Source organism: Cryptomeria japonica, chromosome 8 (assembly GCF_030272615.1).
Source record: "Cryptomeria japonica chromosome 8, Sugi_1.0, whole genome shotgun sequence".
Classification (NCBI taxonomy): domain Eukaryota; kingdom Viridiplantae; phylum Streptophyta; class Pinopsida; order Cupressales; family Cupressaceae; genus Cryptomeria; species Cryptomeria japonica.
The window spans coordinates 34905729-34977817 of record NC_081412.1 but is presented as its reverse complement, the minus strand read 5'-3'; the positions used below and the strand labels follow the sequence as shown (position 1 = coordinate 34977817).

Genomic DNA, 72089 nt, shown 5'->3' with positions numbered 1-72089 from the left:
TTTCCTCCAAAGATGATGTCATCTACATACACAACCACAATAATCATGTGATTCCCATCTTTCTTTATGTACAAATTGTTGTCAGCACTTCCCTTTTTGAAACCTTTCTCTTTTCGATACTGATCTAATCTTGAGTACCATGCTCTAGGAGCTTGCTTTAGACCATACAAAGCCTTCTTTAACCGACACACAAATGTCTCATCATCATGTAGTAGAAACCCTTCTGGTTGCTCCATGTATACTTCTTCCAAATTTCCATTTAGAAAAGTAGATTTTACATCCATTTGGTATACTTTATAGCCCTTGTAGGCAGAGTAAGATAGAAACATTTTAATTGCTTCTAGTCTAGCCACCGGTGCAAATATTTCTTCAAAGTCAATCCCCTCTACTTGAGAGTATCCTTTGCATACTAGTCTAGCCTTGTGTCTTACAATCTTACCTTCTTCATTCATCTTGTCCCAGTAGACCCATTTTGTGCGAATGATATTCTTGTCTTCCAGTCTAGGAACGAATTCCTAAGTCTTGTTCTTCTAAATCTGGTGTAGTTCTTCTTCCATAGCATCCATCCATTCTTGTCTCTTACTATCCTCAATCAACATTTTGGGTTCAAATTTATTCATGAGGCATAGGTTGACTTGTTCATCATTTTGGGCAAGTCTTCTTCTAGTCTGCACACCATCACTCACATTTCCCAAAATTTATTCTTTCGGGTGATTTAGATGTACATATCGGTTGGGGGACTTCTTGGATGCTACCTCTGGTTCAATATCTATTTGAACTTCACAATATTCATCACCAGAGTCATCATACCGGTTAATGTGTGGTTGACATCCTTTGTGCATATCTTCATCAACTTTTACATGCACACTCTCAATGACTCTTCTTTGTCTTTTATTGTAGCTTTTGTAGGCTTTGCTATTAGATGAGTAACTAAGTAAGATTCCTTCATCACTCCTAGAGTCCAAAATTCCTAAACCATCCATATCTTTCTTGATGAAGCACTTGCTTCCAAATAATTTTAAGTATTTGACTGAAAACTTTCGGTCATACCATAACTCATAAGGTGTCATTTTGTTGTTTGTTCTTAATTGAACCTAGTTCAAAGTGTATGCAACAGTATGAACAAATTCTTTCCAATATGTGTCTGACAGACCAGCCTCATTTAACATGGTCCTGGCCATCTCCTTGTCTGTCCTGTTCTTCCTTTCTACCATACCATTTTGTTGTGGTGTTCTAGGAGCAGAGTATTGCATTCTAATTCCATGTTTTTCATAATAATCTTCAAATTCATTTGATGTGAACTCTCCACCCCCATTTGATCTTAGGCATTTTAATTTGTACCCACTTTCCTTTTCCACCATTTTCTGAAAGATCTTGAATCTTTCAGTTGTGTTTATCTTGCAGAAAGGTGACCCATATCATTCTTGAGTAGTCATCAATGGAGAGCATAAAATGTCTTTCACCAGCTAGAGCTCTTGTTTGAGTTGGACCACACAGATATGTATGCACAATTTCAAGTGGTTTTGAGGTGTTGTGCTTCTTTGTCCTGAAACTCACTTTCATTTGCTTACCTTTTACACATTCATCACAAAATGTATTTACCGGTTGATGATAGGTGGAATATTCCTCACACACACCTTTTTACTTACTGTAACTAATTTATCAAAAATTTTGTGGCCTAACCTTCTGTGCCATAGCCAGCTTTCATCTACTTGTCCTAACATACATTGGGACTCATAACATTCCTTTAGATTATAAACATTTCCATCAGTTCTCTTTCCTTCAGCCACAACTTTATTGGTACTATCTTTGCTTATCTGGCAACTGGTTGAGTCAAAGGTGAATTTATAACCTTTGTCACACATCTAACACACTCAATAGATTATGCTTGAGGCCTTTGACATAATATACATCACGTGACTTCAATTTTTCATCAATGCTTAGAGTTCCTTTTCCCTTTATATTGATGGAGGAATTATCTCCAAACCTTACTGATCCACCATTCTAGTCTTCAAGTTTGATGAATTTCTTTTTGTCACCATTCATATGGTTTGAACAACCACTATCTACCACCCATAGATTTTTCCTTTCAGCATGCAAGGTTGTCTGTACTATGAGACTTAATTTTGCCTATTCTTTTTCTTTCTCAACCCAAACTGGTTTGATTTCCTTTTACTTGTCTGCTGCTATATTAAGCTTAGGTTCAATTACCAACCCTTGATCTGTATTTGTCTTCATTTGCTTGATCTTCTTGTTTTTGCATAGCTTTGCTATGTGTCCAAATTATTGACAGTTATAGCATTTTATATTTTTATTAAAGGGGACGTCCTTAAAATTATTGTAGGGTACTGGTTTATTCTTCCTACAATCAAAACTCTTATGACCATATCCATTGCACTGAAAACAAACAACATTTATATCCCGGAGTGTATTAAATGGGTTTCTACTTTCATAATTCATAGAAGGCTTATTGTTTAATCTACAGTCAGTTATTCTATGTTCAAATTTATTACACTAGTAATAGTAACCATGAAAGTTTGAAACATACCGGTTAGGTTGTCTTCATCCTGAATAGAACTACCTCATGGAGGGTCTTCCCTTCATGTTGTTAAGTCTGGTGAATCCTTCACGGTCAATTCTGGCATTCCTCCTTGGGTCTGCATATTGTTGCAAGAAGTGTGGTCTCTGGTTCATTTCTGCATACCAATTTGAGTGATGATTTCCAACAGCATCTGCATATGTCTTTTTGTCAGTATCCTTGCTTACAATGAATATCTTGTTTCCTTCACCTTTGATTGAACAGGTTAACATTATTTCTTTGTTAGATTTATCTTTGTGGGTTGAAATTTGACCTTCTTCAAAGCCTAAGTCACCGGTGTCTTTGGATTGGTTTTGTTTGCTCAACATCTTATCTAAGGCTCCATGCTGCCTTCATACTCGTTGCTTATTTTTATTTCTTCCTTGGTTTATTCTAGCTCTTTTTAGAGCTTTATTATTTCTACTTCCAGCTCTTGATGTTCCTTTTCTTTCTTTGTCAGATCAAAGGTTGTAGCTTCACAAATCCTCTTATTTTCTTCCAGTTGTAGCTTCACGTCAGATATGACTTGACCAGACTCTTCTAGAGACTATTTCAAAAGATCTTGTTCATCTACTACAACAAGCTTAACCATCTTGATTTCTCTTCTTATTTTACTCAATTCTTCAAGAACACTGATAAGTTCTCTCTCTAAATCTACTTCAGCCTCAATATCCTCTTCTTCCTAATCTTCATTAGTTCATCTATCAAGTGCCATGAGAGATTGACATTTCTATTGTTCTCATGGTCATCATCCTCCGATGCATTTTCATCATCTGTTGTGTCATCTTCAAAGGTATATAAGTTATTTTGGTTCTGATAGCCTCTCCTTCCTTGCTGGTAGTCATTCCTTTCATTGTCATTGCCAACAGATCTTTTGAACTCTCTTGACTCATCTCCACCAGTTTCCTTGTGAGGACAGTTTGAGGCAAAGTATCCTACCTTTCCACAGTTGAAGAACTTAAGTGGTAGCTTTCCTTTGTACCAGTTGGATCCTTTTTTGAGATTCCTGACAAAGTTTTCTAAATCTACATCAGAATCTTCACTAGATTATTTATGAGTAACCGCTTCTTTGCCCTTTTTGGTGATGTTGAATGTTGCTTCTTTCCTTAAGGAACTATCACTGGTTGTTCTCATCTCATAGGCTGTTAGAGAGCCAAATAGATCATGTATTGTAAAAGTCTTTAGATCCTTGGCTTCTTCTATGGCTGACACCTTTGTATCATATTTGGGAGTAAGAGATCTAAGTAGCTTCTTGACAAGAATCTCATCTGCACTCTCTTCTCCAAGTCCTCTAATGGTATTCACTGTCTCATCAAATCTGTGAAGATAGTCTGCAATCTTTTCATCATCTTTCATTTTGATGCTTTCAAGTTTCCCTCTTAGTGTTTGCAGGTTGACTTCTTTGACTTTTGCATCTCCCTCAAACAACCTCTGTAATTTTTCCCATGTCTCCTTTGTTGAAGCACAATGCATTACTTTGACAAATTCATTATCAAACAATATACTCAAGATAGCTTTTTTTCTTTTGCATTATTCTCATACTCCCTTTTTGCATCCAGATCAGAGGGAGGAGTGTTAGGAACAACATACCCATTCTTGACCCACATCCACACATCAAACCCAAGAGATGAAATATAGGTCTTCATTCTTCTGGTCTAGAAGGTATAGTTAGATCCATCAAACATGGGGGATTTTGAGGAAGAAGACTCACTTCTTGCCAATGTGTTCAAAGACTAGAATCAACCCAAGTTTTACATATAACCAGGAATCTTTCTCTGATACCAATTGTTGAACACTGAATACCACTAAGAGAGGGGGGGTGAATCAGTGGTTTCTAGCTTCTAACCTTTTCTAAACTAATCTTAAAAAAATAAATTACTCACTTGACTTTTAAGAAGTCATATCGATAATACAAGAAAGAGAACCAAAGAGATCTTTCACACACAAGTGATTCACAACTCTAGATTTACAAGGAAAACCCAATATGGGAAAAACCTCGATGAGAAAAGCTGCTGGAGTCTACTACTCCAATCTAGCCTCATAGGTAAAACACTGACTTACAAAGTTTTTGGGCACCAAACCAAGGAGCACCAACCCCTACACCAAGCTTCAACTTGGAGATGTATATTGAAATACCATTTGAATACAATTAAGGCTTCTTGTTGCAAATGAATTTTGTAACTCTTTGATCAAACGACACTCTGTCGGTTGATAGTGTTTTCTCCTCCACTGAAATTCACACTATTAGTTGTGAAATTACTATCTTTGTCTCTCAACCTTTGTTATCTTTCTCTCCCTCTCACATATAGTCTCTCAACACACTGAATCACACTAGGATGCTTCCTACTTAGTCACACCTTGATGGTTAGGCTCAACTACAAGATTATAGAACTGCTGGTAGAATCCTCTCACTGGTATGCTTTCTCACACATATTGCAACTTCCTTAGAATTCTTTCTAAGGCTCACAAATCCTTTTCTTTCTTACTCTCTCTACACTTCCTCACTTTTTCACCATCATCATCTTCTTTTTTGAGCTCTCATTACTTCTATAGTGATTTCTCGCTAGAACACAATTCAAAAACTTGAGCGGTTAGGGTTTTCTCATTTTCAACACAATCTTCATGAGATCAAATCCCACCTATCTCAGATTGATCACCTGTCCTTGAAGAATGCACTTGCACATGGTTTCCATTATCTAATGCACATTTTTTGGAAATGGCAATCTCAAATCAGATCTTTTGTCACGAAATCAGTCAACACATAAGGTGCTTCAAAAGTTTTCAATCGGATTTCCTTTGCATATATTCAGGTGCCAACTACTCTATGATCTTCCTCTGTCATTCTTTCTTCCTCAAGCTGCAATTAGTCAAATACAATCCCATTATTTATGGCTCCTTCATTAATGGTGATTATCTATTTCATCGACCTTGTCGATGAGGCTTCACCTACCAAAACACGTTTGCTAGCTCTACTTCAAATGGCATCACAATGATCAAGACATGGCCCACCAACACATAGTTGGTTTGGAAAACACATACCAATACAACTTTTTTCCAGTAGAGCACCCTATACTGATAGCAAGTAACCATCCTTTGGACTAGTTTGAAAATTACCGGTAGGCCTTTATTCTTTATGCTCACCCTTATGTGAAAGTTCATCATGCCGGTTGACATGAATGACAACTTAGTGTGAAAGTTACAATAATACCAATGGTGCAGTCTTTGTATGACTCCTTATGGGGAATTTCCATGGCTGCTATTACTGTTTCCCTATAAATTTTCAATAACACCTCTCCATTGATAGCCCTAATACACCCTTGTTTTGCATCATACTAGTTCATGCATTCTAAAACTAGCTCCGAGCATAGTGCCATAGTAGAAAATGCAACAACTTCAATCAGACCACTTCTTATGATTTTCTCCATCATGGAATTCTAAGCTAGATTCTTAGCTCTTTCTAGGAAGTTAGTGAGGTCTTCTTGCACTAGTGAAGTGTCACCCATCTCCGGTAGTGAGCTAATCAAATAGGAAGTATGACCCAATTTTTGCAAAGTTGACCTCATGATGGCCCCTCTCATACTTATCAAAGAACTTTGGGAATACAAGGAATTCCACTTTTACAACAAAGGAAATAGACAACAACTAGCTTCTGAGAAAGAAAATACAGCAGGAGAAGAAATAATTGAAACTAACCTAATCGTGATAGAAAATTCCTCATACCTTCTAATTGCAGATACAATACCTCTGGCCTCATTCGCTTTCACATCTACTGAGAAAATACTTGAGAGATTGCTAGTTTTTACAACAAAAATGAATAAAATCTCACTCAATTCCTCACTAGCTGCACTCATTAAGTAAGTTCATGTGAATTGACACCTGATTTGATGGATATCCAACATGCATTTAATTTTGGGTCACTCCATTACATGTCATGCGAATTACCATAATTACTTTCCATAATTAGAAACTGAAATCCTGAACTTCCTGGAATATTCTCTTTCTCACCGTCATTTTCCCTCCATGACATGCACACCACTTCTGAATGAGGCCTTAGATATGAATTTTGAACACTGAACCTTGAACCAAGAACCAAAAGGTTTAAGGGTTCAAGTTCTACTCTGAGAAGAAACATATAACACAACATAAAATAGTCTTCACGGTATAAAAAAATAAAAGACAATGAATGAGAAAATATAATATTGATGCACAACTAACTTTGAACCATGAACCTTGGACCAAAAGGTTCAAAGGTTCAAGTTCAACATGAACTTTCAACAATAGCGCTCACCTTTTACCATGAAACAAAGCCGCAAAGACAAATAACTTTAAAGTGGACATTGAACTTGAACTTTTAACTTAGACAAGGTTTAATCACTTAAGTTCAAAGGAAGGAAACAAACAACCGAAAAGGAAAATAATAATTAAAGGATGACTTTTGAATTGAAACTAGAAAAAAGGGGGGGACTAACAACAATTAACTAAGATAATTGGATGCCTTTCTTATACCTTGAGCACTTGTATAGGCTAAGCATGACTTGTGAAAACCTGTCTTCTCGTGGAGCATTGGATTGAGTAAGACCGGGTCTCCTCATCTATATAAAAGGGTTAATCAGTTTTGCATGAGCCATCTCTTTGAGGTACATAATGACTATTAGAGAATCCCTCTCTGATGTACAAAATACTCTTTATAAATTATAGCATTGCCCAATGTAATAAGTTGGTATCTGAGCGGGGGAATTTAACCTTAAGAGATAGACCCACTTGGTAGGTGGGGGATGGAGACTCACTTTCTAAGGTTCAAAGTGATACTTGACCACACCAAGATACTCCTAAGGCTACAACAAAGTTAGATTCTTCCCTTTGATAGGTTTGCAAGATCTATCTTCAAGAGATTCTCATGATGATTATTATAATGGTGTTAATGCAGGGCACTCACCAACTGTGATCGAGATAGAGAATTCCTTGGAAAATTCTCTTGTTGTTGGTACTATAGCTTCTCTAAGTCTGCTATTGTTTAGGGGGGGCTTGGGGATAGATGACACGCTGAGGCCTATGATATCTTTGGCACCTGAGGCTGCCAAGTGTTATGTTGGCACAACAATAGGGAAAGTTATGCAAAAATTTTATATTAGCCTACAAGTGAATCAAGATTGGATAGAAGTGAAAAGGAAAAAAATTTCTCAACAAAGTTCTAAATGACATTAAGATCATCCAAGAGAATGAAAAACTTTTGAATTTCAATAAGTTCTAGTGACTCGTGTAGGATGAGTTTGTCATATGTTGAAATGGTATATTCTTTTGTCACGTAATATGTTTTGGCTATTTTATGCATCCCTATTTTTAGGACATACAATTTCAATTTTTTTCTTTATTTAGTCCATAATCTATTAGTGTGGGATTTTTGTTAGACAGTTCAGATAACTAGAAGACAATTGAGAGGAGGGGGGTGAATGAGTTGTCATAGATTACCGGAAGCTTTAGAAATTTAAAACAAAACAATAAAACAAGATTAACAATTAATCCAATTAAGCATAAACAATAATCACAGAATAAAAGCCATCCACACAATACCAATATTTATACGTGGAAAACCCGATAAAGGAAAAACAATGGTGGGAAGCCTACACACAGTCAATTAATACTTCTGCAGTAAGTATGTGAATTTACAATTAAGGGGCCTACACTTGCAAGAAGGCCAATAGCCTAGAGAACACTACTCATCACAAAAGGAGTCTCACTGATTACATACAAATCCAGACTACAATCCAGAGAAGTGTTGAACTACAAAAGATAGCATCTCCTATCCCTAAGTATAGCTCTTGTTAAGCTCAATATTGGAGGCCTAAATCCTCTTCCATAAACCTAATTCGATCTCCAATGATTGACCAAATCTTATGTCTGAATGATATTGCATTATTCACCCATTACAATCCTTGATCATGACCTCTTACAATAACCATGATGATCTACAATGAAATGTTACATCTATATATAGAAACCCTCCACCATAAACAATCAAGTCGACCACCAAAAAATAAACTAGTTACATAATTACAAACCATGTCAACCTTAGGCCAAACAAATAATATACAACACATAAGACATCCTTGAAATACATCAATAGGTCCTATCCATATGTTACATCAATGTTGGTCCACAACCTAGATCAATCGGGACCAAGTATAGGTCCACATGCTTCAGCAATAATCTCCAAATGCCAAGGCTCAAACATGATCACCAACGACATCCTGAAACTCTATCAAAAGATGCATCAACGCCAATTATGAAATGCATCAAAGATCTCCACTAAATGCTTTTCTGGTGAAACCCTTGTTGGAACCAAAAACCAATCTTCATAGCAAGCAGGATAGCATCCAATCACCAGACCGAAACCAACTAACCAAACATCAGTATAAGCATTATGAACAAGTTAATTTCATCACCAGATTATACTAGAATGAATTGGATCATGCTAGATCCAAGTTAACCAAAAACTACTCAACCTACCAGAACTAGAATAGTGCCAGTAAAGAATCCAAACAACTAGTGTTGACGTCAATGACAAAACATCAATGCAACACATAATCAATTCCACCAAACAGCCAACAATATCCCCCTTTGGCATCGATGTCAACACTAGATGTGAAAAACATCCAAGTACCAAGAAATGCCAAACAAGTCTCCCTCTATGGAAGACAATGAACAATCTCCTGCATATAGCTCTGAATATCAATGCCTCCCCCCCTTTGAATAATATCTCTATAAAATTTCTAAATTTATTTTTCACATCATTATCTCTCTCCCTTTGACATCAATGCCAGAAATAAAGAAAAAATAGAAGCCTCTGAATCTCAAAGTTGACTACTCCTCCTGAGCAGTGGCATCCCATATCAGTGCCAGAATGAATAGTATCTTTGATAATTCATACCGGACTGATGCCAAACCGCATCAATCAAGTCTCTGTCGGAGGGGCAGAAACCCCCAATCTATCTCTCAGGTACTCAAATAATTCGTTGGATAAAGATTTAGTGAAAATATCTACAATCTGTTCTTTATTGTTCACATAAACTATTTTAACTTCATTTGCTTCCACCTTCTCCTTCAAAAAGTTATACTTGATAGATATATTCTTTGTTTTAGAATGAAATATTGGATTTTTTGATATATCAATAGTAGCAGAATTATCACAGTGAATAACTATCGGTGCGTCATCACCCACCTTTATATCCTTCAACATTTGCTTCATCCATAAAACTTGTGTATAGTTAGAAGCAACATCAACATACTCAGCTTCAACAGTAGATAAAGAAGTACATGATTGTTTCTTGTTGATCCATGAAACCAACTTTTTTCCAAGAAAGAAAGCTCAACCAGAAGTACTTTTCTAGTCATCAACATCTCCAGCTCAATCAACATTTGTATATGCACATATAGTGAAGTTATCATCCTTAGGGTACCATAAGCCATATTTTGATGTACCTTGCAAGTATCTAAAAATCCTTTTCACCACCATCTCATGATTTTCTCTATGATGACTCTAAAATCTTGAAACAATACAAACAACATTCATAATGTCAGGTCTATTTTGCGTCAAATAAAATAGACCTCCAATCATATATTTGTATCTTGTAGGATTTATCAATGTAAAAACATCTTTCCTTGTCAATTTTTCGCTGGTAACCATAGGTGTACTTACCTGTTTAGAATCTCCCATAGCAAATTTCTTCAACAATTCCTTATCATATTTAGTTTGTCAGTTTGAGTAATCTACAAAATTAAGATTTTTTTTATCTCACCAATCATAGACATCTGAAATTCTTTCTCCATGTTCTTAGAAAATTCTATGCATAATTTAATCTTCACCTCCAAAAATAATGTCATCAACAAATACTTCAACAATCAGTATATCATCATCAGTGATTTTATAATATATATATGTTACTATCACCACTACCCTTAGTTAAACCAAGCTTCAAAAGATATTTATCCAACCTTGCATACCAAGCTCGAGGTGCTTATTTCAGTCCATATAAAGCTTTCCTTAACCTACAAACCATATCAGTATCATCTGATAGTGAAAAACCATTAGGTTGCTCAATATAAACTTCCTCATCAAGATCCCCATTCAATAATTCACATTTAACATCCATCTGATAAACCTTGTAGTTTTTATAAGCAGCATAGGCAAGAAATAATCTTACAACTTCAATCCTAGCTACCGATGCAAAAGTTTCTCCATAGTCAATTCTTTCATTCTAAGAATATCCTTTACCAACCAATCTAGCCTTATTCCTTATAAGTTTACCATCCCCATTCAATTTATTTCTAAAAATCCATTTAGTTCCAATGACATTTTTATTTTTAGGCTGGGGAACCAAAGTCCATGTGTTATTTTTCTCAATATGATCTAATTATTCTTCCATAGATTTTAACCAATGTTCATCTTTACATGCCTCAATTAGTGATACTAGTTAAACTTGTGAAATTAAACATACCTCATTAGTTTCCAGTCTTCTTCTAGTCATCACTCCATTGTTTTTATCCCCAATGATTTGATCTTCAGAATGATTCAATCTCACATACCTAGGAGTCTTCTGACTCTCTATTCCTCTTCCCTATTCTTCAGCTACTATAGAATCTTATGATGTTTCTGGAGTAAATGGTTCAACTCTTTGTTCTGGTAAAGGTGCTACCGGTTCAGATATTATCATTTCCACTGCCGATTCCTTTTCATAAATTCTGATTTGACTTTTTCTCAGCTCATCTACTTTGACATTAGCACTCTCCACTATTTTATGCAATCTCTTGTTATAACATCTATATGCTTTGCTTTCATTAGAATAACTAGGAAACATGCCTTCATCACTTCTAGGATCAAATTTACCAGTAGTATCATCTCTCTTGATATAACATTTGCTACCAAAAATTATGAAATACTTAACTATAGGTGTATTGCCAAACCATAATTCATAAGGTGTCTTACTAGTTTCTCCTTTGATATGTACTTTGTTGAATGTATAAACCACTGTACTTACTGCTTGTCTCCAATAGATATGAGGTAGAATAGCTTCCATCATTATTGTTCTAGTAGCATCCAAGATAGTTATGTTTTTCCTTTCCACAACTCCATTCTGCTGAGGTGTCCGGGGAGCAAAAAATTATCTTCTTATATCATGCTTGTTACAAAAGTTATTAAACTCATCGGAAGTGAATTCTCCACCATGATTTGATCTAAAACATTTAATCTTCAATCCTATCTCAGTTTCCACTTTATCCTTAAAGATTTTAAACTTTTCAAATGCTTCAGATTTTTCTCTAAAAAAAGTAACCCACATCATTCTAGAATAATCATCAATGAATAGCATGAAATATCTATCACCATGAAAATATTTGACTCGAGCAGGGCCACACAAATTAGTATAAATATGATCAATAACATCATTTGATTTATCTTGTATATTCCTAAAAGAGGTTTTGAGTTGTTTACCCATTTGACATTCTTTACATATTGGATTATAGGGATTCATAATCTTAGGTATATCCCTAAATGCCTTAGTTGAACTGATCTTCACAATGCAATAAAAATTCACATGACACAACCTTTTATGCCATAACCATCTCTCATCAATCTGTGTAATCAAACATGTCTTCTCACTGGAGTTCAAATGAAATATGTTACCTTTTGTCTATGTACCGGTTGCAATCTCCAAGCCAGATCTATTAATGATTTTGCACTTTCCATCCTTGAACTGTAATTGAAATCCCTTGTCTACCAATTGTCCTACACTCAAAAGATTATGCTTCAAACCTTCAACATAATAAATATTGTCAGTATTGTTCTTACCATCCAATGATGTAGTTCTTTTTCCCTTGATCATACATGCCTTGTCATCTCCAAATCTAACTAGTCCACTATCAATTTCTTGCAAAGACAGAAACTTCCCTTTATCTCCAGTCATATGATGTGAACAACCACTATCAATTACCCATTCATCCTTATCCTCAATTTTAGCGACAAGTTCCTTTTCCTCAGGTACATTATCTTCTAGTGCTGGATCATCTTCCTTGATAGCCAAGAATACCCATTCTTTCCCATTGCTAGATCCACTAGTAGAGTCTTCTTCTGGTTCATCATTTGAATCAGTAATGCCTTCTTCATCCGCTATGTAGCATGATTTATCTCTGTTTTTCTTGAATCTATACTTGTTCTGATATCTAGGGTTAGGTTTAAATGATCTTTTAACTCTTTCTTCAAATCTTGAATTCCTTTTAGGACATCTAGATGCAAAATGACCAATCTTATTACATGTAAAACATTTAAAAGGTTCTTATCCTTCATACTTACTTCCTACTGGTCCTTTCGGTACTCTTGTAGCAAATAGTGCTTCAAATACTTTCTCAAACTCATCATCTTCTCTCTTCATATATTCTAACTTTTTTGCATATAAAGGTTTCCAGTCTTGCTTACCAAATTGCATATGTAGATGCATGAAAAGCAGGTTCAGTCTTCACAACTCCTGAAGGTCCAAATTTTTCAAGCTCAAAAGAAGATAGTTTCCAAACCAGGATATCTTTGTTGATAGATGCATTATCCATTGTTCTCAGCTCATTGATAGCAGTAGCCTTCATTTTGTAAGCCGGTGGTCGAGCTCTCGGGACTTTAGAAATAATTTCATCTTCGATCAGATTTCCACCACAACATTGAATTCACATAGTAATCTCATTTACCCTCTCCATGAATGCATTAATCCTTTCATCTTCTTCCATCTTTAGGTTTTCATATCTCATCTGGTAACCATCAAGTTTAGCAATCTTCATGGTAGGGTCACCTTCATTAAGAGTTTGCAACTTATCCCATATAGCCTTTCTAGATGATTTGTCAGTTAATCCCATTATTTGCTGATCAGAAAGTGCACACAAGAGGGCTTCTCTTGCTCTACAATCATTCTCAAGATCGTTGTCCAGGTTTGCCGGAGGAGGATTATCAGATCCCTGATTATAGCATGTGACACCATTCTGTGAGATCTCCCAAATCTCCTTGCCAAGACATCTCATATGAGTCTCCATCTGAATCTTCCATACTGTATAGTTTGTTCCTTCAAGCCTCGATATATATCTTTGAAAGATAGCTCTAGAAGAACTGGATGAACTTGAACTGTTAGTCACCATAGGATCTTCCTCAAGCTATTAAGCTTTCTGCAAAGAGGGCCAAAGCTCTGATACCAATTGTTAGACAGTTCAAATAACCATAAGACAACTGAGAGTTGGGGGGTGTGAATCAGTTATCACAGATTACTAGAAGCTTTAGCAATTTAAAACAACAATATCAAAACCCAAAACAATAATACCAGAATAATAGTTAATCCAATTAAGCATAAACAATAATCATAGAATAAAAGCCATCCACACAACACCAAGATTTGTACGTGGAAAACCTGGTAAAGGAAAAACCACAGTGGGAAGCCTACCCACACTTAGATAATACTTCTATAGTAAGTATGTGAATTTACAATGAAGGGGTCTGCACTTCTAGGAGGACCAACAACCTAGAGCACACTGCTCATCACAAAAGGAATCTCACTAACTACATACAAATCTAGACTACAATCTGGAGAAGTGTTGAACTGCAAATGACAGCATCTCCTATGCCTGAGTATAGTTCTGGTTAAGCTCAATACCGAAGGACTAAATCCTATTTCATAAACCCAATTCGATCTCCAATGATCAACCAACTCTTCTTTCTAAATGATATTACATGATTCGCCCATTACAATCCTTGACCATGACCTCTTACAATAACCATGATGATCTACAATGAGATCTTACATCTCTATATATAAACCCTCGACCATAAACAATCAAGTCTGACACCAGAAAATAAACTAATTACATAATTACAAACCATGTCGACCTTAGGCCAAACAAATAATATCCAACACATAAGACATCCCAGAAATACATCAATAGGTCCTATCCATACATTACATCAATGTTGGTCCATAAGCTAGATCAACCGGGACCAAGTATAGGTTCACACGATTCAGCAATGATCTCCAAATGCCAAGTCTCGAACATGATCACCAATAGCATCCTGAAACTCTATCAGAAGCTGCATCAACACCAATTATGTAATGCATCAAAGATCTCCACTAAAGGCTCTGCCAGTGAAACCCTCACCCTCACCAGAAACCAATCTTCATAGCATCCAATCACCAGACCGAAACCAACTGACCAAAAATGAGTATAAGCATTATGAACAAGTCAATTCCATCACCAGATTATGCTGGAGTTAACTAGATCATGCGAGATCCAAGTTAACAAAAAACTACTCAACCTACTAGGACTAGAAGGGTGCCGGTAAAGCATCCAAAGAGCTAGTGTTGACATCAATGACAAAACATCAATGCAACACATAATCAATTCCACCAAATGGAGAACACTTTTAGCCTAGAAAATTGTCACTCCCATCACATTTTCGGCTAGTTTTCTTCAGATTGAAAATTTTAGGTTTTTGCCTGATATTAAAATTTATTAATCATCAATGAACTTGAGATGAACCTTTTTCTCACTAGTTTTTATTTGTTTAATGTCATTTACTACTGCTCTTTTCTATCGTTATGGGAGATTTTAGTACGACGACCATTCACGCAAATAGTATAAGGTGCAGGGAAAAAATGTGGAGCCTTCATCTGAGTCTTTTTAGCATCCATTCTATTCTCCAAGCATCTTAGAAGCCAATTGCCAAAATGGTATTACATTTACTTTATATCAAATCAATATTTTGTTGTTTAAAAATTTATGTGAGGGTTTTAGGATTTGTACTGTTTAACACCCACTTCAATTCTTGGAATTTGGATGATGTTTTGAAATTGTTTTTTACTTTTTTATAATACTTTGTATTTGTATTTAATTACATGGGAAGTAAAATTTCATTTCGTGGGGAGTTGCAATGGTGAAGGTTATTATCACCTTAAAATGTATTCCTAATTGTATCAACAAAAATAATACTTTCTTTTGAAAGCCACAGATTTTTAGCTTAGTTTTTCAGTCAAAACAAAATAACTTGTATTTGTATTTAATTACATGGGAAGTAAAATTTCATTTGACAGGGTTTTGCAATGGTGAAGATTATTATCACCTTAAAATGTATTCCTAATTGTATCAACAAAAATAATACTTTCTTTTGAAAGCCACAGATTTTTAGTCTAGTTTTTCCAATCAAAATGAATAAAGAGAAAATAAATAGTATTTTATTCTTTCAACATGCATTAAACCTCTTAGAGTACCTAACTATATCAACAAATATAGCAATGCCTCTGAAGACTTGAACCATTAAAACTATGATAATTGTAGCATATAATAAAGGTAATGATTTAATGTGAGTCACAAGGATGTGCCTGCATATAGGATTATGGTGATTATTTGAGCACCTTAAGATAGGATGTGGTGAAGATATATCTGAATGGAAAATTATATAAAAAAATTAACATATTTTTCTAAAAAACATATAATATCATGATATTGAAAAGAAAAAGGTTTCCTAGGAAGATAAATTGTATACCAAGAAACACCTATTTGAACATTAACTATAAAATACACGGGCATCAATCAAAGAGGCTAATAGTGTATTAAAAGTGGGTAAATTTATCATTTCTTCATTATTAATCTAAGTAAAGTGGGTATGGATTGAGTACCAAAACGGCTATAATATCAATACAAATTTTTTTTGGGATATGGATTGAGTTGGTATGTGGTATAATTTTACCATCAAACATATAAGATTTCAAATAGAAGTTTCTCACCAAAACCCCTCGAATATGAGCATAGAGAAGTCGCCTGTATTTTTCTTCCTTTCTTTTTTTTTTTTTCAATTTAACTTGATAAGCATATTAACATGATCTAAAGTTTGCTCCCTTGTGGTTCCAGGATTGTCCTTCGTATAACACTCTATCCACGATGCATTCTCTCCATGTTCTTTCTCATCCTTCAAAAAATCATGGAAAATAAATATTTATCTAATTTTTCTATTAGAATGTATACTTCATAGATAATGAATCAACAATATTCACATAATAGTGGATATGTACCTGAAAATCTCTGGAGTCATCAACCAGCCGACAGCCCCATGCAACACAACTTTGGAACTTATTAATTTTTTTAATAATATCATCATGGAAAAATGTGTCAATTAAAAGCATGGGAAATAATGAGAGCACTGGAACTGTCGTAGATGGTACTGAACTTTGTAAATATTCAGTCAAATTTGGATGATAATTTTTAGCAATCCATTCCACATCTTGAATTTGTGCCAAAATAATGGTCTTCCACTTCAATTTAAAATCAAGAATATACCATTAGATTTATAGTAAAAAATAATTTTAAACAAAATTAAAATGTACTAATTTTTTTTAATATTTAAACTCAATTAAATTTGGTTACAATCAAATTACTTACATTATCATGCATCCATTTTTGCACATGTGGACCATGTATCTTCTCTGCCTCAGTAGCTATTTCCACGTATGTTTTGTAGGCAAATTGGAAACATATTTTCATATATTCTGGAAGGTGATTCATCATTGACATGTCCCACCTAACATCAGAATTATAATAAATAACATATACATAAGTAATATCAAATTATACAAGAAAAGGTTGTGATAATAACATATTGTATAATATACTAACATACTCGATCAAAGTTGTTGCCAAAGGTACAAGCTCATCGATGGTTCCATAAGTGTCAAAAATATCATCAAGAAGAGTAATGAGTGCACCCATTTTTGCGAAAATCAAAATATTTGATCCTATTAGCATTTTCAGGAATATAATGAACTCTAAACTAGATTAATTTGAAATTTACTAAAACAAGGATAGAGTTCTACATAGTTCCCTTACTTGGATAACATTTTGAGCTCAAAATGGTGTTGATCTTGCAAAATGTTAAAATCTAGTATTGCCAATTCCAAAATCTTCTTTCTTCTATTACTTGACATTCTGAAAGAAAAAGTAAAAAATAATATTACTAATTAATAGACTAAATTTGGTTAGTTAGACGATATGATATTCTTGCATGAAGAAGAAAAATGAATAAATTTATATTAAGCACAATTGAATGAAATCTTACTATTCAAATTATTAAGAAAGGTGGATATGAAATGATGTTTAAACTTACTCATAAACTCCTATCATGCACATTGAAGAATTAATGTCTTGCCTAAATATTTTGATATAGTTCCATGCCTCCCATCTAGGGACTCTACACTTCCATGGATATTTCATAACATATTCAACCTATATAATCAAAATTAGATAAGATTACTATTAATTTTAACAATTACTAAAATAAATTGATAACTTAAGAATGCATGTACAAACTACAAATTGAAAGAACAAATGAATCCTTATCAGAGGACTACCTATTTTGTCCAATCGTAAGATGAATTTATACTATGACAGAAAGAAAGGTCCAAGCCCTAAAAAACAATTGAATTTTTTATGTTAAGAAAAAAATTTAACATTTAATCACATTAATGATGAACTAGATAAAGAAAATCTATTTTTAAGCAATTCAAATATCCACAAGGACCCTTATTCACGTGGAATAACTAGCAAAGATGAAATTTAATAAAATCAGTAAGGAATGTCATCTAAGGTTTTTTCTATGTAAAAGATAAATCTTACTATTTTTATATTCTCATAATCTAGTAATATGCCTAAATTTTTCATGCCACAACCATTGAATTCGATATTGCCCGTATGTTCAAAACACAATCTTATAAAGGGCTACTAAAGTTGTTTTTTAATTAATGCTTGCCTCTACTAGAAGTTGGCTTTTGTTCATTGACTCCTGGTTTTCTTGAATTGCTTGTCGTAGGCATGTAGAAGCAAAGATTTTGGCTTGATTCAAGATATTCTCCTCTGGAAAACAAATCTCTGAAGCTCGATATAAACTCAATAGACTTCTTAATTTGGATTCATCTTCTTTAGAGTTCTCAAGATAAATGATTTGTCCCATTTCATCTTGGAAGTTCTGAAAAGCATCTGTGAAGTAACAATATTAGAAATAAATGTAGAAACATAGAAACTGATCCCTTGACCTAAGATTCTACATTTGTCTAGAACGTTAAATGAATTACAACAGATGAAGGAAAAAATAGAAAGTAAATTACTTGGAGACACAAAATATCCATTGAGACGAAGAATTTGGAATCCTAAAGCAGTTGTGTTGAGATCAATAATATGGTTTTCTAATTTTTTTCTAATGATAATTAGTTGAACATTATTTATCTTTAAATATCATAAAATAATAAATGAAACAAATATGTGTTGAGTTCTTTCATAACAATTAGTAGATCAGAAAGAGAAAGTTACTATTTGAATTTGAAGATTTCAATTTTGGAACATTCTTGTGCACCTTACGATTGAATTAGGTTAATCCCTCATAGTTGACAGAGAAATAAATCAAAGGGATGAGATAATGATGTTGAACTAAGGATAGTATGTATAGCAATAAGTGCAAGTAAGGACGAATAAATAGAAAATATATTGAGTTTCCTTCAAATAAGAATGAAATAGAAATGGACAACAATCAAGCCATGAACCATGATAAGCACAAGCATATCCCACTTGTCAATATTTTCCTACACTAAGATGTTCCCACAAATGAAACTAATGTGAAATGGCATTGAACATATTATATTTATTTTTGTTTTGATGTTCATGTAAATTCTCTAAAATCAACATGCAAGTATACTGTTAGCCAACACGAAAAGTAAATACTTAGATATTCATAAAAGGATATTAATATGTATAAAGTAAAAAACTATTTATAAATTCCTCTTGTGCTTTCCTTTATACAAAGGTTCCATCAAAATTTTATAATAGAACAAAATCATGCAGTGAGTAGGATCTACCACTTGATCAAAATAAGCATAAATTAGAAGTTTCTCTAACTATCTAGGAAAACTGAAGCAAAGAGAGAATGATTTAAAAATATTCTAAGAATTATGGTAGTTCATTATGGTGTTGTGTGATGCATAAAAATCCATGTGATATGGCACTTTGATAAAATTTCATATGATGTGGCAATATGATGAAAAATCCATGTGATATGGCACATGATAAAGATTCATATGATGTAGCCATTGAATTTGATACAACTCCATATGTTGGTGCAATAAAATAAATCTTATTATGTTGAAGACATGTCATGTGGTCAATCTCCTTTTGAATATAGTGGTGAGGCTCTATCTATTGCAAGAAATTATTTTAAATCTTAAAATAAAAAAATTATACGATAATATATGTTTTCTTCTAGTTGGATGCATACTTAGTATTAATTGAATTAGAGGAGAGGGAAACATGTTACCGAAATAATATTAATGATAAAAATAAAAAACAATAAAAAATAGATGTGAGCATGTAAAAAAATCACAAACATGTGAGATCATATTTGTTGGAGATAAGAATCAAGATAAAAGGTTTCCCTCTAGAGAAATCATTAAGTGTGAATGGACATTTAAGGTTAGATAAGAGTCATTTATGTATAATGAGTATGTAATAAATTAAATGCAAATAAGCATGTAAGAATAAATAAATAAAAAATGAGCATGAAAATAAAGTGTGCCTAAAGATGATTTCCCCAAATATAGGTAAAATGATAATATGAAGATGGTCTAAAGGAAAGATAATGATCACAAAAAGATAATGGAATATATAAAGTAAGGTCACGATTGTTGGTGCAAACAAGGTACATGTTATCTAGCTAGGTTCACTATAGTACATATTCACACATAGTTATTTAATGTTACTTAGGTTGTTTACCTTTTGTATCTCATATCATCTGATTAAGATACTTATCATGATTTTAGATAGATCTATAGTTATATACTTGCCTATATAGCATGGTCATCTTATTATATTGTAGCAATAATATATTCATTATTTTTAATCAGTATAGCATTTTTTTTCTATTCTCTCTTGGGGACGCTTTTTAGTCTTCCTAGTTCGATTGTTGCACATAAGTTCTTTTATAAATTCAACATGATATCATAGTTTTAAATCAACAAACCCCTTCTCATTTTTCTTGAGGGTTTTTACAAAGAAAATGAATAGAGTGTCACCTAGAGCAAAATGCACCTATTGATTGTGCGCACAAGGCCTAGAACCTATAAATCCTTGAATTTTATCTCAATTAAAAATGTTTTGTGCACAAATAAAAAGCACTAATGGTCAAACATGTAGAGCTATTAGTTGGAGAAGATTTTTATTTTGAGATTAAAATATATTAAATTATGGCTTTAGGATGTAGATAAGAACATCAAATTTTCTATTATGTCATGAAGTAAGGGATTGGATTTGACTATATTTTATTCATAAAAACTATAATGAGGAACTACCAAAAGATTTAAAAGAAAATGGCAATGAAATTGGGCAAACCCTGTCAGGCTAATATGAATTTTCCTTTATTTGTGTGTGTAGCGACATATTATAGAGAGAGAAAATACAAATTCAAAAAGAGCAGTCTCAGACACACAAGAATAGATTCTGAAGAAGCCAAAATCCTAGGTCAAGGTTTCCTAGCAATAGTGACCGACAATTTCCTGATAAAACCTCAGGGACATATTTTGAGCGACATCCTGACCCCAAAACTATTTTTGATATCCCCATCTAACACTTCTAGATCAAGATCACCTAGCAACATTGACCCACATTTTTGTGCCCAAATTTCATATTTAGATTCTTGTTTGCTTCCCATCTCCAAATATGTACCTAATGCCTACATATCTATTCTAAAATTGTTTGTCCATTCTAATTTATCTCAATTTTACATCATTGGCCATAATTCATACCATTCCAAAATCATTTTCAACTCAACAAAAGAGAGTGAAGATCTAATTTGTGCTTAACCCTTTCCAATAGGTTTGAGTTTGAGCCTATTGAATCTTATTCCCCTTAATATAATTTGGTTGTGAATGAGTTTTGATCCTAATTCATATAATTAGACTACTAAACACCTCATTTCCCATCATAAACAAAATCATAATCCAAATTTTTTTAAAAATCTTCCGTAACCATTTGATCAAATATCTTGAAGCCCTCTTTAATGAGTACCTAATCCACCATTTCAATCATTTGTTCTTTTGAAATTATTTTATTGATATCCTAGAAGCGATCATTATCTAACTTATCCATTGAGGGACTTACATGATCAACTATGCGCTGACGTATCAACAAGTTTTGGGTTTCAAAACCCTCTCTAGAAACTCCAAACTAGGGAGTTCGCTACTGAAACACTAATTTCTAGTATTTATTTGAGGGGAAATGATAATAGGGTTATCAACCTGACCTTATTTCTCTTCAAAGCATGTGATCAAAGTCAAAGGGTGTGCAAGAGATATGATTTGCTAATGGAGAGATGCATCCCGTTTGAAAGACGATGTCCTATTTAAATGGACATTAATTTTCTTATCCCTTGGTCTTTAACTTTAATATTGACTATAATTTCTGCCACCTTTTAATATATTGATTATTGCTATTTAATATAATATTGCTGTCCTTTTAGACCTATAATCACTGCTTGATATAACAAATTATTATTGCCTTTTCAATGATTTTAATCTCTGTTCTTCAAACTTGAATTACTCCACATGACTGCTGTTGTTGATAACCTCGTATATCTACCTTCAATTAGTCTGCATTGCTACCTTTTTCATTGTCTTTATCTCTGCCCTTAGTCACTATCTTTTCTTTTTACTCTCATCACAGCATTTTATTTATTTATTGCTGCTTAAAAAAAGAGAACGCTGAGAGATGTGTCTACCAAAAGAAATAAAATTTATCATTAATTCACCCACTTACATAACAAACCACAAAATTCTATGAAAAAATCAACCTAGATAAAAATCTCATATTTCTGTACAACTTCAGCTTTATGACTGAAATACGACATATGTCAATGTCAATAACACCATCGCCATATGTCAATGAAAATTGATAATATAAATATTTTGTTTCAAAAAGCAAAAGGTGGACAAAACTTCAAATTTCATCATCAAAATTCAATGTAGAAAATCTAATTTGAAAAGGAGATCAAAATTTTTGGAAGGATTTGGTACTGCTCTACAATCCCATAAATTACTTTAGCCTTGTGAATTTTATTAAAAAATCTTTCATTACAATCCAATCAACTTATGTACATTTTTCTCTACTATAAAAAGAGATTTTGATTTGTCTAACTTTTAACATTTTAATCCTTGAAATTAATATTATTTATGAATACACCCAAATCACACATTGAAAGGCTCATCTGACATAAATAATTAACTCATATATTTGTTATGAAAGGTAGTTCAGATGTGAAACACACTTTGTGATTGGTTTCTTTATAAACATTCCATCATATTTCTTACGTACTATATTAAATGTGATTGGTTTCTTTATAAACATTCCATCATATTTCTTACGTACTATATTAAATGAGAAGTCCATAATTAAAATTTCTTTATTAAAATTTGTTAAGATTTGTGATTCATAAATATTTCATATGATTTTATATGGTCATAAAAGGGTATTTTTGTGGGGGGATAATCTTATTATTGATCTCAACACTATTATTTTGAAATTCCAAGTTCTTTATTTTAATAGATATTATGTATCCCAAGAAATTTATTTACTATTTTATTCTCCTTATGTTTAATTCAAACCAGCTGGAAGTTTTCTTATGTATTTATATGTATTATTAATATTAAATTATTCAAGAAATAGTTTTTTTGAACTTTCAAGATGAAAATGGATAATGCATTTATCTTGATTATTCTAAAGAAGAAGAATCCAAATTAAGAAGCCTATTAAGCTCATATTGATAATCACATATTTCTTTTAAGTGGAGAAGATCTTCCAATGAACAAATATATGTGGAAAAAGCTAAAAGTTAATAGATAACTTGAAACTACAATTCTATTAATTGCAAAAAAATTTAATATTGTATGAAAAGATTTAATGTTTTTAACATATAAATAATTGAACTCAATGTTTGTGACATACAAAATTTAGACTTGCCACTAGATTATAATAATATAAAAACAGTTAAACTTGATCTATACATAGATAAATATTTAGATTGTATGTTCAATAATTCTTTTGTTAAGTTTGATTTTAATGTAAAATAAATTTTAATTATTCCATGTGAGTTATGATTCTTATGGACCTTTGAGTTAGTTCACCAAAAGAATTCTCTTTAATTGATCCAACGTCATGAATGTTAGTATTCAAAAGTTATTATATATGAATTTTTTTCAAAATAACAAATTAATCATGACTTTGATTTTCAATCTTGCATAATAGTTAAGTAATCTTGCCACTTGAACAAAGAGGTGATCCTTGAATGAGGCCCCATTTATTGTTTCAACTTGTGGTGTCTATGTCTTCCAAAGTTAATTTATTTTAGCAATTTTAAAATTAACACAATGTCTTATGATTTTAATTGTATAGGTTGAATATATTATGAAAAATCCATTGAAGTGTAGATTTTCAAGATGGGAGGCATGCAAGTATTAAAATATCACATATGAAATTGATTCTTGAAATATGCATGAATGAAGTTTATGAATAATTCCAAACATAATTCTATACCCACCTTCCCTAATAATGTGTAAAGTGGTTGTATGACTATGTAATTAAATCTACTTTAGTGTTGAAATAATGATTTTCATTCAAGTTTGATTAAATAGTTGAAGAGTATTATAATACATACGATAATCCTAGAAGGAAACATCTTTCTCATAGTTTTAATTGACATATTTTTCTTTGATGATATTATTGAAAAATTAGCACAAGATTTTTTTGACGATTCCAATATATATCTACTATTATAAAAATAGTTTTGATTTATTGCATACATTCAAAAAAAAGATATTATTATTTTTTTAATCTATCTTTTAAAGGTTGGAAAGTACATGGAGAGAACACATCCTAAATAAAGGGTTGTATGAAGAAAAATCTAAAAATACAAGGGAGTAAGATTTAAATCAGATCAACATGCATATTCAATTGAATTTTGAATAATTGATGAAAAAGAAAATATTTTATGTGTATTTATATTTTGATATATATAGTTCAATAACTTTCACTTGAGGGATGTTTCAATGATATAAATATACTTTCAAAATCTAATCAAACTTATCATTTTAGAGTAGAAGAGACATGAACAATAGATTTATTTAATACTATTGACATTTACGTGGCTAAGTTTTGAAAATGTATTTGAGAGAAATAGGTTAAGAAACTATAAATGAAGGTGGTTGTTATGTACAATTATAATTAGTTATAAATAAATAGATAAAACTATTTATCAAAATGAGAATTTATTGAATTTTTATTTTAGATATTAGTTTTGATTAATAAAAGGCCCAAACCTTTACATATCTTCTAAACAACAACACTTTGGGTGCATGAGGAATGTACATCTAGCCAAAAAACATAGGACATCAAAATACACTAGAAACCATCAGACAACCAAACAAAGACTGGAGACAGAACCAAAAGGCAAAAACCAACTAACCACCTATATAGCATGGCCATCTTATTATATTGTAACGAAATCAGAGCATACCGTTTACTCTTAAATTATTGTTGTTTCGCACTTATTTGGTATCAGAGCATATTGTTTACTCTTAAATTGGTATCAGAACCTGGTTATTGTTCACAGAGCCTTGGTTAGTGTTCACAGAGCCATGGAGATGTTGTAATCATCTAGTTCATCAGCAAAAATTGAGTCTATTATGCTATGTTCTTAGTGAGACTCTTGGATAGAAGTATTTGTGTTATGTGTTGTCCGTTATTTTGGTCAAATCTTATTGAGAAAGTATAAAATATGAAAGATTGAGGGTAAGTCTTGCTAGTAGTTGTGGACCTTGCAAAAGTAAGAACCGTTATTGAAGGCAGGGGGGTTTTCTTAAGGGCAACCATAAGCCAGCAAAATTGTAGCAGTGAACGAGGAGGATGAATAAATTTAATCCCCTTATTATTGTACATAATTAGTGACATATAGTAGAAATATCAGAAATATTCCTTAAATATGATATCAGGTCATATGAACAAAATCTATGCTATGAGGAGGATGAATAAGTTTAATCTCCTTATTGCTAGTGAATACCCTAGTGTGAGAAAAAGAAGAAGATTGAAATTGACTCAAAAATTCCCAACCCAAGAGGATATCGGTTTTTATATCATCATTTTTCCAAAACGAGCAATGATGACTCAGATCCCCTAAGTTTACAAGAATGTCACAAGCTTTTTCTATCATAGTTTCCATGACTCCAAGCCCCTTAATTAAGAGCATTTGAGGTTTCCAATATATAGAAGGTAGGACATGACTCTTAGCAATGCTTATTTGTGACTCTGTATCTATAAGAGTAGAAAACGTTCGTCTCAAGCCTTCTATTTTGACATGAACTATTGGCTTCTTTGGGTTATCATGACATGGTGTAGGGATTTGATTGGATTCAGTATTGGGTTAATCATATAACACACGACTTGAAGTAGAATGATGACATGATACAAGAATTAGATGGACCAATTAGAGAATTGAAACATATTTTTAACTTGTGATATGCTAAAGATTCCATTAACTTTTATTTTCCACTTCTGCCATTTTCTACATTTATGATTTCATTAATCGTCTCATTCTTTTCTCTTGGCAATATCATGGATGACAAATTGAACTTGAATTTTCTTCTGAATGGCTAAGGAAGAAACCCTTTTAGAACAAGATTCAATAAATCTACATTTGCTGAAACATTGATATTATTGAAGATTCTATTTTTAGCTGAGATCTTGGAATTCATCTCTATCATTTTGTGTTTTGGTTTGCCATTACTTTTAGAGAAGATTTTCTTTTAAGAAGCTTCTTTGAATGGTCTATGATAAACACAAAGTCTTTTCTTTCCCTTTTCCTTCTTTGAAAATTCTTTGGAGAATTCATCTTTGTGACCCATAGATTTTCCTCCATTATGATTCTTATCAAGGGTATGTGCAAGATCACGGGGGCCCAAAAAATGGCAATGGAAAAAAAAAACATTTAAACCTTTCCAAACACGCCAAAATCCGTTTTGAATTTTTGTTTGGATCAGCCAAAATTTGAATTTGGTTTGGTAATACCAAACAAAATCGGATATCCATTAATATTGGATATTATCGGATATCTGATTTGTGAGGTCATACTTTTTTCAAATTGGATATCCGTTTTTCTCAACATAAAAAATATAATTTATTAAAATGGGCATAATGTTTATGTTTCTTATCAAAATTTTGATTTTGTATAGGCTTTAGAAAGGTAATTCAGAGACCTATCAAATGGATGAGCTATTTTGATGATATTATAGAAAAAAAATAATTATAATCATTTTAAGTTAGTCCTTCAATTTTAAAACTTTAAATACTCACAAATTTTGCATACAAAGTCTCATTTTTTTCCTATCACCTCCTTTATCTATCACTTGTCTATCTATAATTATATAATATATTTTATCTATCTCTTTCTTCTCTACTTATGTCACTTATTTTCTAATTCCATCTAGATAAATAAATTCCCAAGTTACATGGATCTTTGCATATATCTCCATCTTTCTATTCCTATCTCTCCCTCTCCCACTCCACCATTGTCACTCCTTATTTATATATTTCTCTCTAATAATATCTCTTCTCTCTATTTATCTCCCTCCTCTACCTTATCCTACATAAACTTATATATTACTTGTCTCTATCACCTCCTTTCTCTCCCTATCTTGTCCCCTCTATCTCTATATCCCTTTAGATCTGTCTTCATGTATATTTATATCTCACTATCTCTAAATCTCACTTATTCACTCCATCTCTCCCTCCATTTGTCTTACTCTCTCTATCACTTTCTATCCATATCTATCTCTATTTTTCATCTTCACATCTCCATCTCTTTACCTATCAATCTCTCTTTTTATATGTTCCTCTATCTTTATATATCTTCCTCTATACATGATTAATCTACTTCTCTATCTCTTCCTCTATCTCCCTCTTGAAGTATCTTTCCCTTTCTCTACCTTTATCTCTTTATTTGCTCCATCTTTATATATCTTTGGCTCTCTCCCCACATCCTTCTCTATAGTTCCTTTATATATCTCTACATCTTCCTCTTTCTCTCTCTCCCTCTCTATCTATCCCTATCTATAATCTCTATCTCTCTTTCTCACTCTCTTGCACTATCTATATCTCTCTATCTATCGATATTTCTCTTCCTTTATATCTCTCTATCTCTTCCTTTTTTTATCTCTCTCTTTACCCCTCTCTATCCTTTTTTCTCCATCTCTTCATATATTTATCTTTGTCTTTACCTGTCTCTTTCTCTATATCTGTTCATCTCCCTCTCCCTTTATCTTCATTTTTTATCTCTATCGTCCTCTCTCCTTTTTAATATCTAGATATGTCTACCTCTTTCTATCCATCCCTGTCCTTTAGTTTTTCTCCCTCTCACTTCATACTCATTAATATCTATATCTCTATTTATGTCCTTGTCCTTTAGTTATTTTGCCTCTCTTTAGTTCTTCATCTCTCTTCACCCTTATATCTCTCCTTATTTGAAACTTAGTATATATGGTCTCCTAATGGGTTATATCATGTCCTAAGGGGTCATAAAACATCATATAACCCCTTAGGACACAATATGACCCCCAACGACACCATATGGTCTCCTAAGGGGCCATATGGTGTCGCATGGAGTCATAAAACACCATATGACCCCTTACACAATAAGACCCCTAATCACACCATATGGTGTCCTAAGGGGTCCTAAGACACCAAGTGACCCCTTAGGACACCATATGACCCATAATGACACAATGTGGTGTCCTAAAGGTTCATATGGTGTCTTAAGGGATCATACAACACCATATGACCCCTTAGGACACCATACAACCCATAACACCATATAGTGTCCCAAGGGGTCATATGGTGTCCTGAGGGGTCATAGAACACCATATGGCCCATTAGCACACAATAGGACCCATGATGACACCTAAGGGATCATATAATGTCCTAAGGGGTCATAGGACACCATATGACCCCTAACAACACAAAATGACACCTAACAATACCTAAGGGGTCCTATGGTGTTCTAAGGGGTCATATGGTGTTCTAAGGGGTCATAGTACACCATTTGACCCCTTACCACACCATATGACCCCTAATGGGACCATATGGTGTCCTAAGGGGTCATATGGTGGCCTAAGGGGTCATAGAACACCATATGACCCCTTAGGACACCATACGATGCATAATAACACTATACGGTGTCCTAAGGGGTCATAGGACACCATATGACCCCTTAGAGGACCATACAACCCATAACAACATAATATGGTTTTTTAGACGGTCATAGAAAACCATATGACCCCTTAGAACACCATACGACCCATAACAACACCATGTGGTGTCTTAAGGGGTCATAAGACACAATATTACCCCTTAGGACATAATATGACCCCTAAGAATGTCATATAGTGTCTTAAGGGATCATAGCACACCATATGACCCCTTAGGACACCATACGACCCCTTACGACACCATACCACCCTTTATGACATCATATGGTTTCCTAAGGGGTCATATGGTATCCTAAGGGGTCATATATCACCATATGACCCCTTAGAACACAAGAATACCCATAACAACATGATATGGTGTTCTAAAGGGTCATATGGTGTCATGAGACACCATATAACTCCTTAGGACACAATATGACCCCTAATGATACCTAGGGGGTCATATGGTGTCCTAAGGGGTTATTTGATTTCCTAGGAACCTTTAGAACACAATATGACCCCTTAGCACATAGTACAACCCCTAACGACACCATATGGTGTCCTAAGGTGTTGTAGGACACCATATAACCCATTATGAAACAATATGACCCCTAATGACACGATATGGTGTCCTAAGGTGTTGTAGGACACCATATAACCCATTATGAAACAATATGACCCCTAACAACACCTAAGGGGTCATATTAAGTTCTAAGGGGTCATAAAACACCATATGACCCCTAAGGACACTGTATGGAGTACTAAAGGGTCATATTGTGTCCTAAGGGGTCATAGGACACCATATGACCCCTTAGTACACCATACGACCCCTAATGACACTATATGGTGTCCTAAGGGATCATATAGTGTCCTAAGGGATCATATGGTGTCCTAAGGGGTCATATAACACCATATGACCACTTAGGACACCATACAACACATAATGACACCATATTGTGTCCTAAGGGGTCATAGGACACCACCCCTTAGGAGACTATATGACCCATAACAACATAATATGGTGTCCTAGAGGGTCATAGAACACCATACAACCCATAACAACACCATGTGGTGTCCTAAGGGGTCATAAGACACAATATGACCTCTTAGGACATAATATGACCCCTAATGACATCATATAGTGTACTAAGGGGTCATACAAAACCATATGACCCCATAGAATACCATATGACCCCTTAGAAAACCATACGACCCTTTACGACACCATATGGTTTCCTAAGGGGTCATATAAAACCATATGACCCCAAAGAACACAAGAATACCCATAACAACATGATATGGTGTCCTAAGTGGTCATATGGTGTCACGAGAAACCATATGACCCCTTAGGACACAATATGACCCCTAACAATATGTAATGGGTCATATGATGTCCTGATAGGTTATATGATGTCCTAGAAATCTTTAGGACATAATATGACCCCTTAGGACACCATACAATCTCAAACAACACCATATGGTGTCCTAAGGGGTTATAGGACACTATATGACCTGTTAGGACACAATATGACCCATAACAACACCTAAGGGGTCATATTGTGTCCTAAGGGGTCATAGAACACCATATGACCCCTAACGACATAAAATGATGCCTAACGATACCTAAGGGGTCATATGGTATTCTAAAGGGTCATAGGACACAATATGACCCCTTAGCACACCATACGACCCTTAATGACACCATATGGTGTCCTAAGGGGTCATATGGTGTCCTAATGGGTCATACGATACCATATGATCCCTTAACACACCATACAACCCCTAATGACACCATATGGTGTCCTAAAGGCTCATAAAACACCATATGACCCCTTAGGACACCATAAAAATTATAACAACATCATATGGTATCCTAAGGTGTCATATTGTGTCCTAAAGGTTCATGAGACACCATATGACCCTTTAGGACACCATACGATGCATAATGACACCATATGGTGTTCTAAGGGGTCATATGGTGTCCAAGGGGTCATAGGACACCATATGACCCCTTAGGAGACCATACGATGCATAACAACATAATATGGTGTCTTGAGGGGACATAGAACACCATATGACCCCTTAGAACACCACACGACCCATAACGATACCATGTGGTGTCCTAAGGGGTCATAAGACACAATATGACCCCTTAGGACATAATATTACCTCTAATGACATCATATAGTGTCCTAAGGGGTCATAGGACACCATATAACCCCATATGACACAATAGGACCCCTTAGGACATAAAATAAACCCCAACAACACCTAAGGGGTCATAGGACACCATATGACTCCTTAGCACAACATACGACCCCTAACGACACCATAGGGTGTCCTAAGGGGTCATATGGTATCCTAAGGGGTTATAGAACACCATATGACCCCTTACGATACCATATGACACATAACAACACCAAATGGTTTGCTAAGGGGTCATAGGACACCATATGACCCCTTAGGACAACATACGACCCATAGCACCATATAGTGTCCCAAGGGGTTATATGGTGTCCTAAGAGGTCATAAGACACCATATGACCCATTAGAACACAATATGACCCTTGACGACACCTAAGGGGTCATATAGTACCCTAAGGGATCATAAGATAACATATGACCCCTTAGGATAGCATACGACCCCTTAGGACACCATATGGTGTCCTAAGGGGTCATATGGTATATTAAGGGGTCATATAACACCGTATGACCCCTTAGAACACAAGAAGACCCATAATGACACAATATAGTGTCCTAAGGGGTCACATGCTGTTAGGAGCCACACAATATGGTCCCTAACAATACCTAAGGGGTCATATGGCTCCCTAAGGTGTCATACGACACCATATGACCCCTTAGGACACCATACAACCCATGATGACACCATATGGTGTTCTAAGGGGTCATATGACACCATAAATGACCCCTTAGGACACAATATGACCCATAACGACACCTTAGGGGTCATATGGTGTCCTTAGTGGTCATATGATATCTTATGACCCCTTAGCACACCATACAAACCCTAACAACACCATATGGTGTCCTAAGGGGCCATAGGATACCATATGACCCCTTAAGACACCATACAACCCATAACAACACCATATAGTATTTTAAGGAGTCATATGGTGTCCTAAGAGGTCATAGGACACCATATGACCCTTTAAGACACAACATAAACCCTTAGAACACCATATGATCCCTAACAACAACATATGATGTCCTAAGGGTTCATACGACACCATATGACTCATTAGGGCACAATATGACCCCTTAAAACACCTAAGGGGTCATATGGTAAAGTTAGAGGTAAGGATAGGTATGACAGAGAGATGACATTTGGGGAAGAGATAATTAGAGAGAGTTGGGGGTAATTAAGTATTGGGAGGAGAGGGGGGATGGGAAAGTATCAACAAAGGGAGAGAGGGAGAGATGAGGACAGAGGTTCAAAGAGAGATGTCTAAAGAGAAGGTAATTAGGGGAAGGTGAGGGGGGAGAGAGAGGGAGGGAGTATCAACAAAGGAAGAGGGGTGATAGATGGGGAGAGAGCCCCCTGATTACCCTCTCTCTAGTCCATCTCTTTGTTAATACTTCCCTCTTCCCCTCTACTCCTGCTAATTATCCTCTCTCTATCACTCTCTTCACCTCTCTCCACATCTCTCCCTCTCTCCTTTTGTTGATACTTACTCTTCTCCCTCTCTTCTCATTTGATAATTACACCCAATTCTCTCTCACATTATTTCTTTCCCTTAATTACCCTTGATCACCTCTCTCCTCCTAAGGGTTTATAGATACTTCCCTCTCCCCCTCTCCCCACCCCCTAATTACTCTCTATGTCTCTCTTCTCTCTTTGTTGATACTTTCCCCCCTCCCCCTCTCCTCCTACCCCCTAATAATCTCAAACTTTCCCTCTCATTCTCTCTTCACCCCAATCACTCCCTCCCTCTCTCTCTCTCTTCTCCTTCCACCTAATTACCTATAGCTCTCTCTCTCACACTCTCTCTTTTCCCCAATTAATATCTCCTTCTCACCTCTCTCCCCCTCTCCTTTTTTTGATACTTCCCTACGCCCCTCCTTGTCCCCTCTGAATTTTGTTGCTAGAGATGAGAAGGAAATTCAGAGAGACTAGTCTAGATCTTAGGGAAGATAGAGTGACATAGAGGAGGAAATTATGAAGAGGTAGAAATTTAAGCACCTTGTAGAGATTGAGAGATTGAATGAGGTATTCATTGATAGTTAGAGATATAGGTCTAGAGAGAGATGTATAAATATGGACAAAAGAGAGGGAGGAAGAAACAAATAGGTGGAGTGATAGGTTTAGGAGAGAGAGGTGGAGAAAGGAACAAACATAGATAACATGGTTTATAAAAAATTTATTGAACTTAATAAAATTCATAAATTTTCAATTATTAATTAATTATGTATTTAGTTTATTTTGAGATGACTGTTACAAAAATTCATTCAATAGGGAAATCATATGAAAAAGTCACGAGTTTTTTATGTTTTAAAAATGAATGATTAATTTAAATGAATTATAATTTTTCTTAGAACAAATAATTGAAAATATATCTATTTCATATCATAGAGATCTTAATTACCTTTCCAACGCCTATAAAAAATCAAAATTTTGATATAAAATGCAAAAGTTATGCCCAATTTACTAAAATATATTTTTTTTATTTTTTCAAAAATGGATATCCGATTTTAAAACATAAATTTTTCCCTCCATCTTTTGGTTTGGGTTTGCTTGGGGATTTGGATTGGAAGTGACAAGCCTTGAAAGTCAACTGAAAAAACGTGTTTTTCAGCATTTCTTGATTTTCCAGACTGTACACTAGTGGCTGATGACTTTTTTTATAGCCAAAATTGATAAAACAAAAAGGGTTTTTTAAGGATGTTCTCATATTTCTAACAATATGAGGCTTGTCTTATTTTAACTTTAATATAATTATTATTTATTTTCTAATTGAATTCTGACAAAAGTTCTGATTGATAGACTGATTGAAAAATACTCATAACTTTCAAACCGCATAACATTTTTTGAATCTGAAACATGCGTCACATCCTATGCTTTTTATACTATAGGGAAAAATAAAATAAAATTGAATTTTATAAGGTTTTGACCAAGTTAAGGTGGTCAAACGTGGGATTTTCTGAATTTCTGAAAAGCTCTAGTAAAAAATTCATAAATAATTATTTACTTTTTAAAAAAATTTAAAAAAATTTGTGTCACATTCGGACATGAGTCTAATAATTATATTATAAATATTTTAAAAAATTATTATGATTTGATTACCACTGCATTGAAATTTGAAATTTTCATCAAATAGGATTTTGTTTGTCAAAAAACAACTAGTAGCTTAGAAACTGCATTCAATTTTCTATAGATTCTCTTCTTACATACTTTAAAAATAATGTTCATAAATTATTCAATTTTTCATGTCAAGTTGCATAACTCTGATTTTTTGAAATTTCATTGCCACTTAAGAGCCTATTTTGGCACACCATGATCCTGCACATACCCTCAACAAAAATTGAAGAAGGATTAAAACAATTATGAGAGAAATCATATTTAGCGTAATGAAGATCATTATTTTCTTCATTGTCTTCTTTATGAAGAATAAATTATTTACAAAGATTATGGCTCATTTCTATATCTTGATGATCTTGTATTTCTTCTCTATCCTGCTGAAAAGATGTACATTCCTCTGAAAAAATATGTATTTCCTTGCAGACATCTTCTTTTTGGGAAAGAGTTTGTTTGTCCAAGATCTCTTCATTTTTGGATTTATCATTAGTTTGTAAAGAACTTGCATCATTATGCTCAAAAGATATACTTTGACTGCTAGCAGATGCTATATCATAATCTTCTTGCTCTATATAATTTTTTTCATCAGACAAGCTACTTATCTTTGAAGAATCAACTATTGTTTTTCTTCCCTTGTCTTTATAACTTTCATGTTCAATTTGAATGGATCTTGTTTTCCTTATCTTATCCATAATCTTCTTAACACTAGATTTTTTTTGAATCTTAGAGATTTCATCATCTTCTTTTTGTAACTTCTTTTGTTGCAAAAGATTATCTCTATAATCCCTTATTTTCATTTCCCATGTTTCTATTTCATTTTAAATGTAAACATTTTCTTTGTTAAGATCTTCTATCCTTTGCAAATATTTTTCTTTTTTTATTCTTCTAGCTATTGAGTTTTCTTCATATATATAAGATTTTCTGTTTATTTCTTTCTCTAATTCACATACGACATCTAAAAGATTTTCTTTTAGAACCCTTATATTATCAACAAATCTGTCAGTTCTTTATCCAATCAACCTTATCAATTCTATCAACCGATCTCATCTAATCTATCCTATCATGTCTTATACATGATGAATGTTTCAAATGTTATGATCATGTCCTATACAAGATATATCGTTCTTGAAACCAAACACTTTGATCATCTTTGTCTTATATAGGAGGTGTCATTCCTGAAACCAGATTGAATCTCGATCTTATCAATCTAATTAATCAAACTTTATCAATAATCAAGAACTATATTATCATGATCATTGAACTCACACTTTTATCAAGCACAGTTGCAGCAATCGAATCATTTCTAATCGGGATACCAATTTCACAAAAATTCACATACTCCAAATATCAATTATCTCAATTGATCTCTCGAGGGGGCATCATTGTACCACAATTTATCAATCAATGGATGAGGTATCCTATCGAACCTATATCATCATCAAAATGAGATTATTCTTTGAATCAACACGTCATCACACCTCGCTTCAAAGAGGGGCAAAATCTATACACCTAAAAATGGTCAAAAGATAATTAATTAAATAAGCAATTATTTAATTTAATCCCTTTTCCTAATTTAATTGAATTCATTAGACAATTTGATTAAATTCTCCCTTTCATCTACTTATTAATAAATCTAAGGATTTATTTAATAGGTTCATTTCAATAGTCCCCTTTGATTAATTAATTCAAATTAATTAATCCTCCCCCCATTTCAATTCATTTCTTCGAATCTCCTAATTAATTAAAACAAATAAATTTATGAGTTGTCGAGAATTAATTAGTCTTTTCCTATTATTTGAACTTTTAAATTCAAATTACCCACATGCCTCCTAACTTCTAACCACCTAACCTAACCATTCCTCTAACCTAACCCATTCCACCTAACCTTGGGTTTAACCAACCCTATCCTATCTTGCACATCCTAACCTCCTTATCCTAACTTCCTATGGTGTGGATATTCTTTCCTTGAGACACATGGCACTTTGGCCACATGTCTCCTCTCTTGGACACATTGTTGGCATTATGTGAACCAGTATGAGGACATGATGACATTATATGTTGTCATTGATGTCAATATGTTGAAGAAGGGAGAACCAGTATATGTGAGATTCGGTATAACATTGTGAACCGATATATGTGCCAAAGTGAAGTAGTGTGTCTATTCAAGGTGAACCGGCATGTTGATATGGGAACTGGTACATGGAAGCTTTGTATGACTACCGGTTGGTAGTCTCAGGGTTTTTGGTTGATAAGCTTCAAGCCTGTGTGACTCAACTAGTGACTTTGTGTGATGAGTTAGCATTGTAATGAAGAACAGATCATGTTGCCACATCAGCCTTGTGTGCATGATGGATCTTGCATGAAGGAGATTGTTCCTATCTACCTCAGGAATGTGCGAAGTCTATAAATGGTGATAACGTGTGATGGGTTATTAGTCGCCATGAAATCGGTGAAAAATGAACAATCGAGAATGTCTTGAGATTGGTTCAAGACTATTGCATTTAATGCAATATGCTCAACGGTCAGGATTGAACCATTTGAATTGCTTAACCTAATAGGTTTAGGATTTAGGGTTTATGCTACCGACGTATCTGTTTCCTATAAGGTCGATGTTGTGTTTCATTCTAAAGTTGTTGGCAAAAGTTTTGTGTGGGTATCCAAGTGAAGAGATATGTGATTCTTGCCAAACCAGATTAGATAAGAGGATTGATTCCTGCATTGTGTGTGTGTGTAGAAGAAAGGAACTTAAGCGGATCTACATTAGGCATTGAGCGCTATTATCAGATCATTGTAATACCTGTTGATCTTTAACCACTTCAATAGTTGGAAAATCCCTTAACTGGGTAGCTTTAATCGGCTTGCTGAAATCCTCTAACAGGGTGACTCAAACTAATTGAGTTCTTGAAATCCTCTAACAAGGTAACCTTTAACAGGGTTTAACCCTTAACCGGGTATTCTATCCATCTCTTAACCAGGTGAACCCTAACAAGATCGGTTCCTAACAAATCTATTGTATCTATCTTTAATCAGACAAGGCTCCTAATAGAGTGGACTTCTAAAGAGTTTAAAAACATCTTGTGGTTATTCATCCCCACCGTGGTTTTTCCCAGTTGGGTTTCCACGTGAAAAATTTGTGTGTCATGTGTGGTGTTATTCATGTGACGGTTTAAGTGATGTGTTTCTGACGGTAAATCATGTTGATCTAACTATTTATATATCTTTGATGATAGATTATCGGTTCATGCACTAGGGTGAAATGGAAATGAAGTATTAGATTGTATGAAAAGATAAGTGTCAACCGGTTTACGCTTGTCTCAGTTATTCTAGGTTTTGCTAGTTGTACTCGGTTTAAGACCGGTGTTACTGTTTATCTGTCAAAGCACAGTGTCTAGTGACGAACCAGTTTAGGATTGTGTTTTTGTCTATACTGATTCACCCCCCCCTCTCAGTACCGGTTTGGTACTATCCGTTCATCATTGAGTTATCACACATGCCCTTTTATGAGCAATGCTCCTTGACAGTTGTCACCATAGAGATGACAAGTGTCCCTTCCTCAAACCTCTTCTCCAACCTCCTCCAGTTTTACCCTTGATTCTTGCCACCTCACCATTGGCCTTGGAAATCCTATAAATATCCCCTCTTTTGGAGAACAAAGGATCCCATCTCATTATCAATTTAGGCATTGTTACTATAGGAATATCATTCGAGCATTATTGTTATAGGAAATTGCATTAGCTTAATTTGATCATTTTCTGGCATAATTGTTGAATCATGTAGCTTAATCATCTCTTTTCTAGCTTAATTGCATCATCATCATAGCTTAATCATGCATATCATTAGCTTAATTAGTCTCTTGGATCAATCTAGCATAATCAATCTCATCTTTGCATATCATTATCATTTCAAATCCTCCATCTAGGTGTAGTCAAGTCACTAGGATTGCTTATCCAAATTTGAGAGTAAATCCATACTCACATCTCTTAGGAGGCGATAGGTCGCTTTGCCATACTTCATCTTTATTTTCTTATTATTTTCTAACCATTCTTGTAATGATCTATTGAGTGTTTGTGTTGGAGTTGCAGGTATCACACTTCATAAGCATGACAATATCAATTTAGGCATTGTTACAATAGGCATATCCTTTCTAGCATATCATTTGAGCATTGTTATTATAGGCAATTGCATCTTAGATCTAGTTTAATTTGATCATTTTCTAGCATAACTGTTGAATCATGTAGCTTAATCAATCTCTTTTCTATCTTAATTGCATCATCATCATAGCTCAATCATGCATATCATTAGCTTAATTAGACTCTTGGATCAATCTAGCATAATTAATCTCATCTAGCTTGCATGTCATCATCATTTTAAATCCTCCATCTAGGTGTAGTCAAGTCAGTGGGATTGCTTATTTAGATCTCAGAGCAAATCCATACTCGCATCTCTTAGGAGGTGATAGGTCACTTTGTCATGGTTTATCTTTCATTTTCTTTTAATTTGCTAACCATGCTTTTAATGATCTATTGAGTGTTTGTGTTGCAGATACAGGTATCACATTTCACAGGAACGACACAATGTACTAACATAAATACATCAAAAACACTCAAAAGCTATAATATAGAGAACAATAACGTACTAGTGCCTGAAATGCTTCTCCAATGGACTGAGGATGGCTCACCATCGATGGAGAAATTGTCACTATTACCTATACAAAAAATGATCAAAGATTAAATAGAAATAATATAATGATAAGTATTGTAGGTTAAAAATAATTAATGCAATATATCAAACAAAAGTGTACCGAGCCCTGAGATGCTTCTCCAGTGCACACATGAGGGCTCAGTATTGATGAAGCAACTATGGATATTTATTGTATGAAAAAATTATAAGATTATAATTTATCAAAAATTCACATGTACACATGCATATGATCATGAATCAAGAGAATAAAGTAGAGATACATACCTCCACCCTCTCTCAATCTACGGGCAAATCAGGTGCATTCAACAAAACCACATAGCTCAATGGCTACTATACATGTAAAATAGACAAAAAACACTAATCAATATGCAAACCCAAACTAAGACTTGATTTCAACATATTCAAACAATTGTACAACTAAAAATGTGTTCAATTACCTTCATCCCACATTTTGGCATCTTTGAGGAATTCTTTTGCTTAGGACGAGGCCTAGAGGCGGAGAGGGTATCCTTAAAAAAATATTAACATGAGATATTAGTATAAATAATACATTAAACATATTTTTAAAAATATAAAATGAAATGACTTGCATATTCCATCAAACTAATACATAAAAAAGGTTTTACAAAATATGATACTATATAGCCTTGTAGGCCAAAATCGATCACTGAGAGCATGGTGTCATGAATCTAGGACATTTGGTTCCCTCTCAACACCTTAAAACCAAAAATTGGACCAAGCATTAAAGATAGTTAGTATATCTTGTAATTTTTTTGAATTCAAAGTGTACTATTCTATTTTCACATGTTAAAAAATTTATACCTCAGGCATCAAAGTTTCAGCTATAGTAACTGCATCCTGAAATGCATATTATTTGTCTCAATTTAAACCAATGTATAAATGAAAATTCATTTATTTAATTACAAATTTAAAGTGATTGATAGATAAAATTGTATGAACTCAAATCAACACACCTATGTCTGTCGCTAATGGTCAACCACCATGTCCATCAACTCCTTTGTCAGCACCAAATCCACAGCCATGCGGGCCTAACATCTACTCCCACAAATCATGCATGAATGAGATGTGGATCCATCTACAGTAGCCTCATCATCCGTCCCTAAGCATATCCCTGAGCAATTGACACACATATGCTGAATAGGCTCTCTGTCCCCACTTGGAGAAACTAATGGCTCATCATCCAGTACGAGAGGGTGTGCTAATGAAGCCCCATGTTGGATGATGGCACCAGTCAATGTTGTGGCCGCTTGAAGAGTCTATAGCTCCATCAACTTTTTCATCTCTACTGGGACAACTTGATGCACCTTGGGTTTGGGTGCCAAGGGGCGATTACTCTTTGGGGCTACTCGCCTATGGGCTCCAGGTCTATCCTGGGTAGAGCCGCCACCTCTACCATGGAACTCTCTCATGTCAAAATAGTTTGGCCGCACAATGAGGACAAACTCACAGTATACATTTATCAAAAAATACAATGACACCTCATAATTATTACAAGGTGGATCACCAAAGACCATCCACCACCTCTGCCAAAAAAGATTCTTCATATGCACATTGGTACACCAATGTATGGGAAACATCTTTGTATTAAGAGATAACAACTCACCAATTTTAGGATCAACAAAAAGGGCACATATTTGTTGTTTACTAATATTTTTGTTTTTCACTCCCTCGTATGATAACCCATCAACATAGTATTGATGACACCTATCCCTAAAGTTTCCCCATTTTATAATTTATGTGGAAATGACTGTGGCACCACTAGCTAATGTTTCTATGCTATTGGCAACGGATTTATGATGCTCAAGCTTAGATGTTTTCAATTTATTAATCAGTCTATTTATTTTAGACGTGTTTTTCCCTAACTGATTAATCAATTACCCCTCTATTTTAGGTGTACAATCAAAAGGAGGAATTGGATGTGTATCTTGTGGGTTTTCTTCGGGGTTTTCAAGAGGTGCATTTTATTGTTCTTGTTGTGGATTATCAGAATATGGTTTTTGAAACAAAAAATAAAAAACCTAATCAAAATTAAGAAAATTAAATTAAAAACATAAAACAAATTGAATAAACAGGAAAGAAAGACAAAAACTAAGAAAAACTAACCTTGATCCATAACATTTGGAGGAGAAATGAGGTAGCTTGTTCACAGTTTGTGGAGGAAATGGAGGAAAAAACACTATGGTAATGGGAAAGTAAGACCCATTTTTTTTTTAACTTTTTTTGATAGGTACCACATACGCAGTTATTTAGGGCTTATGAGCGCGTGCGCACTCACTTTCCTAAAAGCCGCATGTATGCGCTATCTTTTTTAGGTTTAGGAACATCAGACCTAAGTGCATATGGGGTGATTTCAAATTTTAGAACCACGTACGCACTGCTTATTTTTTCATGTTTTTTTTGGGTGGTGTCCACTTTTCTAACCACCATCTTTGTGCATATACTTGCTTATCATACTTTGACATTCTTTCAAGGCACCTAGAAGAAAAATGACCAATCTTATTACATGAAGAACATTTCAAAGGTAACTTTCCATCATACTTACCATCTCCCTTAGACAATGTCCTAGCAATAAGTGCTTCAAGCTCTTCCAATTTTCTTTCCCATTATTCCATCTCTCTCATTTCTCTTTCATATCTGGAAACCCTAGATGAACTCTCTCCCAGATCATACTTCTTCTTCTCGAATATAGAGGCTTTAAATGTAGCCTCAATTTTGCCATGTGATTCTCCAAGTTCACTAAATTCAAAAGCAACAAGCTTACCGACTAGTATGTCTCTTGTTACATTAGTCACAATCCAAATCTCATCAATAGAAACTACTTTGTGTTTGTTAGCAGGAGGCAAGGATCTCAACACTTTATCTACAATCTCATCTTCTTCAAGAGTTCCATTGACACATCCTATGTTCAGAACAAGTTCATTCACTTTATCCATAAAGGATGAAATATTCTCATCTTCTCCCATTCTCAGCAACTCATACTTTCCAAGTTCAAAATCTGTAATTTAGCAACTTTAATGTGTTTATCTCCTTCATACAAGATTTCTGATTTCACCCAAATATCATAAGTTGTCTGCAATCTAATCACATTAGTCATCTCTAAATGTGTCAAGGCACTCAACAATGCTTCTTTAGCTCTTATCTTATGTTCAACATCCTTGATCTCATTTTTAGTAACAAGACCATTTTGAGGAACATTATAGACATTCTTTGTAATCTTCCAGTAATCTTCTCCAAGAAATTTCAAGTGACACTCCATCCGATCCTTCCATATAGTATAATTAGTTCTGTCAAATCTCAGACTCTCCTTCTTGAAAACAATACCTGCCATCCTAGATCTCCTCAAGAGGTCAAGCTTCTTCTGGAGGATCTAGCGTTGATACCAATTCTTAGAAATAACAAAGAAGGAAAACTAAGAGAGGGGGGGTCAAATAGTTTTCACCGAATTAAATAAATTAAGCACAAATTTAGATCTAATCATTAACAAAAATAACAAAGATGAACATGATAACATCAACACACATAACACATATATTTTGACATAGAAAACTTAAGGGAAAAACCACGGTGGGAACCTACCCATAATAAGATGATACTTTGCAGTAGTATGTGAAAATATTACAATGGGGAATGGATATACATTCAGGCACACTACCTAGAGCTCACTGCTCAAAACAACAAGAAGGGATATAACCCAGGGAAGGCTCATTGCCTTACAAATATAAAACACCAATTTAAGTTACATGAATTGAAAGAATAGAATCTCCAAATACCTGATTACAGTTCTAGTTAAGCACATTTGTTTTCTCTACAACACTCTTTTCTATTCACTTCACTACCAAAAGATTAATTTTCTTGTTCGCACATACAACACTCTTTGATATCACAGACACAACACTTACATCCAACTTACATGACTAATACACTTTTTTATACAAATCATCAACATTGATCATAAGGTCAACTCAACCCATAAGACCTAATTACAAAATTATGCCACATAATATATAAATCAATCACTGGACAAATACAATGTTGGCAAAGACATAACATGGACCTAAATCAAATCCTCGAACATGAAACACCACCAAAAATATTACCAAGATCATCCGCAACATGCTACACCATTGAATATGTTGCAAAATATGAAGAACACCACCAGACCAATAAAATCTTCAATAATGCGCACAATGATCAATGCAAACCATCAAAACAAATAGGATATGATAAAGAAACATCCACAAGCATGTTAAATCCATCTGCAATAGCTGCACCAACACCATTTAATCAAGCCTTCATCGATCAACACACTGATACTCAAGAACACTCAATAACAACAACTGAAACTAGAAAGATAGCTTGTGGAGCACCAAATCATAAACCATTTAAATTGAAGACACACATGAACATCCCAAACACTCTCTCAAATTTGCAACTCAAGATATAATCATTTCAGAGCACAATGGATCAAACACCACAACTCATCAGCACTGAACAATGAAAAATTAGTAAACCTGTCCCCATACCGGGCCTCACAAATCAAACAAATCACCACATATCATCATGAAACTCATATTGAATCAACTAGAGATACTTCATTATTGAAACCTCAAATCCACACCACCAAATCTGCAATATACAAGACAAACTAACTCTCTGTAACACCAAAGCACAAGATCATATTAATATGTTGACATCAATGACAACAACACATCCCAACAATTCTAATATCCAACATGAGTTAGTTAAGATCCTAATATTGGGGGCTTTGTTCCTCAAAATTAGTGATGTCTTATACTCCTTGTTATTTTTCTCCTCATTGCTTCTCTTCTCCATCTCTCTTTCATTTACTTTACCATGAGTATTTGCATAAGCTCATACTCCTACTAAAGTGGGGGATAGATGTAGAATCATAAATTGTACCTCCTTATAATTTAATCCACAATTTGAGCCCTCACCTTAGTGTGTCCTCCAATGCTTCATTAAGGCCTGATTATTCTTATACCAGCAAATTTGGCCTTGTCTTCTTTTCACACACCACATGATCCTTTAATTTGGCCCCCAAAATAGGGTAGGACTAGGGCTTGGTGCTTTGGTGCTCATTGGGACCAAGACACCATGCTCTGGTCCTTATTAACTGGGCCCTATCTTGGTGTTGGCATATGGACACTCCAATGAGACATTGTGTGTGATTGAAGGTTTTGTCATTGATGGCAACCTTGCAATCCTATGGCACCGGCAAGACATTATACCAGCAAAGCATTACATAGGCAACCTTGCAATCCTATGGCACTGGCAAGACATTCTACTGGCAAAGCATTATTCAAGCAAGACAGTGCACCGGCATCAGCAAGATCACTCTACACCGGCACCGACATAGAAGAAAAGATGTACATTGGCATAGAAAAAAAGATGTATACCGACACAGAGGCCGACAGGATTTTTGATATGTAATATTTTTTCAATTATTGTAAGCCGACTTGGAAAATTGTAAAATGACTCTTGTATATAAAAGAGATCATTGTAGACATTTGTAAGATATGGATAGGAAGCAAAAAAAGAGAAAATTATTAGGCAGACCTAATGTGTGAATTATAGGTCAAGGGTATATGTAAAGAACAGACCAGGAATTGTTACTGAATCTGGCATTGAAGATGCTATTGTAAAGCAGTATAGAATATTGGATTTGTATAATCCTCATTGTAAGTCAGTGTGACTTCTTATTGAGCAGTGTGCTCTAGGCAGTTGGCCTTCCTGCATGTGCAAACCCCTATTGTAAGTAATATTCTCTTATTGGCCAGTAAGTGAATATTGTGGGTCACAAATCCCACCAAGGTTTTTCCCACACTAGGTTTCCTCGTTAAACATCTTGTGTTATGGTGTTCTTTTCATGTGGATGTTTTTGATTATGTTAATTACATTAATTCTTGCATACCAGTATACTGTTACTTTATGTTCTGCATGTTCTGTCTTAAGAAAATTTCATTACCAGTCAGATACTGATTCACCCCCCCCTCTAAGTATCTATGGGAACCCTAACAATTGGTATCAGAGCCTGGTCCTCTATTTTTAGAAGCCTAACAACTTGAGGAAGATCTTGACACCGGTAAAAATGGAAAATCTGATGAAGCAACTTGAAGGAGCTCTTACTGACTATGATGTAGAGAAGTTGAAAAATATCAAATTAGAAGATGATTTAAAAGCAGCTCAGGATATCATTCAGGCACTTCAATAAAATCTTACTGTTACAAGAAATAAGAGAAGAGAACTTTGTGAAAAATTGCAAAATGAGAATGATGAAAAGGAATCACTTAATGATATGATAAGCAAATTGAAACAAGAGATCATGACAACAAAAAATGAAATGCAGGATATGACTATGAGATTTTGCAAAGAGATTGAGGATAGAAAGAAGAATGAAGAAGAATTGACCAGAAGACTAAGTGATGCAGCAAATGAGAACACAAGACTTAGCTATGAAAATGACATGTTGAAGATAGATCTGATGCATACTTAGAATGACTCGAATGAACTAATGAGACAAAAAGAAATCTTGGAAAGGGAATTGGAAACTGCAAATCAACACAAAGAAAAATTCAAGAAAAGATCAGAAAAACTTGGTACCTTATTGAAGAATCAAAAACCCAAAGGTGACACTTCTGGAATTGGATTTGAAGTTGGAGAAAGCTCTGGTGCTACAAATACTCAGGATCACAACAAACCGGTAAGACCTCCTAATACTTACAAGTTCAATGGAAAATGCTTTAACTGTAATAAATATGGTCATAGGGAAAACGAATGCAGATCTAGGAATTATCAGAATATCAATCCTCCCACCGGTCAATGCTCCAAATGCAACAAAGTTGGTCATAACTCTGAAAACTGCAAAATGAATGTAAGATGTTATGTTTGTGGAAGATTTGGACATTTATCAAATCAATGCAAAACATAAACCGACATAGATTATAAGAAAGCTATTCAGAAAAATAATGTAACTTGTAATGCATGTAACAAGATTGGTTATATTGCTAAATTTTGTAGAACTAAAGGTACACCGGTAGACAACAAAAGTACTAGCTTGAAAGGTAAAGAAAAGGTTGAAGAGGTTAAGCAAGAATTCTCAAAGCAATGGATTAGAAAAGCTGATCTAAATATTGGGGATACTCCTCCACCGGTAGAACCAACAAATGCTCCACCAGTAGGACAATATGATGCTCCACCAACAGGAACTTCTTCATCTAATTGAAGAAAATTATCTTGAGGGTTTGGCAATCTAATGATACATGTGCTATTATTCCCTTGGTTAGAGAAAAGAAGTTGAAAATCACTCATTACCGGCAAATAAAGTTAAGCTAATACATTACCAACAAGCAATTAATACAGTAGGTAGCGGAAAAGACATTATAAAATAAGGTTTTGGCTCCATTTCACTTCACCGAGCATTCAAACATTCGAAGAGCGCGAAATCTCCAGAGCTAAGGCATTTTGAGCAAAGAGGCAAAGCATTTCAGCAATCAATCCATCCAAAGGCAGAAAAAGGTATTTATCATCATGGCATCCTCCTCTGCACCTGAATTCATAGAAAACCCTACAGTAGTCAAGGTTATAAAATGCCCTAGGCTCATATTTCAGCTAGTTCCCGAGGTAGCTAAGAAAGATGACAATATAGGTGCTTTTTCCCAAATTCCAAAAGGAGTTGTTTATGCAGAAGATCCTAGAATCTATATCCATTGCAACATAGAGGAATTAGAAGATGAAGAAATTAAAAACATGTATAAGACTGTTATATGTGACAATTCCAAAAATGTAAAACCTGAATATAAAGTTGTTGAAACCCTAGGATTCACTGAAATCCTCTGCATTCCTGAATTTCCCAAGGAAGTGGTTAGGATAGTTTTAAGCAGGGTACATGGTTCATTCTTTTGACTTGATTTAGTTCACAAAATTACAAAGGAAGCTGTGAAAGCAGTAACAGGGTTACCTTCCACCGGTAACAGACCCGACAAGACTAAGAAGGTCTCCAATGACCTAGTAATGAACTTAACTGGTGCAACATCAGACAGAAGGTCTCTAAGGGTTAATGATGTGACTGATATAAATGTTAGATTTGTTAGCATGATTTTAGGGTACAAAGCAACTCATGCAAACAGACTTAACTCAGTTTCCATTTTATGCATTACAAGTGCTCATGATATGGTAAAAGAAAATGTGAAAATTGATGTATGTGAATGGTTAAAAGATGAGTTGATTGATAACTTAGGCAAAATCAAGAAGGATAAGAAAGAAACTTTTAGATTTGGAAATTTACTTGTATGCTTAATGCTACATATAACCAAACAAGTTCCTGTAGCGTCATAAATTGTACGCACTTGCTAGGGTGGTACAATTTCACACCTAGTTTAGCACCCGCCTTGGCACATTTTGCATTTTGCATTGCATTTCCCCTTTAGCACTTAATTAGTCAAATTAAGTAGGTCTAAGGTTCTATTTCATCATCTCCCACATCATAAAGTTGGGCCCTTTCATTAAAGTGTGCCCCTTTCATTTTATTCTTCCAATACATCATTTGATCAAAAACCCTAATTAGGTCCTATTTTGAACTTGGGGGCTTGATTTCGGGGGTCAAAACATCTTGAAATCAGCTGTAACTTTGGGATTCTCTCTAAAATCATCATATCCAATGGCCCTGAAAATTTGGTGAAAAGTTGTCGGGACCATGGCGCCCGGAGTGCACATGGTCCCGAACATTTTTCTCAAAATTTTAGGAGCGCGATCCAATCATAAAATAAAGCTTAACCCCAAGAAATTGGCGGGATATTCAATCTCTAGGTTGGCCAAAAGTTGAAATTAAGACCTAGGGTTTCATATATAAGAGCTCTCTTTCTTCATTTGAAAGGATCCGAATTTTGGCTTTGGAGGACCTTCTATGCAGCGAAAGAGCAGATCTTTGAAGACTTCAATAACATTCAACATCCATCCATCAAGCATTCATCAATTTCATTCATTTAGGGCTTGGGAGACATTGAAGAACAATAGGAGATTACCGACTGAAGATTGGCTTGTACTCCTCCCTTAAGGGTTGGGTATGATTTCATGTTGTTTTCATGTCTTTGCATAAGCTTCAATATATCCTTTATTCATGCTTTAGATCACTTTGCATCTTGATTTAGAGCATTTACATTATCATTTACAAGCAATTAGGGTTTACTTTCTAGGTTGCTCTAGTTTGCTTTCTTGCATTTAAGGACCTTGCACACACACTAGGTCTGCACACACAATACATTTTACAATACAACTTGGCTATTCGTGGAGGTGGAAATCACTGAAGCGGGGGTTTGACTAAGGCAAAACCCTATATAGCCACCCATACCCTTTTCAGATATAAGTGCAGGTTTCGAGACTCAGACGACACCGCAAGTGACAGATCCGGGAAAAGCAGGTCAAGATAGCACTCCACACCAAATTGCAGAGCAAAAGACCAGGACAGGGGCATGGGGCACCCTGGTCCTGCTAGGACAGGGGCGCTGGGTGCCCTGGTCCCTGGGACAGGGGTGCTGGGCGCCCTGGTCCTCCTGACAGACAGCATTTTCAGCATTTTTGACAGCTTTTTCCAAAGTGCAAAACAACAGTTTCTGGAGCAGTTTCAGGGGTAGAATCAGGACAGTGGCGCCCGCGCCCCTGTCCCAAACATTTTCATTCAGATTTTAACTCCGAGTACGCATTTGCATTCTTGTCTTATCCTTGTATTTACAACTTTCCATTGTTTAAGTTCAATTCTGCAATCTTTTCATTAGTTCATACTTGCATTTTGGGGTTAGGAATTGAACTTGCATCATTTTATCTTTCAATTACAACAAAGGAATAGAAATCCTAATAGGTATCCCGTGGCTCTCTCTTTCACAAGAAGAAGTAGCCAATTGTGTGATACCTCTAGGCTCTTTCGTATTCTGTAATGTGTGTCAAAAGGTAGGATTAGGGCATGTTAACCTAGTCTCGCTTTTTCTCCCACACAGTTCCTGGTATAGGCAACAAAGATTTTGGATTTGACATATCGGTAGGAAAACAATTATCAAACTTATTCAACAACATGGGTGAAAACAAGGAAAAGAATATCAATGAGTATTTTCAAGCACTAAAGGTCAGAATGAACAAAAGAATCAGACTATCACAAGAAATTGTCAGCAAATACAAGGATGATATATGTTTTGTAATAAAAAAGGATGAGATCTAGATGGAAGCAGTCATCGCAAGAACAATTTGGGTAACAGAGATGGGTTATGAGACTGATGATCATATCATTGAAACTTATGCTAAAGCACTTCTGGAAGCACCCAAGGAACCAAAGGAAGAAGTATTTGGTAGTGCTGAGGCCATAGAAAGTCAAATTCAATCTAAGAAGAGAGTGAAAAAGGTTGAGGCATTTGTGAGAAAAGGATCCAGACAAGCAAAACCCATAAAGGAAGAAATACTAAAGAAAACCGACATAACTAAAGATGAGTTGGCAGACCCACAACCTAAAGCTCATCTATCACCGGTAGGTACTTCCTCAGAAGGAGATATACCAACAACTTTTAAAAGAGTTGTTAGGAAAAGAGATCCCTCACCAGCAACCACTCCTTCACCTAGAAGGACAAGGCAGAAGCAACAAGCTGTGAGATCTCCGGTCAGAAAGGTCACACCTAAAAAGAAGCTGACCCCTAAGAAAAAGAAAAAGGCAACAACTGACTTGGCACCTCTAGAAATTTTGTTAAATGAGATCACAGAGGAAGGAAAACTGAAGAATATAGGGAAAATTTATGACACCCTATCGGATGATGAGAAAGGGCAAGTTGAGGAGAGTGTAATATTACACATGGACATGTTTAAAAAAATTTTGTTGCAAGTCTTAAATGAAATTCCTGATGACTTATACAAAAGACTTGAGGCCAGAAGGCAAGGAGTAATTGAACTAGACTAGAAAATAAAAATAGAAAAACTACTTGTAGTATATCTGGTAAACTCCCCAAAAGAAATTGATGATCTGATAGCTTAGGCTAACCGGACAAATTTTTCCATTGTACACTGGCAAATTTCACTGATGGCATGTAGAGTTACAGAGGTTTAAGAGGAAACAGAAAATGGTTCGGACATATTTTTGGTTGAAAAAGAAAAACAAGAAGAATATAGGAATCCCAAGCCTATTAAAGTTTATTAGAAAGATAGAGACAAGGGGAAAGGTAAAGTTGGTGGACCACCAAGTATCAAGGTTAGAGACAACTTACCCCCACCTCCTTTAAATACTCCACTAGTAAAATCAACAACTATTGAAGATCAACCGGCAACTGAGAGCATGGATATAGAGGATGGCAATACTAATCCTGAAGTCCTATATACTGTGAATGTTGATACTCAGAAGATCAACATAGTGGTAGATAAAGATACAACAGATAAATCAGATATAGCAAAAGAGCCTCTGGTAACAGGAAATACAGAGCAACCAACAATGGATATAGGGAAAAAGGTGGAATCTGAAGCACAAACAGAGAAACCGACAGAGCTAAAGGCTCCAGAACAGATGCCACCGGTAAGAAATGAAGCAGGAAAACCAGTGCTTAAAGAAATACAGACACAAATAGACCTACCAGAGGTCAATACAAGAATGGTCACTTCCACCGGTACTCAGTTTGTTGGGTCACCATCAAAGTCAACAAATGTGACTGAGGTATTACTTGAATCTATCAAGAAAATAACTGACTATAGGTCACAAGCTTACAAAGCAATAGATGATTCAATCCCATTTTTGAAATCAATAGCTCCTAATTGTAATATAGACAATAAAGATTCTTTAGGACAGTTGGATACACTATGTAAATATATTTCTGGAAATTTTGAGCAAATAAAGGTAGAATCTGTAAATGAAATTATAGAAAAGGAGAAACAAAAATTCTTTGAGGAAGGAATAAAGAAGTGTAACAGAGATTTTGACACACTTCTACCGGAACTATGTAGTTTGTTAAAAGATTACAAGAATCTATATAAAGATACATGTAAAACAAACTTTTTGACTGTAGATATTGACAAGAAAATAAGCAAGACACAAGAAGAGATAAACAAGCTTGCAGACAATTTTGTCAACTCACCTGATTCATTATCAGTTTTTGAAGAGAAGATAGAAAATTTTGAGGAAGAATTGCTCAAATTGGAAAGAGAGAAAGAGAAAATAATAAACAAGGCAAAACATTTGAGATCTAAACTAAGTCTAAGATTGGACTATTTAGCATCTCTGAGGAAGGAAATTGCAGAGGCATTAACATAGGGAAGCAAAACACTGGCAGAGCATTTGCAGTATCTCACCAGTACAGTAAAAAGAACTAAGACAACAATAAAAGACAGTAAGAAGTTTATGGATGGTATAAACTTAATTTTGGGAGATCTTCTTCAGATAATAACTACCCAACTACAAGGTTGAGGATATGGATAGCTGAACCTACAAACTCTACTAACATCTTGACAACCTTTGTCATTGATGCCAAAGGGGGAGTAGTAGGATGAGAAAATTAAAAAACACAGGGATCATATGCTCAGGGGGAGTCACTCACTTTTTTGGTAAATTTTTTGGTCTACACATTTTTGGATATCTTTTTGAAATTTCTCATGAGTGTTGCCATCAATGCCAAAGGGGGAGATTGTTCGCATATGGACACTCCAATGAGACATTGTGTGTGATGGAAGGTTTTGTCATTGATGGCAACCTTGCAATCCTATGGCACCGGCAAGACATTATACCGGCAAAGCATTACATAGGCAACCTTGCAATCCTATGGCATCGGCAAGACATTCTACCGGCAAAGCATTATTCAAGCAAGACAGTGCACCGGCATTAGCAAGATCACTCTACACTGGCACAAAAGAAAAGATGTATACCAGCACAGAGGCTGACAAGATTTTTGATATGTAATATTTTTTTAATTATTGTAAGCCGACTTGGGAAATTGTAAAATGACTCTTGTATATAAAAGAGATCATTGTAGACATTTGTAAGATATGGATAGGAAGCAAAAAAAAAGAAAATTATTAGGTAGACCTAATGTGCGAATTATAGGTCAAGGGTATATGTAAAGAACAGACCAAGAACCGGTACTGAATCTGGCATTGAAGATGCTATTGTAAAGCAGTACAAAATATTGGATTTGTATAATCCTCATTGTAAGTCAGTGTGACTTCTTATTGAGCAGTGTGCTCTAGGCAGTTGGCTTGCCTGCATGTGTAGGCCACTATTGTAAGTAATATTCTCTTATTGGCCAGTAAGTGAATATTGTGGGTCACAAATCCCACCGAGGTTTTTCCCACACCGGGTTTCCTTGTTAAACATCTTGTGTTATGGTGTTCTTTTCATGTGGATGTTTTTGATTATGTTAATTACATTAATTCTTGCATACTGGTATACTGTTACTTTATGTTCTGCATGGTCTATCTTAAGAAAATTTCATTACCGGTCAGATACTGATTCACCCCCCCTCTCAGTATCTGTGGGAACCCTAACACTTGGCCCCTCTAGCATCTTAAAAAATGAGTGGGAAATCTCTCTCCGAGTCGACCTATGTTAGAAAACTAATACATTTTTTGATGGGAAAGTATATAAGGAGGTTTTCCCCTCTCATTTTAATATACACACGATATGAAACAAGGATACAAGGCCAAATTATAATAATCAAGCATTCAAGCATTCATCATGAAACATCTCTAGAGGTCTTCAAGGCTGCATATTCTTCATCTATCAATTGTGGAGTAACATTACATTATTCATATGCAAGGATGTGTGTGTGATTACGGTTTTATCATATTCATGTCATTTCATACAACATATGTGATTATATTCAAGAAGCAAAGCATCATTATCAGTCATTGTAGATTCAAGGCATATCCTTGCATTTTTCATTTTAGTATTTTTAATTTTCCATTCAAGGTTAATTCCTAAACCGGGTTTTGACCTAGGTAAGCCTATATTCCCAACCTATTTCCTTTTATTTTAGTGTGTAGGAAATGGTTACAAAGTTGTGATCTTCAAAATAGGCATTATTTACAGAGATGAATCAATCTTTTTGGCATGCAAAAAATTAGGAGGACTAGAGCGATGGGCGCTCTACTCTCGACATTTTTTGAGTTTTTTCAAGGACCAGGTTCAAAAATGCATATACTTCTTAGATCCAAGTGCATGTCTCAATTTTATGACTGTAGCTCACTCTTTCCACATGTTTACCTTCATTTTCAATAGTTTTCCCTACTTTCAACATTTCAACTCACAAAAGAGGACAAATCAACTCACACCCCTTTGAATCTAGTCAACATTCAATCCTTATCATTATTGATTTATGATTGAATCTATTGGGTTCAACCCTCTTTTTAATGTAATTATAAATTAGTTGTTTTCATCCATCCAATGGTGGAAACCCTAAATTTTCCACCCATTACACCTATCTAGGTCTATTTTGTGCCAAATCCCTAGTTTTGATGCCATGTACACCCACTAATGAACTTCTTAGAGGGGTACCTTTCTCCGTAAGGCTTAATTATGGTCCTTTTTTTAGAAGGACCATGACTCCCAATGCCATGGTCCCTCTTAGTTGGGCCCAATTTTGAAATGGAGCAGGTGTCCTATCTCTCAAATAAGAATCCAACTTTATGGCTCCACATGATTGTTGGAGGTTAGCCTAATCAGTAAATGACCTAGATACCCATATATAAAGAAATTTAATCAATTAATTCTAATCTATGTCTCCAATAAATCAATCTCTTCGCATCCTTGCATTTGTGAAGTGTTCATTATCAAGAATTTTCAGAGACCTGTGTGATTAGGGTTTTGTTATGTCTATACCATTTCATACAACATATGTGATTACTTTCAATAAGCAAAGAATCATCATCAATGATTGTATATCTAAGGTATATCTTTCCATTATTTATTTCAGTATTTGCATTATTTTATTCAAGTTTAATTCCTAAATCGAGATTTGCCTTAGGAAAACCCTTGTTCCCACCATTTCCCTTCTTCTTTTTGTGCATGAACATGTATCAAGTTTTAATTTTTGGATCGACATAATTCACATAGATGAATAGGTTCCCTTTATTGAATTGGTTGAATAGATTGGAATACTAAGAGGGGGGGTGAATTAGTATTCCCACAGTTTCTAAAAAATTTATTGCTATATTAATTTCATCAATTAAGCTCATCAACATGAAATATCAAATTCATAATAAAGAAATAACATAACCACAAATTGAAAATTGAATTTTATACATAGAAAACCCAAATGGGAAAAACCACGAAGAGTGTTAGCTCTCAGGATAATATATCTAGTTATTTGGTGTTTACAAAATGGGGTGGCTCACTATCGGATTACAAAAATGGTTCATTGCCACAATGCTCACTACAATAGAAAATAGTTGAACTGAGGAAAAATTCATTTCCTAATTTACCAGGTCAGTTCTAGATTAAGCTCGAATAACAACTCACAAAAATTCATAACACATCTAGTAAGGGATCACTGTACCACTATCCACAATCACCCACAACAAGTTTGATAAGGGATTACCTTACTATTTTGTTGAACCAATCACTTGGAGTAGATCTGGTAAAGGATTACTGCAACACTGTCTGCACTTTGACTCTGCTATATACTTCTTCACTCATATATTATTCCTCTTACTACAACTGCTCTCCTACTCACATATCACTTACTATGTTATACCATACACACTCTGCTTCTCATAATATGTTATCCAAGACTAAACGGTTTACACAATAATATTCTTTCTCGAATCAACAAGTTATCCAAGACACACCTCAACCAAAAATAGGATAAAAAACTCGGCATATCCAACCACTTACACACTTCCTTCACAAACTTTTGTCATCGAAACATATGCCTTAACAACTAGGACAAAATAGGGGTCTATCAGACCTATAAGCATAATAAATCTAAGCACAATAACTCCCAACTCCAAGATAAAGAATAATCATTCAGATAGAAATACAAACTGATGCATGATACAACTAATACAACTGATATAACTATTATGACTCATATAACACTGATACCATTGATACTAGGGCTCACACAACTGATACAGGAGCTAAATACAAATCAAGGTAAGCACAACACATGATTTCAAAGATGACGATCTTCTAGAAATTATTCCAATAGATCATCCATGCCTTACTGCTTCATATCATATTCATATACCTATCTTCCATTGATGCTTGACCAACAATACCAAAAATCCTTTCACTAACTTGACATATCCGGTCCTAACCAGATTATTGGGTTTGACATCAATAACAACATTCACACAGTTCTAACACCCTTTTGGATCACAAATTTTTTGGAGTACCAAGGCAATCGAAACCATGGTCCTAACAATTCAGGTTGACCTTTTGGGAATAGATCCTAACCTTCTTATATTGCTCAGATCCAAGTTCATGACTTTGTTTATCAACTGTAGCTCATTGTTTATGCATAATTTCTTCAATTTACACATATTTACCCTAATTTCAGCATCTTCAACTAAATCAATTCAATTCAAGTGAAAGAAGGCCCTGTCAAAAGGGTCTATAATAAAATTAGAATCTATATCTATTAGGTTTAGATATATCAAATTCCCATATTTCCCTAATTTAATGGTTCTGAAGAAAATTAGTGGTTTTACAATATTTAATGGTGGAAACCCTAATTTTCACCATATCACAACACAAAAGAAGGGACCCATCAAAGAGGCTATCCCATAAGGAACAAGGGACCTTGAATTCACCATGGAAAAAGAAACAAAGCACAAAAATCACCAAAGTAGGATCTCATTAAATCCAAAGTTCTTGCCAAAATATCATCTTCTGACTCAAGAGTGGCTACACATGCCACAAAAGAACATGAAAACATCTGGAGAGGAAAGCCCATAATGAAATAATAAAAACTCCTACTACCATAATCCAAAGCCACAAAACCCCTAACAAATACATAACTATCATCATCATCATCCCTAGAAGAGACCATAAAAACTGAAAAAACCCCACCTCCCTATGCATCCACAAGATATACCTCTGCTTTGAAAACATCACCCTTCACAATACTAGAAACAAGAGGAACAATAGAGTCAAAAGAAAATGTAGAAGAAATACTCTTCCATGATTGTAGAGGTGCCACAAGCTTGACCGAACCTGCCATAACAAGACCAGACATCATCAAAACCCTAGTTTCCTGGACGAAGAGAGAAACATGATAGCCACCATTGAGAAAACCCCACCTCTTTCCACAACCACAACATCCTCATCACCATCAAATTCAAAATCACATTCATCTGTAGTGCCTGCAACAACCACCCTAGAAACCCTACCATCATCCTTGACCCATGTGCTCTTGCCCATTGCCTGAAGTATTTTAAGGCTTCTTATTGTAATAATAATTGAGGAATAACCTTATAGGATTTTAGGATCTTATTCAAGTATCATTTAAATATATCCAAAGTGTTTATCATAATGTATAATATTGAAACAAAAATTAATATGAAAAAAGTGAGGACTTTCTTATGAAAATAGAACAATTGGGGCCTCTAGTGGTCCTAGAATTATTTGGCTTCATTGATCGATAAGTGAAAGATATTCGTGTGGATAAAAATTTCATAGGTATTGTTGGATTGTTGGCATTGACAAAGCCAGTCAATCTAGAGAACCAATATATGCGCTAAGATTTGTCATTAATGTCTAACACTAACCGGTGAAGACACTAACTGATGTAGTAGTATGGGTAGAGTGATGTTTTCTCAGTAAGCAAAGGTGATGACTTACAAACACATGGAAACAACATTTGTAACAAATGGCCAAAATTTCAATTAGCTCAAAGAAAGATAAACTAAGCCAATCGGTCTGTCATTTAGAAAGATCGATCACTTTGATGATGATGGATTCACAAAAGGTGACTCGGGAAAGAAAAATTGATGTTGTATGCAAACTGGAACCACATAGGCAAACAGGGGAAGAGACTTTATGCTAGCACAACAAATTGACAATCAAAGGATGAATCGGTAATATAGAAGTGCAGTGGCATACCGGTACACTAGTATGACAGAAGGAAGACAGGTGATCACCATAAATCTCTAAGTGGTGATTGGTTATTTAGTTGCGGTGGCAAAATATGAGTTGGTGAGTTTGTGTCTATGCCAAATCATATGTTTTTAAGGTCAACTGAAGAGTTATCAGTGATTAAGTATATTGTTGAATATTAGATGAATGCAGATTTAAGTTAAAAGTTTAATTGTGAAAATTTGATCAAGTGCTGATTTACCCCTCTCCTCTCAGTACCAGTTGGGACTAATAATTGGTATTAGAGCATCAGGTGCTTAGAATTAGAAGAAGCTTAATCAGCTTAAGGAAAGATCCAAGATGATGCGTAAGGAGGGTCCTAAGTTCTCTAAGGAGAATTACACCTTATGGTGTGGAATAATGAAACTCTATCTAAGATCCCTAGGAGAACATTAATGGAATCATGTAATCACATAGTACATTGAACCTTTAGGGACTCTCACTCCAGAACAGATCAAGGAAAGGCAAGATAATACTGTTGCTATGGATCTGATTGTCAACACTCTTTTTGATAATGAATTTATAGAGGTTCAAGATTTGAAAACAACTTTTCACATATGGAATAAGTTGAAGATAGTCTATGGGGGAGATCCTCATGTCCAAAAAGCAAAAGTAGACAACTCGAGAGGAAAATATGACCAGATGAGGATGCAGGAAGGAGAAAACATAGAGCAGTATAGCAAGATGATAAAGGATGTAGTAAACTCCATTAAAAGTGTTGGAGGAAAGCTTGAGGAGGATGATGTGGTTAGAAAAATTCTGAGAACCCTGCTACCACAATATACCATAAGGGTCTTTGCTATCCAGGAACTCAGATCCTTGGGAATAGTTAATGTATCTCTTAACTCACTGATTGGTAAGTTGACTGCTTTTGAATTGAGAAATTATGACAATAGCATAGCAAAGATTGATGTTTCTTTTAAATCCTCCATGATGCATGCACCAACAAGCAGAAGGAAAGAAACTAGAAGTAGTTCTACTACCAGAACCGATCATTCCCATGAAAGTGACAATTTGTTATTTGAGGAACAGGAGAAAGATGAAATTGAAGCTCTATTGGCAAGAAGATTGCCAAGAAGAAAAGGGAAGTACAAAGGTAAATTACCCTTAAAGTGCTTCTCTTATAATAAGATAGATCATATTGCTTCAAGATGTCCTGACAATGATAGAGATAGGAAGGATAATTTTAGAAGCTACATGGACAAGAGCAAGAAGGAATGTTATCTTGTAGAAGTAGGAGTCATTAATGAAGAATCATAAGGATCTGATGGAGCTGGGATTGTATTTGTGGTAGTCAAGGAGGACAACACAAAAGAAGGAGATATGACATTGATTTCTAGCACAAACCAATGTGGAGAATGGGTGATTGACAATGGTTGCACTCACCACATGACTGGTGACAGAAACAAATGCCTCGACATGGAGGATTGCAATGGAGGAACTATGAGATTCAGAAATGATGTTCCTTGTGTAGTAAAAGGTAAGGGGTGTATAGCCTTGAATACCAAAACAAATTGTGATGATGCCTATTGGGTAGAAGGGCTAGAATATAGTTTGTTAAGTGTTGCACAAATTAACAATAAAGGTTACCAAATAGAATTCAATGAAGGAATATGCAAAACAAACAACAAATTAGGAAGTCTGATTGATACTGGTAAATAGTCAAGAGGCAATCTGTTTCACCTAGACACCACCATAGGTAGTTGTCTAATGGCTAAGGTAGAAGATAGTTGGTTGTGGCACAATAGATTATGTTAAGGTAAATTTGACAGCCTAGCAAAAAATAGTAAGACAAAGTCTGTTAGAGGTATGCTCAATATAGTGAAACCTGAAAATGCTATGTGCAAAGAATGTCAACTAGGAAAGTTGACCAGGTCTATTTTCAGTAGTAAATACTTTTCATCTAAAAATGTGCTAGACTTAGTGCATACAGACCTGTGGGGTCCTATGAGAACCAAGAGTTTCTATGGAGACCGGTATGTTATGTTGTTTGTGGACAATTTCTCAAGAATGATGTTGGCTATATTCTTGAAGGAAAAATCTAAAGCCTTTCACATGTTTAAAGTCTTTAAGGCTTGAGTAGAGAGAGGAAGTGGTAAGAATCTAAAGTGTTTGAGATCAGATAGAGGAGGAGAGTTCACCTCTTAGTAGTTCATGAATTACTATGAGGAATAGGGGATTACGAGACAAATGTCGGCACCCAGAACCCCTAAGTAGAATGAGGTTGCTGAAAGAAGAAACATAACTCTTATTGATTGTGCAAGGACTCTGATGATACAAAATGACATTCCACATATTTTCTGGAGAGAAGCAATAAGCACTACTTTATACACCTTGAATTGGATACAAGTAAAGAAAGGGACAAATAAAACTCCCTATGAATTATGTAGTGGATACTCACCTAATGTTTGTTATTTCAAAGTATTTGGAAGTAGGTGCTATATCAAAAGGGATGAGTACATTGGAAAATTTTATCCCAAGAGTGATGAAGGAACCTTTTTAGGTTACTCCACAAAAAGTAAGGCATACTGTTGTTTGAACTAAAGAATTGGTAAGATTGTGGAAAGTGCAAATGTTAGAGTAGATGAGTACAATGAGAAAAATGAATAGGACAGTAAGAGTGAACTAGAGGACTATAAAGGGTTCGAGTACAATGTAGTGGTGGAACCTAATGAAGAAGATCCTGTTGAAGTGGCAAATGAAGAAGCCTATGAAGAATCCTATGAAGTAGAACCTACACAATAGGTAGAAGAAGCTCCGGGGAGTGAAATAGTATTGGCTAAGCATGTCAGAAACAATCGCTCTACAAAAAATATCATCGGTGACAAAGATGAAGGACTTCTAACTAGAAGAAGAGAAAGAGAGAATGGTTATATGCTCTCCATATTTGAGCCCAAAACAACAAAGGAGGCTCTAAAATATGATGACTGGGTCAAAGCCATGGAAGAAGAACTAGAGAAAATTGAGAAAAATGATACATGGACTCTAGTGCCCAGATTGGAAAACAAAACTGTAATAGGCACCAAGTGGGTGTTCATAAATAAAATGGATGAAACTGTTAAAGTGATAAGAAACAAAGCAAGATTGGTCTATAAGGGCTATGCTCAAGAAGAGGTTTGGACTATGGAGAAACCTTCACATCAGTGGCTAGGCTGGAAGAGGTCAAAATTTTATTGGCCTATGCTTCTTATAAATTTTTTAAAGTTTACCAAATGGATGTCAAATCAACATTCTTAAATGGGGTGTTAGAGGAAGAAGTATACACAGAGCAACTAGAAGGGTTTGCATCTGAAGATGGAAGAAATATGGTATGCAGGTTGCAGAAGGCTCTATATGTGTGAAAACAAGCACCAAGAGCTTGGTATGAGACACTGCACTCATATTTGCTAAGCATAGGGTTCAAAAGAACCATTGATAATAGTAACCTGTATCTAAAGAGTGGAGCTGAAGGAAAACATCTAATTGTTGAGATCTTTGTGGATCAAATTATCTTTGGGGGAGATCATGAGATGAGAAGAAGCTTTATAGAATAAATGAAGCAAGAATTTGAGATGTCCATGATTGGCGAGATAAATTTCTTTATTGGTCTGCAAGTCTCATAGCTAAAGAATGGCATCTTCACCAATCAAACTAAGTACATAAGAGAAATTATGAAAAATTTCTAGAATGGAAGATTGCAAACCTGTTAGAACTCCAATGGTTATAGGTTGCAAGCTCTCTAAATATGATGAGGTTGAAGAAGTGAATGAGACACTATTGATCCATGATCGGTAAGTTGCAGTATATAGTACAAAGCAGACTAGATATAGCACAAGTTGTTAGCTTGGTTGCCAGATTTTTTGCAAATCCAAAAGAGACTCACATGGTGGTAGTAAAAAGAATATTTAGATACCTCAAAGGGACTGATAAGTATGGTCTCTAGTATCCACATAAGGGAAACTTCAGTTTAAGTGTCTTCACTGATTCAGATTGGATAAGGAACATTGATGACAAAAAGAGCACTAGTGGAGGTGCATTCTTTCTCCGAGACAGGATTGTATCTTGGACAAGAAAGAAACAAAAAATGCATATCTCAATCCACAGTTGAGGCTGAGTATGTAGCTATTGCAATTAAATACTCATAAATAGTTTGGATCAAGCAATTGTTGGAAGGTATCCAAGAAAAAGTGGTTGGACCGATAGTGATTCATTGTGACAACACCAGTGCCATTGACATATCCAAGAATCTGGTGATGCACTCCAAAACAAAGCATATAGCCATAACATATCACTATCGAAGGGAACAAGTTCAAGAAAAGGAAGTGATGTTGAAATATATACCAACAAAAGAGAAGGTGGCTGATATCTTCACCAAGGCACTATAGAAAGAAACCTTTGACTATCTCAGAGGTAAGCTTGGGGTTATTCCCCTACATGTAGTAAAGTAAGCAAAAAGGGCTCTACATCAATCTGGTATATTTTCAAGTTTTTCTTCTAAGACTAGATTGATAAGTGTGGACTACTTCGGTTAGGGGGAGCAGTCTTGTAAGTATACTGAAATGAATCTTTGGCATTGTTGTCAAAGGGGGAGATATGATTATAGTGTTTGAGCATTGGTAAGTAGTGATTGAGCTGAAGTTGTTGTATCAGAGTATTGCCAGTGATAGTGATAGGGGAGATATTCATTACTCAGGGTAGAAGTAATGACCAGACCAGTGCAAAGATGAAGGGAGAAGAAGAACATGCAACTGATTAGATTGATTCTGAAGTGTTTGCCATCAATGCCAAAGGGGGAGATTGTTGGATTGGTGGCATCGACAAAACTAGTCAATCCAAAGAACCAGTATATGTGCTAAGATTTGTCATTGATGTCTAAAACTAACCGGTGAAGACACTAATGAATATAGTGGTATCCATAGGGTGATGCTTTTGTTAGGACTCAGAGGCAACTAAGAGGGGGGGTGAATCAGTTGTCTAATAATTTAATCCCAAATAAAACTTAATCAAACTTGATACTTAATACCGGTAAACCAAACTTAATGCTGGTAAATAAATTAACAATTAATATCAATATCGGCAAAACTTAATGCATGAAATAGAAAGAGAAACAATATCCACAACACATAACACATAGATTTGTACATGGAAACCCTATAAGGGGAAAAACCACTATGGGAAACCTTACCCACAATCAGATGATACTACTGCAGATAGTATGTGTATACAAATGGGGTTTGCACAAGTAGAAAGGCCAACCACCTAGAGCTCACTACTCAATCACAAAATAGGAGTCACACTGACTACAATTGGATGATTAAATCCAATGATAATGTACTGCTCAAAGTAGCATCTCCAATGCTGGATTCAGTACTGGTTAAGCTCTAATTATCTCTTTCTCTATGGTCTTCTCATATGATTTTAAATATTCATACATACCATGTTACAATACCATAACCATATACCTTCTACTTATTACTTTACTTACTTCTTCCTTAGATTATCTCACAAATGAGATCTTACATATATACCAAAACCAAAGACCAAATGTGTAGGTTATCTCACTAAGAATAGTACAATAAAATCAATTACAACAAGTCAAGATGCGATGCATCATGTTGGCTCAACAATAATACCAATTGATTAAACCACCTCCATAACATGTCGTGCTGATCTGGAATAGATAACGCATGTCGGTCCATAACCTAGACCAATTTGCCAGTAACCAAAAATATGTCAACTTGATTAGACCAATAACCAAATCACCAAAACCAAGTGTCCAAACCATGTCTTAGACATAACCAAGTGATCTCTAGATGATAACAAGTCATCCTCAGTGCTGGTGAACAATATAACCTATCGGTGAACCAAATACCAGTGACTGTGCATAAGTCACTAAACTTGCCGGTGAACATAACCAAAGATCTCCAAAAGGATAAGTGTTGATAAGTGTTGACATCAATGACAAAAACAATGCAACATATCCATAATACTGTGTAGGGGAAAAAGTGACACTAAGCAAACATGCCCTAATCTCACTTTCAACCACACACTTGTGGAATACGAAAGAGCCTAGAGGTATCACACAATTGGCTACTTCTTTTTGTGGAAGAGAAAGCCACGGGCTACCTATTAGGATTTCTATTCCTTTGTTGCAAATGATAGATAAAATGATGCAAGTTCAACTACTAGCCCTAGAGTGCAACTATGAACTAGTAACAAGATTGCAAGATTGAGATTAAGTGATGAAAAGCTATAAACACAAGGATAAAAGGAGAATGCAGATGTGTACCTGGGGTTAAAATCTAAGTGGAAATGTTCGAGATGGGGGCGTGGGCACCACCATCCTGATTCTGCTCCTGAAACTATTGTTTTGTAACCTGAAAAGCTGTCAGAAAAATGCTAAAACTTTTTGTCTGACAGAAGGACCAGGGTGCCCAGCACCCCTGTCCCAGGGACCAGGGCGCCCAACACCCCTGTCTTGGCAGGACCAGGCCGCCCCACGCCCCTGTCTTGGTCTTTTGCTCTGCAATTTGGTGTGAATTTCAGTCTCCGTCTGCTTTCATCGAATCTGCAACTTGCGGCGTCATCTGAATCCCGAAACCTGCACTTATATCTGAAAAGGTATGGTGGGTGGCTATATAGGGTTTTTCCTTAGTCAAACCCCCGCTTTGGTGATTTCCACCTCCATGAATAGCCAAGTTGTATTGTAAAAGTAATGTGTGTGCAAACCTTGTGTGTGTGCAAGATCCTAAAATGCAAGTAAGCAAACTAGGGCAACCTAGAAAGTAAACCCTAATTGCTTGCAAATGATAATGTAATTGCTCCAAATCAAGATGTAAAGTGATCTAAAGCATTAATACAAATGATATAGTGAGGCTTATGCAAAGACATGAAAACAACATGAAATCATACCCAACCCCAAGGGAGGGGTACAATCCAATCTTCAGTCAGTGATCCCCTATTGCTCTTCAATGTCTTCAAAGCCCTAAATGGATGAATGAAATTGATGAATGCTTGATGGATGGATGTTGAATGTTGTTGAAGTCTTCAAAGATCTACTCTTTCGCTACATAGAAGGCCCAGCAAGTGCGTACAATTTACGACGCTACATTTAGCCCCCACTTTAGCGGTCATATGAACACTACGTGCATATGCAAGCTAAAGTACAGAAAAGTAAACATTATTTGAAAAAGGATATATGCATAAGTCTGTCGAACGAAGCCCCTAGCGGTATCTGCAGTACACAGTTAGGAACCGCACCCTACAAAACACACGTTAGATCACAAAATCACCTAATGCTTACTAAGGAAAGTGATGAAAATTCGAGGGTAGCTATATGCCCCCCCCTGTTTCAGCTTGCTAATTTTAGTGAGTTGAAACAGGGTATCATGTTTACCACTTCGAATTGTTAAAGAATATTGATGACAAATGCTCACAAGAAGATTTGATATGATATCAAAAACTAATGGAGAATCATTTTTTAAGAAAGAGGACTAAATCTCAATTCCAACACAACAAAGAGTGTGAGGATTTGAGAGTTCTCTAACACAAGATGAAGGATGTAAATGGAAACAAAATGCCAAGAGAAGAAAAGAAAGGAAAAAGCAGCATGAACACACACATTGGTGATCCATGAGAAGAATAGTGAGAGAGAAAACATGGACTTCTCGCCCCTAGATCTTGTCTAGGTGATCCATGGGAAAATGGACATGGAAAACTAGCCCCTAGAGTCTGTCTAGGTGATCCATGTAAGGGAGGAGAGTGAGAAAGTCTAGCCTTATGCCGCTAGTTCCACTCAACCTTGTGCATGTGTGTGTAAGTGAGGTTAGAAGCACCTCATAGGAGTCTATTCCTGAGTATGCTACAACCTGTATATGTATAGTACAAAAGCGTGACATCTCGCTCTAAGAGTCTGTGCTCTGGTTCCGAGAATAATCACCTTGCATAAAAGAAAAATGGAGACATCTCACTCTAAGAGTCTATGCTCTGGTTCCGAGAATGATCCATTGCTCAAAAAAGTGTAATGTTGATGTCATAAGCAAACTAGAACAAGGATACCTACCTTCATCACAAAAGAAGATACCCCAAAAATGCAACAATGTCATAGATCCAAGCAAGAGAGTTTTGCACTCTTTAAGCAAGAATAAGATAGTTGAAAAGGGATATCTTGTAGTATGTGTAAAGGAGATCCTTAGAGGAGAAGAGATCTTTGTACAAAAGACACCTATCCCTGAGAGGAATTGTCTAAGACAAATATAACATCTTCTAGAATAAGACAAAGAAGAGAATAAGAATGCAATACTTCCTTCTTTTGCAAGGTGAAAGTGATTCTTAATGAAGGATGATGCTATTTTTAACCCAATTGGGAGAGTGAATTCATTATGGATGTATTTTACCAAGTGCAAAAGAGGTTGTAGTCAAGGACTTACACCTCTTGTAAGAGAGAATCCTTGAACAAAAAACAACAAATGCATACAAGGAATAACATCAAGTAATAAAGTTCACACCATCCACGAAATAGGAAAAAGTGGATCCTTAGATAAAAATAAGGAAAGATCATTGCCTCCCAAGGATAAGGTCAATGAGAAGGACTTACACAATCTTCCAGGGAGGGATTTAGACATAAGCAAAATGTACTACATACTCACATGAGTTCATGCAAGCAAGACATTAGTGTATGTAAAATGCTCCACACAAGAAGTGGGTAGGATAAGAAAGAGAATACACATCTTCTCCCATATCTAGGAAAAGAGGATTCTAAAGAAAAGATGATCAATATTTCCACACTATTACCCCATAGGAACAAGAGATAACATAGAAAAATTAGGCTATTATGTTGCTTCAAAAATATGATTGCACTTGAAATTGTACCATCATGAATGACAATGAGCCCCTAGTAAATGAGCTACCAATGTCACATAATGATGAGCAACATAATAGCCATTAATGTTATTTAAAGACATGATAGATTGAATGAGGTATTTGAATATGACATGCTGAATGCTCAACTATAAGTGAGATCAAAAACATGTATAAAGTGATAAAAATTGAAGAACGACAGTTACAAGAAATCTTAGAAGAAAGATGAGTGTAATTTATTAGAGCCTTATCCCTGGAGGAAAGGACTTTATGATGAATAGGAGATAAAGATTCATAAGTGGATTTAGAAATTTGAGGGGATTCATAAAGAGATTTGTTCATCGCCAAGATTTCCTTATGAGGGGAATGAGAGTTGATAGAAGTAGAAGATGATTTAGTTGAAGTGAGATCATCATCACTACTAAATATAGCATTCACATTGAGAGATGGTCTTTTAGATGCTTTGGTGGGCTTAGAAAGATTATATCCAAGTCCAAATGAATATTCATGCATGTTATGTTCTAAAGGAACTTTAATTCCTTGTTCATTTGCACCACAACCATTTCCACTATAGCCACTCTTAGCCAAAATGTGAAAACCACAACCATAACGATTAGCCATTTCAGAAAGAAAAGGTGGTTTTTCATAAGACAAAGAATCAAATTCTTCAGAATTAGAGGTGTGAGGAGAAGAAGTTTGAGAAGCAGCCACAAAATTATTGCTCATAGGTTCAGGTAAGACTGATTGATCTCTAGTTTCTTCCTTCTTTTTAACTTTAAGCTCTCTAGGAGGAACCCTATACTCACTTACAAAGGTGGGATTGAAATCAAGAGATCCCCAATCATCTTCTGTGAGAACCGTCTCAAGATCAAAAGCCTTTTCATGTGTAAATTCAAGTTGAGAAGAATCTTCTTCAGGAACTTCAGACTTGTCCAAAGAATTTTGATTATCAGAGGGTGATGATTCATCCATAGGTATCTTGTTTAACGAGTCATCACTAGAAGAGGAAGGCTTAGAAGAACTCCCCTTGGAAGTAGATGTTTGCAAACAAGCTTGAAAATTAGTATCACCTATCAAGGTATATGTCTTATTATTATAAATAAATTTAACTTGTCTATGCAATGTAGAGGGGACAGCTTGCATACTGTGAATCCAAGGTCTCCCTAATAACAAGTTGTATGTTAGATTTCCCAACATAACATGGATAGGAGTAGGCAAAGTAATAGGTCCCACTGTGATGGGTAAGGTGATAATACCTAATGAAGACTTAGCCACATTATCAAAGCCTAGAATGGGACGAGAGTCAGGCTCAATAAGGGATGTATCCACATTCATCTTATGCAATAGATTAATGCTACACACATTAAGGCCAGAACCATTATCTACCAGTGTTCGTCTTATAGCAGTGTCATTTATGATAACCACAATCATCAAGGGATCATATTGATGTTGAATTTCACTAGTAGGCAACTCATCTTGAGTAAACACAATTTGAGCTTTAGGATTCATCACAGAGTTAACCAAAGACACTATATTACTAGATGTATTAGGTGGAGGAACATTCAAATCTTTCAAGGCATCTTGTAACATTCCATGATGAGTAGAAGAAGTTTGGATCAAATCCCAAAGGGATATCTTAGCAGGGGTAGCGTTAAGTTGTTCTATGAGATCATATTCCTTACCAAGAACTTGTGAAATATGAGGAGCTTGAGGAAGAATAGGTTGGGAAGGAGGAAGTGAAGTTGGGATAACTGGAGGAGGATTAGGTTGCCTATTGTTTCTTGTGTTATAGGTATGAGCAACCGCATTATAACTCTCTCTAGTCAGTTGCTTAGCATACTCATAAGGGCTCTTAGTAGAATAACTTCCTTGCACAGTAATAATAGGTTTGTTAGGAGTGCAAAAAGAATCATTAGCATAACCACCTTGAACCACTAAGATAGGCTTATTTAAAGGTTGAGAATTTTGAGAAGGACAAGCACCTTGGACAGTGAAGAGAGGTTTGTTAGGTGTTTCATTCACATGTATCAAATTGATTGAGGATGGTTTAGAGGAATGAACAAAAGTGTAGTAAGAATTATTGATAGTCTTCTCTTGCACTAAAATCTCATCACAGATTAAATCAATTTTAGGAGAGAGACAAGGGGTAGGCATTGATGTTCCAGTAGGAAGAGTAATACTAGGAAAGGTCATATCATCCTCTATCATCAAAGGATCTATATGGGGAATAAACTCTCTAGGAGAAGGATCAACATTACTCTCTAAAGTCTCACTCTTGAGAGGGAGATCTTTGAAAGAGATGTTAACCATCTTGCCTTGAACTAGGGTTTCCTTACGAGTAGAACCAAGTTGAGGAGAGGTAGATGCTTTATTTTTAGAGGGAGAATAATTGAGATTCAAGGAAGGTGAGAAACTATCAAGGGAGTTTCCAATCTTGATTTCATCCCCTTTGGCTAGGGTTCTCTCATGGGGAAGAGAATAATCTACACCTTCTTCTAATGGTTCATCCCAAATAGTGAGGTTGTTGAAAGGAATGTTTGAAGTATTGTCAATTTTGAGAGAGGAGATAACATTGTTTATTAATTCCTCATTCTTAGGAGGGAGAGCATCAATATGTCAAAATATGTTCAATATGATCTTTAGGGGAGAGAGAATTAAGGAAATTGCTTATTATTTCATCTTCTTTCTCTAAGGGATGCTTATGGGTAAGACAAACTTTAGGAGAAGGGTAAGCATTTATCATTAATTCATCATCTCTAGTGGGAATTTTGTTGGAAAAGGAAATGCCATCACTAGGAAATGTAGGGATAATGTCATCTTCTTGCACAAAAGAATCCTCATGAAGGGGGTGTTTTTTAGGAGGAACATGAACATATTTCTCCAAAGATTCATGCTTAGGAAGGAGATCTTTGAAAGAAGTGTTCATAACCTCTTGTTGCACTAACATGCCCCCATTGGAAGGACCAACTTTAGGAGAAAATAAGTCAATGTCCATCAATACCTTTTCACTTAGAGAGGCATCATGTAGGGAAGGTGAAGTAACACTAAGAAAGGTGTTTATGATATTATTCTCTTCCTCTAGGATAGCTAAATAGGAAGGGCACATTTTAGGAGAATTGTCAAGATCACTCTTAAAGTATTCATCCTTAGAGCATGGGAGAGTCTCAAAGGGATTGGTAGCAACTCTTTTAGGCACTAAAATGTTGTTATAGATGGGGGGAGGTTCTTTAGGAGAAGGAAAAATTGAAACAAGGGAAGCTAACCCACTATCACTTCTATGAAATGAATGCATCATGACAACAATTTTCCTTTTTCAAATGATAACACATGCAAAATAGAAGGAAATGTTTAATTTTAACCAATGCAAGCACTTAGAATGTAGATTTAGAAAATGAAATTTATGATTCAAATGAGTTCCTAAATCAGATTTGAAATTATTGGTCCTGATTAAGCTATCCACAAGTTCAACAAAATTAGGGTTTTAGCAAAAATTTCCTCTAAATTTTTGAATCTTGCAAGAAATTGAAACTTGTAAATACAAATTTGAATTTGAAATAGCATAAACACTCAAATTTGAAAACATAAATTGGAATTAGAGAAGATAGGAGTTCACGTCGGGTTCACCAAAATGTGTAGGGGAAAAAGTGACACTAAGCAAACATGCCCTAATCTCACTTTCAACCACACACTTGTGGAATACGAAAGAGCCTAGAGGTATCACACAATTGGCTACTTCTTTTTGTGGAAGAGAGAGACATAGGCTACCTATTAGGATTTCTATTCCTTTGTTGCAAATGATAGATAAAATGATGCAAGTTCAACTACTAGCCCTAGAGTGCAACTATGAACTAGTAACAAGATTGCAAGATTGAGATTAAGTGATGAAAAGCTATAAACACAAGGATAAAAGGAGAATGCAGACGTGTACTTGGGGTTAAAATCTGAGTGGAAATGTTCAGGACGGGGGCGTGGGTGCCACCGTCCTAATTCTGCTCCTGAAACTGTTGTTTTGCAACCTGAAAAGCTGTCAGAAAAATGCTGAAACTTTTTGTCTGACAGAAGGACCAGGGCACCCAGCACCCCTGTCCTGGTAGGACCAGGGCACCCCACGCCCCTGTCTTGGTCTTTTTCTCTGTAATTTGGTGTGAAGTTCAGTCTCCGTCTGCTTCCGTCGGATCTGCAACTTGCGGCGTCATCCAAATCCCGAAACCTGCACTTATATCTGAAAAGGTATGGTGGGTGGCTATATAGGGTTTTGCCTTAGTCAAACCCCCACTTTGGTGATTTCCACCTCCATGAATAGCCAAGTTGTATTGTAAAAGTAATGTGTGTGTAGACCTTGTGTGTTTGCAAGATCCTAAAATGCAAGTAAGCAAACTAGGGCAACCTAGAAAGTAAACCCTAATTGCTAGCAAATGATAATGTAAATGCTCCAAATCAAGATGTAAAGTGATCTAAAGCATGAATACAAATGATATAGTGAGGCTTATGCAAAGACATGAAAACAACATGAAATCATACCCAACCCCAAGGGAGGGGTACAAGCCAATCTTCAGTCGGTGATCCCCTATTGCTCTTCAATGTCTTCAAAGCCCTAAATGGATGAATGAAATTGATGAATGCTTGATGGATGGATGTTGAATGTTGTTGAAGTCTTCAAAGATCTACTCTTTCACTGCATAGAAGGCCCTTGAAAACCAAAATTCCGGTCCCTTTCAAATGAAGAAAGAGAGCTCTTATATATGAAACCCTAGGTCTTAATTTCAACTTTTGGCCGACCTAGAGATTGAATCTCCTGCCAATTTCTTGGGGTTAAGCTTTATTTTATGATTGGAGCGCGCTCCTAAAATTTTGAGAAAAATGTCCGGGACCATGTGCACGTCGGGCGCCATGGTCCCGACAACTTTTCACCAAATTTTTAGGGCCGTCAGATATGATGATTTTAGAGTGAATCCCGAAGTTACAGCTGATTTCGAGATGTTTTGACCCCCGAAATCAAGCCCCCAAGTTCAAAATAGGACCTAATTAGGGTTTTAGATTAAATGATGTATTGGAAGAATAAAATGAAAGGGGCACACTTTAATGAAAAGGGCCCAACTTTATGATATGGGAGATGATAAAATAGAACCTTAGACCTAATTAATTTAATTAATTAAGTGCTAAAGGGGAAATGCAATTCAAAATGAAAAATGTGCCAAGGCGGGTGCTAAACTAGGTGTGAAACTATGCCACCCTAGCAAGTGCGTACAATTTACGACGCTACAAATACCAACAACTTTCTTAGTAAGAAAAGGTAAGGAATTACAAACACATGGAAACAACATTTGTAACAAATGACCAAAAGTTCAATCAGCTCAAGGAAAGATAAACTAAGCCAACCAGACTGTCATTTAGAAAGATAGGTCACTCTGATGATGATGAAGTCACAAAAGGTGACTCAGGCAAGAAAAATTGAAGTTGTATGCAAACCGGAACCACATTGGTAAATAGGGGAAGAGACTCGATGCTAGAATAACAAACAGGAAATCAAAGCATGAAGCGGTAATATAGAAGTGTAGTGGCATACTGGTACATCGGTATGACAAAAGGAAGACATCTGATCACCATAATTCTTAGAGTGGTGATTGGTTATTTAATTGTGGTGGAAAAGGATGAGTTGGTGAGTTTGTGCCTACACCAAATCAAATGTTGGTAAGGTCAACTTTAGTTATCATGCAGTCAAGCATGAGTACCTCCGAATTTTTTGGTTCACACTTAATTGACTAAACATGACCCAGAAGTTACTATATTTGAGAGATGTGGTGGCAAAATTTGTTGAACACTTTGTGGAATTGTTGTAAGGCACGTAGAGAAAGAGTGGGAGATTTTGAATTTGAAATCTTCCAAAATTCATGATTGCTTTGATTGAGGGAACGCCTGAAAGTGTCGACAGAAAATACACAAACTGTTCTTGAGTTCATTCAGAAAGTTTTGATCATGAAATTTGCAACAAGTAGATCTTGTTGAAGGCGATCCAAAGTGAAGAGTAGAGAGAGAGGAAGTGCTAAAAAAATTTAGTAGTGTAGAGTGTGTTTGGGGTAGATCAACTAATTGTAGAGTCAAGAGATAGAGAATTGATAGAGTACAGAGCCGAAAGATAGAGAACCAACAGTGTAGAGCCAAAGGTTAAAGGATCAATAGAGTGCAGTGCTG

The 72089-nt window shown here is 35.3% G+C and overlaps 1 pseudogene; it reads right to left on the bottom strand.

Moving 5' to 3' along the window:
• Positions 1-16445: 16445 nt before the first annotated feature.
• LOC131857491 (sesquiterpene synthase Cad-like) lies at positions 16446-56345 on the bottom strand (annotated as a pseudogene).
• Between the last annotated feature and the right edge of the window lie 15744 nt (positions 56346-72089).